At 36.6% G+C, this 56,946-nt stretch overlaps 2 protein-coding genes across 3 annotated transcripts; both read left to right on the forward strand.

The window, feature by feature from the left end:
* Positions 1-27,811: 27,811 nt before the first annotated feature.
* Positions 27,812-30,114, forward strand: LOC127741597 (polycomb group protein EMBRYONIC FLOWER 2-like). The gene is made up of 6 exons (XM_052254357.1): positions 27,812-28,139; positions 28,266-28,413; positions 28,754-28,809; positions 29,483-29,585; positions 29,707-29,869; positions 29,948-30,114. The coding sequence occupies exons 1-6, from the start codon at positions 28,105-28,107 to the stop codon at positions 30,112-30,114; spliced, it is 672 nt and encodes a 223-aa protein (XP_052110317.1). The 5' UTR covers positions 27,812-28,104.
* A 2,122-nt stretch (positions 30,115-32,236) lies between these two features.
* LOC107466490 (polycomb group protein EMF2B-like) lies at positions 32,237-44,938 on the forward strand. Of its 2 annotated transcripts, none has more exons than XM_021130919.2 (15): positions 32,237-32,479; positions 32,587-32,765; positions 33,065-33,097; positions 33,313-33,344; positions 33,815-33,867; positions 33,971-34,024; positions 34,115-34,174; positions 34,727-34,773; positions 34,879-35,003; positions 40,713-40,875; positions 41,455-41,503; positions 42,006-42,089; positions 42,894-42,973; positions 43,089-43,178; positions 44,681-44,938. In XM_021130919.2, exons 2-15 carry the CDS (start codon positions 32,686-32,688, stop codon positions 44,793-44,795), a joined length of 1,065 nt encoding a protein of 354 aa, XP_020986578.2. In that variant the 5' UTR covers positions 32,237-32,479; positions 32,587-32,685; the 3' UTR covers positions 44,796-44,938. The 2 variants fall into 2 exon arrangements, with proteins under 2 accessions (XP_020986578.2, XP_020986579.2); XM_021130920.2 differs by having other exon boundaries at positions 40,722-40,875.
* The last annotated feature ends 12,008 nt before the right edge of the window (positions 44,939-56,946 follow it).

The following is a 56,946-nucleotide window of genomic DNA, read 5'->3' on the forward strand; positions in this document are numbered from 1 at the left end:
CCCTCTCCCCCCCCCCTCTCTCTCTCTGTCTCTCTCTCATCGGAAGTTGAGCTCATCCCGCAGTTGTAATCATGTCTTGCTATCTTCGCCATCACAACGATGTCACCATCATTAGGTGGTATTGTCTTCACCGCTCACTATTTTTTCTCCTCCCATTAAATGCATTGACTCTAGAAAATTCAACGTGTTCTTGTTCAGTGTAATAATACTAATAAAAAGTTAATAACAATAATAACGATACTTAGTTAGCCTTTAAGCGTTGTTTTGAGCATGACACTCTCATAGACAAATGGGAATCATTACATTACTATCTTCCAAAAAGTCCATAAGTCTTTTTAGGTGTTCTTAACTAAATAACTCCATCTCCATGCGAATTGAGGAAAGAAGATGAAAATGGGTGAACACCCAATTAGGGTCACTCGCCGTCGGGTTTTCGATGAGCTGAGCTACTTTGTTTCTATTCTGTTTTGTTGATTAGGCCTAGGATATACTAGAACTTGATATAGGCTTCATGTTAGATGGCATATATATTTATTTCTTTTTGTTTAACAATATATATAACAATGTAAGCAATTATAGTTTCATACATTTTTTAAATTTACAGACTTTAGTTATCATGATTTAAATAATCACATGAGAGTTTACGATTTGGATTTATGTTGAACTCCTAATAAACTTTCCTGAACTCAAGTTTAATAACTTTGGATTTCGGATTTATGCTGACCTCCTCATGATATTGTGTTCATGATATTGTGTACATTTAAGAATGTTGGGGTTGGCTTAACGATGAGGCTCTTTTGGTTGTGGTGAATTTGCAGCAAGCATTGTGACTAAATGAAATTATATTGCAACTTTTTTGTACTGATTGTAAACATTTCATTTATGGTTATCGTTGAGGTTGTCAATTTGTTTACTCATTATTACATATCTAAATGTTTGGTAAATCAATGTTGCATAAAACTTGTGTTTGCAAAATCAATGTTATGCAAAAGTTGTTGATAGTTGTTATTCGTTAATGGTTGCTCCTTCTTAAATATGCTCTAGTTGCTAGTCCCTGTTTAGTAATTGGTTTCTATTCCCCATGTCTTGTTTCAATTGCAGGTCTTCTTATATCTCAAGCAAGTTTACCACGTAACGGTATTGGTTTCGTAAAATTTCCCTAGAATTATTTGAATGAATGATCATCATTTGCTTGTTGTGGGCAATTTGAACAATATGATAAATTGTTGGTTTGCGATAACTCAATATAGACAATTTTCTTAATTGTATATAATGTTCTAGTTGATTTAATTGCCATATAGATACTAACTAATGGTCCTATATTAGGTCACTTTGAAATCCATAGCATACCTTTTCATGACAAACTATTTTATTTTATTTTATTTTTTTGATAGACAAAGGGGTGAAAGGCCCAGAAACACAAAAAAAACTAGCACTTCAACACTCTGAAAAAATTTGTTCCAAAAATATCAGCAAGGATGTGAGGACTAAGAAAGGAAGGAGAGCTTACAAAGAAGCCAATCCTAGTTTCATGAAATTCCCATTGTCTAGCTAGAGCACCAGCGTAAGAGTTTGCCTTCATGAAGATGTGATCGACGGCTGTATCACTGATTTCTGCCAAAAGCTTCTTAATGGAGTTGATGAGAGAGTAACCGACATGATCAACGACGTCCTACTTCTACATTAAGTCATTGGTGCATTTGGAGTCTCCTTCTACCATTAGCTTAGTGATTCACAGCTCCTTGCCAAAATTCAATCCAACATAAAATTCCCATAACTCAGCCATAGTGATCGTACAACACCTAATTTTCATGCTAAATCCTGCGGCAGGTTTTCCAACAGTGTCCCTTAGCAAGCCTCCACAGGCTCCTCTGACCGAGTTGGATGACAAATCCATCATCGTTGAGTTTCATCTAACCTTCCTCCAGCAGAAACCATCGAATCCCTCTTCCCTGGTAATACATGATACCTGCCTTTCTTATCTTGTAGATTTGCTCATGATGAGGGCACCTTATTATCAATAACTCATTCCAATGCATGTAGTCTTGTGCATAATAATTGGTTGGCATTTTTCTTCCTGACTGAACATTGTACATGCATCACATGTAAGTATTTATTTTGGTCGTATAGTTGTGTGAATTCTTATGTCTTTTTTATGTGTAAGTCGGACAATGCATGTTATCTTTTTCTTGAACTTGGAAAATTTAAACGTCACTTTGTATGAATTTTGAGTTGGCTTTGGTATATTTTAATAGAATAATGAACTAACAATAATCTTGTTTTGAGTTTAATTTAGGTGAGAACAATGTTTTTCACATATCTAAAAAACTTGTGATTCAATTAGTGACTCGTTTTTCTTCTCAAAACCAGCTATGTTAACATTTTATCCATTTTGGGTTTCTTTGAAACCTTTTTTGGTCTTAAAATCAATCTAAGAGTGGTTTAGCAAATATTAATATGGATAATTAATTTCTTTTGCTCTTTGTCTGGTTGGAGTCCTATGGTGGCTTCTCTCTTACATTGGCATTCACTTAGGAGCCAATCCTCAAGCTTTATGCTTCTGGAATTAGGTGGCTTATAATGATATTGATGAAAAAATTAATTAAATAAAAGTAAAGGAATGGTAAACATCATTCTTAATGAATTTAATATATATGCAGTTTGAAATAACCTACACAATGAATGACTTATTTGCATTTAAAAGAGAATTTTATCATATTTATCGTGTCATGTTAATCTACTTGAATGAAATTGGTTTAATTGGAAACAATATAATATTTCTCTTACACATGCGTTAGATCATAATCTTATTTTATTACATTTTTAATAATTTAATAAGTCCTTATCTCAACCATATCAAATATAAGGCTATATATACCGAGAGTTCTCGATTTCAATTCTCCTTTTATCGCTACAACTCACAAACCTTAGTCCTCAAGAGTCACACAAAATCCACATGAAATCCTTCGAATACTACAGAGATTTTTAGTGATCGAATCATATTAGGTAATTCTACTTTCTACATCCTAGTGATGATTAAAATTGTATCCTTTGTAGTTCATTCCTTAGAAGATCGGGATTTCGTATGGTTTATGTGAAAAAATGATAATTATCGTGTCCCAAATTTTTGTTCAGTAGCAATAAACCATAGAAAACATTCAATTTCAAATAGGATAGATGAATTTATGGATAATAAATTTGCAGGTTAAATATTTGTTCTATTTTCCTTAATTATAGAAGAGGAGTATATGACCTATTACACGGTTTTGATGATATCTTGCAGCAGTTTCAATTGCAGGTTTCTCGTTTGAGAAAGTTTCACAAATTCAAAGGTTCAGATAAGTGTTATATATATCTGATACTTCTCTAACGATGTCAGGCTTTCCTGCTACAACTTGTGAAACATCGTATGTTCTCTTCTGACCATTTTTTATGTTCTCTTGGTTGTTTCTTGTTCTTGAGAAACAAATGTAGTTGTCTTTTCAGAAAAGTGGTGCAGCTTAGTCAATTTTTATGTCTGTCAATCTGTGCAGATATTTCAGAAACACAAATCAAATATGCTATCTAGATGCTCATGGGCATTTATCTGCTGAAGAGGAGCTTTCTGCAAAATAGAGTTTTGCAGTTTATTGCAAGCTTGTAGAATTCTACAACATTCTTTGGTGACGTGCTTTACGAAATGTACTGCATATGATTGGTTAAAATTATCTGTTGTTGATAGTTATTTTATGATATTCATATTTTTTCATGGGATATATTACATGAGCATAGGGTATATTTTATTCTAAGTAACATGATTGTTTCTCTTCCTATTGTTTTAGAAGGATTTCTTGTACTTTCTGTATACTTGCCTTGTCACATGCTTACCTCTACTTGGTTATTTCATTCTCTTCTTATAAAATTATTTCTTGTTTTATGAAAAAAATTGAAAAAATATCATGTTAGGTTCCTCATGTTATGTTGATGTGTGGTCCGTAAAGACAATGACATTGTGTGTTTTATTCTAACAATATACTTTTCTATTTTGTAGCCTACATTTCTTCAGAGATGTTTGGACTATAAAATAGAGGCCAAGCAACAGAAGAGGTAAGATTTACCAAAGATAATCTTCCTTCTCCTATTTACACAATTTCTTTCACAATTTATGTCATTTCATGCCATATGCCTACAAGGTGGATATGCTACATTCACTTTAAGGTTTAAATAAAAATGTTTGCGAAGCTTAGGAACCATTTATTAGTTTTGGGTGGCTATAAATTTGATCATTTGAACTTGTTTTGATTTAATAAAAACTAGAGAATATTCATGTTTGTTAGTATATGATCACCATTTAGCTACAAGTCAACATCAGAACATAACCTTGTCCACTCTATCTATACAAAGATCTAAAATTCAGTGTTGGTTAAGCTCCAATCGTCATAATTCATGACCAAGCCTTATGTAAACTGGGATGAAGATTGTCCAACCGAGTCTAAGTAGTGCTTGCTTCCTAAGAGTAACTAGTAATCTTTTCTAGCATAAGATTCTGTTTAAAGATCAATGAGATATACATTATGTACACATTATGATACCATTTTTAACCTTTATATTCAGTTGTGGATATGTACCCTTTGATACATTTGATTGAATATGATGTAGTTAGTAAAGGTTTCATTTAAGGCATATTTTTGCTCTTTTTTCTCCCCTAATTTTTCTTTCACTTTTCCTAAAAGTATTTTATCTATGATACTAATGAATTATATTTCAATGATTAGGATACAATTGATAGCTTTGCTGGGTGATATAGATGAAACTCAAGCTTTGTTTCCCTTGTATATTTGTCTAACAAGGGTGGCTTCTAAAGATGAGGATGCCAAGGTAGGAATTGCGCATGTTATTATGAGCTAATTAATATTACTTATGCCAATTGGGTTCTTACTACATATATTTTATCTAATAAATATGGGTTTTAGCGACGCCTTAAAACCTTCTCTTAGATAGTTTTAGACAACAGTTTTTTATAGTGTTACTATTGAATTCGGTTTTTCATTATTTATAGCAACAAACTAAAATCGTTCTCTTTGACTATTATAAAGAATGGTTTTATAACCGTTACCTTGCTTTGTTTTTAAGCAACGATTTTTTATTATTGTTTAAATAATTATACAAAAGAAACGTATAAAAACCGTTGCCAAAATGCTACATTTTAAAACAGTTCTATTAGATGATCTTAGGCAACAGTTTTTACAGTGTTATAGTTGAAGTTCAATTTTTCATTACGCTATAGTAACAAAATCAAACCGTTCTCTTTGACTATTTTAAGGAATGGTTTTATAACTATTACAACAATTTTTTATCAAACAATAATTTTCTAATATTATTTAAATAATTATACATAATTAAAAGATATATATACAAATAATTATAAATAATCATACAAATTTAAACAATTTTTTCTATAAATATTAAATTTATAGAACATTAAAAAATTATTGTTATAAACATATAACAAATATTATTTATAAAAAATAAATTTATAACAAATATTATATATTTTTTATTTTCTTTTCATTCTAAAATTTAACATAATATTTTTTAACACCTCATAAACATTTCAACAACCTCCTTTCAGAACAAAATATAGAACTGATCTTTTAATATTTATTAAATTATTTTTAATTATTTTTAATTTTAAATAAGAGTAATTAGTTAAGCCTAATTTATAAATTGAGCAATAAATATTTTTATATATTCCTAAAATAATTTTATTATAATAAATTTAATTATAAATTACTATTCTACTTTATAATTTTATTAAAATCTTCATATTATCTTCACTCTTTTTTTTGTTTCTTAACCCTAAATCTAACCTAATTTTCAAATTAAACATACATACACTTTAAAGAAAAGAACCGAGAGAAAGGGGAGCTCGAAGGAGGAAACCAGAAGGGCAGAGAAACGGGGAAGAAGAGAGGGAAGAGATGGAAGGGACGATGTCGACAAGGGTTCCACCGTCATCGCCGTTGCCGTCACCGTAGAGTGGAGGTGGAGGAGTGACCAAGAGAGAGAGAAAGTCTGATGTGAAGGAGAAGAGAACGCGAGAACTAGGGAAGGAGGGAGGCTCTGTTCCGCCATGCCTTCACGCCGCCGAACCGCCACCACCACTGCTATGGTTTGTCGTTACCTCTTCAGCCATCATCGTCGCACCCTGTTCTTGTTGCCATTAGGGTTTGCTGTTGCTGCTATTGATAGAGTCGCCGCTGGGAGGAGCCAAATAGGGAGTTCAGGTCGCTGTCGATGCTATTGCAGAAAGGGAGAAACGGATGCGCGAGAGAAAGTAACGTGACCGAAGAGGAGCCGTTCCTCTGCCACCACCGTTGCCGGAAACCTTGGTTGCCGCCATCCTTACTGGTGAGTCAGTTGTGCCCTAGTTACCAGAGTCACCATCTATGAACCCTTTGTTGCTTTGGAATGACCCTGTCTCTACCTCTTATGTTTCTGATTACACTGTATTCATTGGAATCGTTACAATTGGAGCTTGTCACTGGGGGAGGGAAGCGGCTGCACCATCCTCTTCGTTTTGACACTGAACCTCCATTCATAACCCTGTAACGCTCCCACTCTTGTGATGTTTGGCATTTTGTTTCTCTGTTATGTTCTTATTTAAATTATAATAGCCAATATCTCTGTTTTAGTACTGTTGTGTTCTACTAGAACTGTCAAAATTGTTGTTGCTATGAGTGTAATTGGAGTTGGTGCTGCTGCCGCCATCCCGGTTGCATTGGAATCATAGCTGCTGTGATGAATTCAAAATAAACGGGTTTATCACGCTTAATTCCTACGGATTCGACTAAATTGAGGTAGGGGTTTCCATTTTAAAATTAAAGGTTTTGATTTAAGAATTCCTATAAAGCTTATTGAATAATTACAAAAAATGTTATAATAATTTATTTTGACTGGTTGTTGAGTTTGATTTGGATTGTGACTAAAATTATTATTGATTTGAGTTTAGTTATGTATGGTAATTGATTGGATGATTATTGTAATAATTTGGTTGGAAATTCTTATTTTGATTAATTATGTGGAATTGGTTGAGAAATGATTGGTGAATTGTTGTAAATGAGGGAACCTTGAAGGTGGTTAAGTCCTATTTTTAGGGGAAGTTATGTCCAAAATTTTATAAAAATATAGGATTTAGTTAATTTGAATTATGTAAATTGTACCTAGGATGTATGATTAATAAATTGGATATTTGATAGCTAGAAATAAATGGTTACGGTGTTTTAAAGTGGTTTGAATTAAATTCGTTTAAGTAATAAAAATAAAGTTAATTTAAAGATTAAGGTTTGAAGTAAAGAAGGCTTAAGATGGATAAGGAAAAGTTTAAAGAATTATATGACTGTAAGGTTAAATCGGGTTTGAGTGATAAAAAGGTAATTGTGTGAAAGTTTAAGGGTAATGAAAATATTACAAAAATATTACTCAAATTAAAAAGGACTTTAGTTTGAATTGGTGTTTTCCTATGTACATGAAAACAGACTCTATAGTGAGATCAAACAATTTTAATTCAGTAAGATGCTAAACTGAAATAAACTTGTTGCATTGTATTTTACAAGTTAAATATCCTTTTTTAGACTATTAAATCACAACCATGTCAATGCTGTCAAAAATCTCTAGTTGGCATACATTCTAGTATGATGTGCTATTGCAATGTTTTAAGTATAAATTTTAAGCATCAATTTAATAAATATCTAACCTTTTAGGCTTTTACAAGTTGTTGGTCGTAAGATTAATTCAAGAGAATATGGTAAGAATTTTTTCAAATACTAATTATAAAATTAAATTTAATTTTACTCTTCAAGAATCATTGCATAATCAACTCATTAATATTCTAATTAGTACTTACCATCTTTTAATTTTGTGTAATTGTTTCTTTAGGATCTTCATGGTTATATAAGATTATGTAGAGATCTTTAGCAATCAGTTCCATATGACTATGGTTGCTTGATCCTTTTGATGCCTATTAAGAATTGAATTTGTTAAGTACCTATGTGATTGTATCCATTGATGCTAGTGATACTTGTTTTATGGATGAGTCGGCAGGTAGTTAAGGTAGATATATTTCATTAGTATGACTAGAAAAATTATTTTGTTGAAGTACTAGACTAGTAACAAAAGGAATGCTTCATTATAGGTTAGAAAGATATGTATAGACTGTGCGATCAAAGGCCAACCTTACCTATTGGGTTGTTCCACTGGCAAGCTAAGGTCGATGCTAGATCAGTTGGTTGATCTTGGAGTTAAGAAAATAAGTTAGACAGAGTTATTGCTAGAAGCCTGCAGCTACTATTGCAGAAGTCCAGATATTTTCTACAGGTATTTTTCTTTTTTCTATAATCACGGGTTATATTCATGCCATTGTTCTTTAGTTTTGTATCTTACTGATTCAAAATGCTTCATTTTTTTCCCAGTTAAGAAGTTTGTGTTCGTTGTTGTCTGCAAGTTGTTCTATTTTTTGAAAATATGGGCTTGGACAGAAAAACTATTAGGAGAATTCTTTCTCGCTGTCCAAAAATTTTCGCTGCCAGCATTGATAAAACTCTTTAGAGGAAGATTAAATTCCTTTCTAGGGTTGGCGTTTCTGAAGCTTATCTTTCTGGGATAATCAGAAAATATCCGAAATTACTTGTAACCAACACTGATAAAATTATACCGTATCTGGAATTTTTTGGTTCACTAAGTATATAACTGTTTAATTTTTTATAGTAAATGTTCAATTAGTTTTCTTTAGAAATTTGATTCAAATAGTTAAGGTTATTTATTGACACTAACATAAAAAAATAGTTGGAACTAATTTCAATGCAACATGAGAAAACTATTGCAAATAAATAATTATATAATTACAAAAAACAGTTGTCAAAAGTCACAAAAGGCAACTGTATTTAAACTGTTGTCAAAGGCAGCTACAAAATGACAATGGTATTAAAACTGTTGCAAAAAACAACACCAAAGGGAATGCTTTTAAACCATTGTCTTTGTGAATAACAAAATTACAATAGCTTAAAACCGTTGCTTATCCAGTTATGGTTTTAAACCGTTACATCATGAAAGAGAACGGTTCTAAACCGTTCTTTAAATATTGTTGTCAAAATCATTGTCTATTCCAGTAACTATGGTAACAGTTTTTTGTTGACGTTGCCTTAGGTAAAAAACTGTTGCTTATGAGCATTGGTAATGGCTGCATATACCATAGGTCAAAAACTGTTGCCAAAGCGTTGCCGAAAGTTTTAGGAATGGTTTTTTGATCTATGGCAATGGTTTTCAACCGTTGCAAAAACCTTTATTTGTTGTAGTATATGAGTTATATTTCAATGATTAGGATTCACAGCTTTGATTGGTGATATAGATGAAACTCAAGCTTTGTTTCCCTTGTATATTTGTCTAGCAAGGGTGGCTTCTAAAGATGAGGATGCTAAGGTAGGAATTGCGCATGTTATTATGAACTAATTAATATTACTCATGCTAATTGGGTTCTTACTACATATAAATGTTTCTGCTTCTTGATGTTTTAACTACAAAAACAAAAGAAGTATTATGCTTTATATCGCATTGGTCGGGTTTTCATCTTTCAAGATCCTTCTGAAGTTGATGGTGATATTCAATAAAAAGCAAACTTTTTGCTCCCTAACATTCATAGGCTAGCTTTGACAACTAAATCTGGGTCACTTGTTCTCTTGTTTTTCACAACCGGTATGCATGTATTTGTGTAATCCTATACACACACACATGACACATGCAATATAATATAATATAATAAAATTCTTGCTAAAATCTTTTTTAATTGCAGTAAAGAACCCAAATTTCTCATCTGGGGTTAATGTAAGTCTGGTGCCTTTAGATTCGAATTCATCTGAATGTGAGATATGCTTTTATTGCTTATATATAAAATGTAAAATTTGGTTGCAAATGACTATATTGTGGTTACCTTGTTGTTAGTTGAACCGGACTGGGATCATTTTGTCTAGATTCATGGGATTCATCAAAGATAACAAGTACTTGAGAGACATAGTCATTAGTTTCTTGAGTATGAATTGGTTGAGAACAAGTTGATAATTTTTCTTCTTGTGAAAATTGAAGTTGCAGATTGTACATTGTGTAACTTGAAGTTACAGTGTTAAACTGTTTGTGTTATGCGAGATATGATGGAAATTCGGGGAGAATAGTGTCATTTTCGAATATAGAAGGTCAGGGATCATTTTGTCTCCTGTTAGAGTTGTTAGGGGCCATTTTATCTTCCGTTAGAGTTAACGAAACCAAGGACCTAAGGTAGCGTTTGTTTGCGAGACAGAGACCAAAAGACAGAGACAGAGACAGAGAGACAGAGACCAAGAGACAGAGACAGAATTAAGTATTAGTATTGTGTTTGGTGTGAAAGTGTACAAGACTGAGTGATGTCTCAGTATTGTGTTTGGTTTGAAATAAAAAATAAAGGCTAAATATTAAAAATTATTAAAATGCCCTTAATTTCACCCAACAACCCTAACCCCCAAAAATAATTTCATTTTCATCAGCTTCAAACCCTAACCCCCTTTCTCCTCTCCTCTACCCTTTCTCCTCTCCTCTTCCATCAACGAACCCTGGAGCCTGACCCACCGCCGGTAGTACGTCGAAGGGTCGGAACCACGAAGGTGCCTCTCTAGTTCTTGGTTCATCTTCGTGGCCCCATTTGTCACCCTCGGTTTGTGACGCTGTTGCTGTATCCACGTCGGTGTATGTGCGTCGCCATCGTGTCGGAGCTGTGCATCTGGTATCCACTGTTTCTCTGTCAAGGGAGTTGGTATATTTCTTAAACTTTCAAACTTTCAAAGGTGCTCCTTCCCTCTTTCCTGTACGCTGTAAACCCTAACCCTCGGAATTATTTATAATTGTGAATTCGTTTTCAGCTTTGTAATTAGACGAAGATTCTGTAGGGATCTACTCAATTGAGGCTTTAATTAGTTGTATAGTCATTAATTTGTTGGAATTAGACTGTGGATTAGATCTGAAGGAAACATTGGAGCTGAATTATATGGAACTACTATTTTTTATTCCTGCTAAACAACTAAGTTGTTACTAGGTTGATACTTGAGAATGCTGTAATTAAATGTGGGCACAACTAGGATGGTTCATTCATGTAGATGATTTTGTAGTAGAATTTTTTCATTTCCTATTCAAATGAGAATCCTTTTGGTTTTTGCACAAGTTCATTTTGCAGACATTATTAATTGTTTTGTGAAATGTAGGTAGAAGTTGAGGAGTTACGGGAAGAAATTACTGATATCCAAAATCTGGTAAGAAGATGTAAAGCGCCTAACTTTTTGTACATTTGTTTTAGTCTTTAGTTCACTAAAAAGATTCATTGTATGTTGCAATCACAAGAAACAAACACAACTAATAAAATGACCATATATGTTTGGTGTTGTCCGCATGAGTCCTGCATCAAACTGATTGAAATCCATACATTGTTTATTTCTTAAAACTTTTTTTGTTTAAAAAAAAAGAGAAGAACAGGTACATTGTTTTGATTCCTACCAAAACAGAGTAGTTTGTAATTTTGCTATGTAAATATTTGTTGATTTTTGTTGTTGTACAATACAATCCACTTTTTGAAGAGCAAGGAATTGCATATTCGCATTCATGGCTTCTTCTTCTTCTTCATCCTCCTCTTCTTCTTTACCTGAGGTTGGTTTTGTATTTGTTTATTTTCTTTTTGTTATATTTTTCCTCCATTTTTCAGTTTTTAGGTAGCATCCATTTTTTGATTTCATATTTTATATGTTGTTAATTCTGTTGTTGCCATTTCTGAATTGGTTTCTGTTGAATCATCTTTGGTTGTTTCATATATGAATCCTCGGATATTTTTGGCACCTTGGATGATTAGAACTTTGTAACTGAAAACAAAAAAAATGTGAAATTTGATTAGAATCAAAAGCATTTTGTTAGTGTAAGTCTGTAACACCCTTAAATTTTTTGATAAAAGTAACACTAAGGAAGGAGAAGGATCACTTGGAACTTTTGAAGAATGACAATTTGACAAGAGGGGAGATACTAAGATAATTGGCCTGTTTTGTCGATAATGGGGTTTTATTGGGAGGAAGATTCTCTCTCTCATTCTGGTAGAGGGTATAAATTCCTGTTAGTATCTCTTTTATGTGTAGTATGTACTAAATTAATAATTTTGAATTACTGTTGAAGGTATAGCCTGGTTAACAATGGCTTCCACAAGTAGATGATCTACAAGTGGTACGTACGGCAGCGGCAACATAACGAGAGACCGTTTTTGTGAGTGTGGTTTAAGAGCACCGTTACAAGTTTCGAATAGCGTGGCCAACCCGGGTAGAAAGTATTACGCGTGTCCTACAAGGCGATGTGGATGGTTTAGATGGGCAGGTCCAAGTATCCAACATTCTGACGTTGGAGATGATCGATCTTCTCAGCTGAACTCTAATTTTAAGATGAGCGAACGAGTGGAAAAACTTCATACTGATGTTATGTATCTAAAATTTTTAGCATTCCTTCAACTTCTTGTTTCTATAGTTTGTGTTGTCTTGATCATTGTATTGTTATGTAAGTTGTAGTATGACCTTTGAACTCAAATAGGCAAATGAGAAATTGTAATAACTAGTTTGAGAATATGTTTCTGTAATTTTTATTGATATTAAAATGAGGACATGTTCAACATCTATTCTTCTATTTGTGAATGTGTCCTTTTTACTTGACTAATGCTCTCACATTATATTTCCTTTTTGTTATTCGATACCGTATAAGAAGAATCATATTATACACATTATGTTACATTAAAAGAAATAGATATGAAGCTAAGTTAGAACACAAGAAGAATGAAGACAAAATGGGTCCAATAGTGCAATGAGAAAAAAGAGAAGAAAATGAAATCAAAGCTAACTGGAAGAAGTTTAAAGTAAGTAGCACTGTGACATACATAACCCAAAAATAGTTGGTAACTTTTGTTTAATTATGGATAATCTGGATATGTTGAATCTTTGCATAAGTCATTCAAATAAGATCATGTGCACAACATATGTCCATTTTGAGAAAAAGGTTTATAATGGAAACACAGAATTGTTAAATAATTCAATACCAAAGTATCTATCCAAAACAGAACAAAAGAAAGGCATTACCAAAGTTATACCATCTTAAACATAACCATGTCCTAAAATCCTAAAACCCTATGGTGAAAAAGTTAACACCCTAAACCAAACTTAATACCCTAAGCCAAACTTAATAAATTTAACCAGTAGTCAACTTCATATAATGGAACGCATAAGGCCAATCATCTGTGAATCTGACAAGCCCCAGAAGTGTGCATACACATTAGGACTCTCAGCAAACTTCAAAATCACCCTCACCACCTCGTCATCACCGAATCCAAGCTGTGTGAGCTTCTCGCCAACCTTCCACCTCTCGTTCACACCAACAACGGCATCAGCTATCAGTTGGACATTCTTTCTTTGGTCAGCCGATGATTGCTGAATCTGATTGGCCATCCTCTCGAGTACGTCAACTTGTTTTCTCTTCCTCCCATATCGCCTTATGCTTTCCGCACTCGCACCGGCCTCAGAATGTGATGCTTGTCCTTGCATTGCTTGCCCTCCGTCGTTACAGCCTTCAGAACTTTATTAAAATACTTAGTAACTGTCTCGCTGGACCTACAAAATCTAACCTGTAGACTACAGTTTTTCTTGTGATGTGCTAAGATAATTAAGAAGGTCGCAACCTGCTCCGGCAAGCTTACATGACCATCCTCTGTAAGTCCTCCTTGAACTTGGAGCAACTCACACAAATTAGCAAAGGCATTTGTGTTCATTCTCAACTCCCAGATACAATTCCTATCACCCTCACCAACAACACGCTCTAAAGTCTCACGTCTAATTCTACTATTCATTCTTCCGCCTAATGATAGTTGGCCACTAGTTCTATCCCTAAAGTAAACAAACAGCGTAAGCACAAAGAACAACATCAACTCTTCATGGTTGGATCTCATCTATTCATAAAAAGACACGCATCGTTTAATAATATCCAACCGCTCCATTTCTTCCTAGCAAAATCATTACATAAAAAAAATAAACATTCAAAGAAATGTAACACTACTAAAAATTTTTCATTAAAAAATATTTTTTAATAATGTTATAACATCCAAAGAAATGCTTTTACGTACCATATATTTTTATTAAATTAAAAAATAAGAAACAAATATATCTTTACAGGGAATATGGACTTTGGACTTTGGAAATTTTATGAAAACTAAGGTTAACAAGAATTTTGTGTCAATGCCTAATTTAAGCTTCCATCATTACTTTCATTTTGTGCCAAAGTAATTAGTTAACATAAGAACTGTCTTATATTTGGAAATACAAACCCTGTCATCAAACTTAGAATAACGTAAAAATGAAAAAAAAGAGGAAAAAAGGGCCAAAACTTTAAGTTAGATATAGAATGACTAATACAAATCCAGAAGAAGTGCACATTAAATTAATAGAATGAATTATGTCAACATACAGTGCAAATTACATTTGTAAAGTGCTGCAGCAGAAGAAAAAGAAACCCCAAATCAATTTTAGTGTGACAAACACAAGAAGCACTTCCATTTTCACTGCAACCACTCCAATTTTTACCTTCACCCATATAACACTTTACAATACACATACACACAAACACAACATTTAAAATGTGAACAGAATAGATCACTCTCACAAAATCCATCATGCTAAGCTATAAACATTCATGACCCTTGACAAAAATGTGAACAGAATTTTTTGGAAGTCACAGTTGTATATAAAATCCCTGCTTATAATTACATAGCCATTGGTATATTGTACGCATACCAACATGGATTCACATGATTGCAATCACAACGGTTCTTCTATACAATAATACTCTCACAAATAATCGTACGACATGTTTATCTTTTCAATCATAAACACTTCCTTGTACAGGGTCAATAGAGGAATGTGCTAATAAAAAAATAAAATACAATACTGATGTGATTTGAGAATAAACTCAAAAGCTTTTAAATCTATCTGGTGGGTTATGGGTATTCATCATATTCAATTGTGATTCTTTTCAAATATAAAACAAATCCACTTAGTATACAAATAAATAAATAAATGTCAGGGACCAATTGGATTTTAAGCATGTGTTCTGAAATCTTATCAAGGCAATGTGTATAAAAAAACTAGAGTTATCATACAAAAAGTACTTTATGTTAGAATATTTTTATGCACAAACTGGATCCTGCATCTGGCATTTTTGTTGAAACAGCCAAAGTTAAAATTATATTTTAATTAGGGTTTAGAAGCTTAAGCACATGTTCAAAGAATACTCACATAGGCTGCTCAAATCAATGCAAATTTTACAATTTCCATATAGTTTGCACCTGAAAGTACTCCTAGCCTAGAGGCAAATAGAAGTTTACTGAAGTAACATGTTTCTACTGAAGTTTACTTCTCAATTTTAAGTTAGTATTTTGCAAATCAAAGCCTATCAAAAGCTGGAGTGCCACTACTCTTTAAACTACAACTAACCTAACAAATTCCACCAAAAAAATTTCACATTCTCGCATCAAATAGACATAAATTAGGCAAACAAAGCAGCCCAGATTTCAGATTCAGAAGATGCATAAGAAAGAAAAACAAAATAAACAAGCATGACCAAAACCAATTCATAGGAAGCACATCACACACGAAAACAACCAAACCGAAATGAACAGAGAAGAACCCAGATTACACAAACCAATGAAATCTACAGAGCATAACTAACCTAGGTTACACAAAGCATAACCAACGAACGAACGAAGGAACGAAATCCACAGAGCATAACTCGCTAAATATTAAAAACGACCCAAACCAGTAATAAAATTTGCCCAGAACTAACCTAGGTTACACAAACTGTGATGACAACAACGCTTTCTGATGAACGCTTTCTGATGAACTCAACAACGCTCTCTTAACTGGGTTCATCGAACTTAATCCTGTGAAGGAGCAAACGAAGACTTGAGAAATCGTGGCCTAGGAAGAGGAACTTGAAAAGTGCGGCTCACTTACCTTGCAGTGGTTACCATGGCGACTACGACGGAGCTAGGCTGACTAGCGACGTAGACATGGAAGGACTTCAAGCATGAATGAGAAGATGGAATGAGGGGCTGCTTCAAACTGAAGCCCTAATTTGATTTTTAAAAAAGGCTAGATGTTGGAATTAGTTAATTATAAGGGGTATTTTAGGTATAAAATAATTATTCAAGTTTCTGTCTCTGTCTTTAAAAATCTCAGTCTCTAGTGTCCCTACTTTTTGAAAGTACTGAAATACTGAAATTTCTGAGACAGAGACACAAAGTTAAGTACCAGTCTCTACCTCAACAAACATAATACTGAGTTCTTGTCCCCCAGTCTCAGTTCCAGTCTCTGCAAACAAACGCTACCTAAGTGACTGACGGAATTAATTGTTAGGGACCAATTGAATAATTAATTTTAGTTGGGGACTAAAGTGTGTGGTTCGAAATTCTTTGAGGACCAAAATGGGTAAATACTCATAACTAAATCTCTTATATGTTTTTAGTTCAATACTATACAATCAATTCAGTGATAACAAAAACACATCATTTAATTAGAAATGACATAGGATTAATGACATAAGAAATTTTTAAAGGATTATAAGTCTAAAAACTTAACTCACTCAACTAGAAAAATACATTTAAATATATTTTAGAACCCAAAAATACATCAATTTATACTATCTTTATTTAATATTGAGCCTTCGCGAATACGAACCAAAGTTTTAACCAGGAAAAATGGAGAGTCTTTACTTTAAAACATTTAATCACAAAATATATATATATCCACATAGCATTATATACATAGACTTATTTCAAGATTCTCAGAAAGAAATCCTACTCTTCTAAAAACTAAAAGCAATAAACAATGAGGGAAAAATAAATTCTAACAACTCAACTCATGAATATAATTTTCTATGCTCCTATAGCTCCGCACTAAACTTTTGCACCTGTAGCTGAAACGGGTGGAAATAGGGGGTAAGAACTGAGGAGTTCTTAATAGGATCGGAGTTAGAAGTTTAGTTCATTTTAGATATATTTGGTCAGCAACAACAGTCAACAAGGGACAACCCAATTCAACAATTATGGAATACAGAATTCAGATAGCCATTTAGCACACCCACAATCACAGGAAACACACACAAAAAAATGTGCGTAACAAGTATGATGCATGTCTATCCCTAGTACAGTTAATGAGCTCATCTGTCGGTTTCGACCTGCTTCCGACGTAACTCAGCAACCTTTGTCTGAGTTTGGTTTTCAATGCCATAACCTCTGTAAGCAACTTCGGTGTTACAGGTGTGACTTTCTTGAGCCGATGTATACAAACGTAACCTCTGTAAGCAACCTCGGTCTTACAGGTAAGGATCTCTCTAGTCAATGTATATATCGATAACCTCTGTAAGCAATATCTGTCTTACAAGTGCGACCATCCCCTAGATTGGCCGATGTATCTATGGAAATCAAATCTTGGTGGACTCACCATCATATCTCTACTCGTTTTCAGCAGGTAAACAATCATCTTTGCTTATCTCCTTTTCTTTTCGTTCTTTCTTTCTTTTCTTTTCTGTTCTTTGCTCTTCTATGGCAGAGGTTCTTTAGATTCTTTTAATATTTGCTCTCTGCTCTCCTGTGGCAGAGGTTCTTTAATATTTTTCTTTACTTTTCTTTTCTTTCTTCTTCTTTTCTTCCCTATCATTCCATAATATGAATTATCTTTGCATTATTCCATCGTATTTCCCTAAGTGTCTTATGGAAAAGAATTATAAAGTACTTTAATTAAGTTTGCATTTTCTAAAGCTTTTAAGATCACTTTGTTTACTCTTCTCTGACTTATAATAATATTAACGATATCTCTACTAATTAATATTTGTAATAAAATATTAACAATAATATAAATAAAATAATTTAAACGGTAAATAAATAATATTTATATCTTTTCTTAAAAGTTAGCTTCCTAAAGCTTTTATTTATAAACTTTTATTATTTATGTTTTAAACTCCAAACTTTTAAATACTTCATTTTTAACCCAAAATTTTTATAAAATTATATTTAAAATCTCACTTATCCCAATATTTATAAAAGTAACCCTACACTTTTATAAAATATTCATTTTATCCCTATACTTTATTTATTACCCAAAATACCCCAAAACGTATATAATTACAAAACTAACTTCAATTTTCATTAAATTACTATTTCAATTTCAAATATAAACTTTATTTCCCTGGTTTTAACTTTACCAAAGGACTGAATCTCATTTCCAAAATTCTTTAAGTTCTCAGCTTGAGTTTTAAGTCCATTTTTTAAACTTCACTATTACCGATCTTTCACCGCTTTTCATTTAATCTCTCAGTCATCAAATCTCATCGATTTTAATCAATAATTCTCATTCACAACTGTAACACCTTACCACACAGAACTTTACGCTTAAGTCGTAAAACAGATGTGGTGTGGTATTACGACCTCTAAAATAAAATATAATACATATAATAATTGAAAGAACGCAGTATACTAGGAGCCTTGAAGAATAGGTAAAACAAAAAAATGCAAAATTTAAAAGCACAACTCTCATAAATAATGTAAATTGCGTATGAAGAAAGCTAGAGTTCATAAACATATATATATATATATGTCGGAGAATATTTACATACAAAATATACAATCCCATAACCCAAAATACATGTTTAAAACCCGAGTTCTCCATAAACCTCTAAGAGGTGCAACAGTAAAGCATATACATACATGAGGAGAGTTTGTACATATATATAACAAAAGATCAAAAGTAAAATCCCAAAATAAATCCACTTCGCTGCAGAAACTCCAGACGCCTAGCGAGGTGCCTCTCGACATGCATCTAAAGCAACAATATCGTATGGGATGAGAACCGACGGTTCTCAGTATGGTAAATGTGCCACGTACATAAGATACAAGGTCCTGGGAATGCCAGAGGCAATCCTAGAACGCCGACACTCAGATTATAAAACTTAAAGGACTAAAATAGAAACCATAAGTCAATGTGGTTTTCTAAGAATTCCTAAATTAACCAAGTCTTAAGCCTAACTAAATTCCTAACTTCTCTGCCCTTCCTCCGTTCCTCCAACTTCGGTGAAATTACAAAGATAAACAAACAGACAATGGCAAACACAGGTAGAATACAAATAATACAAATAGCAAGTATAACAATTAGTATATTAAAATCATTTAGGCAATCCCAATTAATGCACAAGCAAAAAATTCAAACAATATGCATATGATGTATGCCTTCCCTATGGCTATTGATATCAACTGTCGGTTACATAGCCAGCCCGACATGTCCTGGTAGCTAACTGTGGACAGTCCCTCTATACACGCATCCCCAAGCTCAAAAATAAACCATGGGATGGAACCCAAGCTGACATAAGAGAGACAACACCCCAAGCTCAATAATATTTCATGGGAAGAATCCCAAGCTCAATAATATTCCATATATGCATGCCCATGGGGGAACCCGGAGAGTTAAAGTGCCAGTCACATCTTAGGTACAAGGGGTCAATGAATGTCTCAATAATAATTCAATCATGTCTCAGAAATATCATTTTCATTCTCAACAATAATTTGTAGCTCATCTCATCATTCTCAATTAATTAACGCCATCAATTGTCTCACACATCATTCTCAATGTTACTTTACTCTCTTAATTACCTCATATACCACTTTCATCATCTTTATCAATCAAATACCTTATTCTCTAACCACATATTACCTTTTAAAAGTCTTTCTTCATTTCCAAGTTACCACCATTTCTAACTTCATCTTATTACTAGGCTTATTAACAAGATCTAGGACCAAAGGAATGAAAATAGAGGTTTAAAAGTTCGAAATTTAGCTTTAAAGCACAAAACCTTGATTTGCTGAAATAAGGGCCACGCGTACGCATGGGCGTGTAGCTTGGCCCATTTCGCGTACGCATAGAACTGTCCGCGTACGCATGTACGCTAGACAGAAATGACCCTTCGCGAATGAAGGGTATGCGTACGCATGCAACAAGGTTTTGTCCAACGCTAAGTCTGAGAGTCTGCAGATTTTAATTTTGAACTCCAAACTTTCGACACGCATAATTTGTCCATTTTAAAACATTTTTCATCCGTTCTTCGAACGACTAAGCTTCACGAACCCAATTTTTATATGAAATAAGTTTGAAACAACTTAAGGGTTCGGAAGCCAAGTTATGGCTCGCCAAAGTTCGGCCAAAAATAGGATTTTTTCACAAAATCCTCAAACCTCTATTTTCATAAAAGCATAACTCAATTCGAACATTTCTATACTCATAATAGCACCAAAACATACCATTTACAGCACTACAACCCCTCAAACAATCATATCTCAAGTTTGCATATATTTCCTTCCAACATTTTCAATTATAACATAAAAATCATTATCCTTTACATAACCATAACCAACATTCCTATTTACCCCCATCAAAGTCCTCATTCATTAATCCTCTTAACACATCAGCTATACTCATATCATAAAATCGATAACTCTATCTTGTATTATCAATAAATCATTGAATTTATCATGCATTATCAACTCTACATACCATGTCAACTAAATTACCAATCCATCTCCAAAACTCGTAATTTTCACTACATCATCAACTACCAACCATAAGCAACAATCATCAACTCCTTATTATACTAATTCAGCATCCTTCATAAAATTTACTAAGCATTTAACACAAACATACAATTCCAATCTATCCTATGGTCATCTAGCCTAAGTTTTTACAAGACATTATATATTAAATACGAGAAACATAAACCATACATTGGCCAATTTTCTGATAAATTCGGAGCACCTCAAGCATTCCCCACAACACAAGCCATCAACCACCGCCCCTCACCAATGAATCCTAGCTTCCATAATTGATCCAAAGCTTCAATTTCACAAGTTTAACCTTCAATTTGATTTTTTCATTAACAACATTCAATCTAAACCACATATATCACTATAATTAATCCCTAAACTCAAAATCTCACAATTTCACAAGAGGGTTAGGGTTCTTACCTTATCCATAGCTCAAGTGAGTCAAACCCAACAAAACCCACAAGCTAATTCAAACATAAACACTGAAATTAAGTAAGATTCAACATGGATACACATTGAATTTCGAAATTGGGAAGGAGAGAATCTGAAACTGGGAAGTGAACTCCATACCTAATTAATGACTAGGCTTTGTAGAGCTCAACACTGTGGTCACGTGGCCGCAAATGGTGCGACGATCGGAGCTCCAGATCAAAAGTTATCAAGAATTGAAGTTTGGAAGGTGAGGGTTTGTGTTTTGGAAGCTCTCCCCGTTCTCCTCAAGTTTCTAGCGTGAAATGCTAATCGAGGAAGAGAGAGTGTGCTGAATCATTAAGTGTGAGTGGAGTGGGTTGGGCCTTCGGCCCAATACGGATCCGGTTCAATCAGTTTAGCCCGTTTGGCCCAATCTTGGGCCAAATTTTTTAAAATTAGTTAAAATTCTTATTTTAATAAACTCTATCTTATTAAAATATAAAATTCATATCCTTAATTTTTTTCTAATAATTATTAATTTATTGACTAATTACTTATTAATTTTATGGGTTTTACAACAATAACCCTAAAATTATCAAAATAACCCCTGCTAGGCTGTTTTTCATGGTTGAACCACAATTCACAAGCAACAACACTAATTCAACAAAATTTCAACATAAAACTCAATCAAACTCAACAATAATCAATCAAAATAATATTTACTTATAAAATTAATATTTAACTATTATAAAATTACCAAACCCTATCTCCGTACGATATCAAAACAACGGAAGCTCTAGAGAAGCTTTTTGACCGAGCGGCTGAAGAAGAAACATCAGAAATCGTTTGTGCCTCCTAGAACTCCAATTGGCCAAACTCAAGGGGAGGAGAGCTATGTCACCATCAACTTCTACCAAACAAAAGAAACGTCAACGTGAAGAAGAAGAAGATACAAACACTTTTATCAGATTAGATTTTTTATTGGAGTTACGGATCTCAAGAAATCAAACTTGGAAGGGTTGAGGTTCCATGGTTTTCTTTCTTTCTCTCTCACGACCATTCTTTCTTTTTTATTTCTTCTTGGTTCGTTTCCAAGAGAGAATGAAGGGTAATGATGATGATTAATTAAGGTAGTGATGAGTTGTCAAAGAATGGGGTTGGGTGTCACGTTATAAGGCTGCTGAGTCAGCGATTTAAGTTATAAATATCTTAAACGGATAATTATGAGAGCTAGATATATTAAAACACAAGTAATAATATATATGAGTTACTAATATAAATGACATTAGCAACATAACAATAAAAGATATACGGTGAAGCATTAGCAATACTATGTTCATCGAGAAGTACCAATATTTACTTATATCGGCGGATATCGAACTCGATAATAATATTATTAACTAAAGTTTGTTTTTAAATTAAAAATATCAATTACTTAAATTAATATATATTATATATATATAATTTTCATTTTTTGTAACTTAATAAAATTATGGTTTTAATTATGTAAAATATTTTTATCATAATAAAACTATGAGACTTGCTACACATACAAGTCTTTTTGGCATACAAGTTTATACAAGTCAGCCAAAGTCCAACAACAACAACTCTCAATTTAAAGAACGTGTAAACACATGCTTCCTCAACTTTGAATAGTGCAAAATGAGAAACGGTTCTTCTTCAAAATTTGTATTCCACGTTCTTCCTCTTGTTCATTCTCCTTCTTCTTTTTCTCCTTCTTCTTTGCATTTCCCCTCATATTTCATCCTCACCGTGGTTCTTTTTATTGTTTTTATTGTTGTTACATTTTTTCTCCTCCTCTTTCTATTATTTTGCAATATTATGTATTTATTTCTTCTTTGTTTGATTTTTTCTCCCAAAAAAATTATAAAAAAAGCAAAAATAAGAAGATGAAGAAGAAGAAGCAGTAGAAGATGAGAAGGAGGAAGAGAAAGAGTTTTGAATTATGCAGAACTTATCATAATAAAAATACACCTAAATATATTCGTGTTATACCCATATTTGCTGCAAATACAGAAAAATGTTTCCTCTAATGCTGCATTTTTTTTCTTATTCTTTTTTTCCTTATTTCTTTCTTTTTTTTAGTTAAATGAATGTAAGTTCATCATTTTCCAAGTAATTTCGTAACATTATGTGTTTTTTTCTTTGTTTGACTTTTTTGTTTTTATTCTTATTAAGAGAGTAAAACAAGAAAAAAACTTGAGAAGGTAAAATAAAAAGAAAAAGATGAATAAGAAAAAAAGAAAAAGAAGATGGTAATGATAATGATGATAAAAAAAAGAAGAAGAAGCAGTAGAAGATGATGAGGAGGAAGAGGAAGAGTTTTGAATAATGCAGAAATTATCAGAATAAAAATACAACCAAATATCTTCGTGTTATACCCAAATATTTTCGTGTTACACCCAAATTTGCTGCAAATATAGAAAAATGTTTTCTCTAATGCTGCATTTTTTTCTTCTTTTTTTTCTTATTTCTTTCTTTTTTTAGTTAAATGAATGTAAGTTCATCCTCTTCCAAGTAATTTTGCAGTATTATGTGTTTTTTCTTTGTTTGATTTTTTTGTTTTTATTCTGTTAAGAGAGTAAAATAAGAAGAAATTTGAGAAGATAAAAGAAAAAGAAAAATATGAATGGAGGAGCAACAGGAAGGGTTTTGAATTATGCAGAACTTATCAGAATAAAAATACACCCAAAATTCTTATAATACACCGAAATATCTTCGTGTTACACCCAAATATCTTCGTGTTACACCCAAATTTGCTGCAAATACAGAAAAATTGTTTCCTATAATGCTACATTTTTTTTCTTCTGAATTGAACAATACCTCAGCCACTTGATTGGATTCAAACAATAAAAGGAGGAGAAGAAATTCTAATGAAAAAAAGAGGAGGAAGAGGTGGTGTTAATGACGACGATAACGAAGAAGAAAAATAACAAAGAAGAAGAAGAACGTGCAATAATGGTAGAAGCGCATGAATATAAATGACTTGTAAAGACTTGTGTGGGAAAAACGCTTGTATGTGGAGAATAATTCTAAAAATATATATAAGAATTTGAATTTAATTGAACTCAAATAGTTATAAAATTTAGTTACTTATAATAAAATAAATCTAAAATAAGAAACTCCAATTTATGAAATGAATTATAACTTATTTATATTTATATTTTTAAAATTGTGAGTCGTTACATGATATATATTAATATTGTAATTTTTTGTATTTTTTAAAATTATAGAAAGAACTAAAATTTGGGGGTTTGATTTTTATATCTAAGATTTTTTAATTTAATTTCGCTAGAGAACCAACTAAGGATGATGCCAACTCCAATCAACTAGTTAAAAAACAGGTTTGTTACAAAAAAAAATCTTTATTAGCCTAATTTTTTGAATTTTAAAATAAAAAATAAAAGAAGTTGCCTTCATTGGCTTATATTATAGTTGACTCTCTAGACTTTTTTTAATTTTTATAAAATAGAAATGACAAGATATGATTTTTGTACTCTAAATAAAATGAAGTTAACACTCCAGTCAGCTATAATTTTGACAAATGCTATTGTCAATCCAATATGAAAAATAAAAAGTGACTATCCAAAGGAAGAGAAGAAAAAAATTAAAAAAATTCAACGATAATGAAGAGAAAATATGCGAAAAAAGAAGTACGTGATTCGCGACAGATATTGTGTGATTGTTTTTTTTTTTTTAATTTGGGCAAATTTGGTTAAAAAACCCATTGGATGTGTGGCGTACTTGTTTCTAAAAAATAAAATAAAGGAAAGAAAAACCACCGCACCTGACACCTGTAAAAGGTAAAAAAGCGTAGTTTCATGTTCCCCTTGTGTTCGTCGACGTTCCTCACTTCTTCCTCCGTTTGGTAACCGGGTCTCTGTCTCTCTCTCTCTGTCTCTCTCTCATCAGAAGTTGAGCTCATCCCGCCGTCATAAGCCTGTCTTGCTATCTTCGCCATCACGACGATGTCACCATCATTAGGTATTGTCTTCGTTGCTCACTATTTTTTCTCCTCCCATTAAATGCGTTGACTCTAGAAAATTCAACGTGTTCTTGTGTAGTGTAATAATACTAATAATAAGTTAATAACAATAATAACGATACTTAGTTAGCTTTTAAGTGTGTTTTGAGCATAACACTCTCATGGACAAATGGGAATCATTATGTTACTATCTTCAAAATAGTCCACAAGTCTTTTGACTAAATAACTCCATCTCCATGCGAACTGAGGAAGGAAGATGAAAATGGGTGAATGTCCGATTAAGGTCACTCGCCGTCGGGTTTTCAATGAGCTGAGCTACTTTTTTTTATTCTGTTTTGTTGACTAGGCCTAGGATAAACTAGAACTTGATATAGGCTTCATGTTAGATGGCATATATATTTATTTCTTTTTGTTTAACAATATATACATATATAACAATGTAAGCAATTATAGTTTCATACATTATTTAATTTTACAGACTTTAGTTATCATGATGTAAAGTAAACAAATGAGAGTTTACGATTTGGATTTATGTTGAACTCCTGATGAACTTTCCTGAACTCAAGTTTAATAACTTTGGATTTTGGATTTTGGATTTATGCTTACCTCCTCATGATATCGTGTACGTTTAAGAATGTTGTGATTGGCTTAACGGTGAAACTCTTTTGGTTATGGTGAATTTGCAGCAAGCATTGTGACTAAATGAAATTATATATCAACTTTTTTGTACTGATTGTAAACATTTCATTTATGGTTATTGTTGAGGTTGTCAATTTGTTTACTCATTATTATATATCTAAATGTTTGGCAAATCAATGTTACATAAAAGTTGTGTTTGCCAAATCAATGTTATGCAAAAGTTGTTGACAGTTGTTATTTGTTAATGGTTGCTCCTTCTTAAATATGCTCTAGTTGCTGGTCCCTGATTTCCCTCATTTTAGTAATTGGTTTCTGTTCCCTATGCCTTGTTTCAATTGCAGGTCTCCTTATATCTCAAGCAACTTTACCACGTAACGGTATTGGTTTCGTAAAAATGGGTGAAAGGAACTTTAACACTCTGGAAAAATTAGTTCCAGAAACATCAGCAAGGATGTGAGGGATAAGAAAGGAACAAGGGCTTTCAAAGAAGCCAATCCCAGTTTCATGAAATTCCCCTTGTCTAGATAGAGCATCAACGCAAGAGTTTGCCTCCCTGAAGATGTGATCGACAGCTGTATCGTCGATTTCTGCCAGAACCTTCTTGATGGAGTTGATGAGAGAGTAACCGACATGATGAACGACGTCCTGCTTTTGGATTAAGTCATTGGTACATTTGGAGTCTCCTTTAACCATTAGCTTAGTGATTGGCAGCTCCTTGCCAAATTCAATCCAACATAAAATTCTCATAACTCAATCATAGTAATGGTACAACACCCAATCTTCATGTTAAATCCTATGGTAGGTCTTCCAAGAGCGTCCCTTAGCAAGCCTCCACAGGCTCCTTTGGTCGGGTTGGATGACAAATCCATCATCGTGAGTTTCATCCAACCCTCCTCCAGCGAAAACCATCGAATCCCCTCGTCCTTGGTAATGCATGATACACCTGCCTTTCTTATCTTGTAGATTTGCTCGTGATGAGGGTACCTTATTATCAATAGCTCTTTCCAATGCATGTATTCTTGTGCATAATAATTGATTGGTGTTTTTCTTCCTGACTGAACATTATACATGCATCACATGTAAGTATTTGTTTTGGTCATATAGTTATGTGAATTCTTATGCATTTTTTTGTGTAAGTCGGACAATGCATGTTATCTTTTGCTTGAACTTGGAAAATTTGAACTTCATTTTATATGATTTTTGAATTGGCTTTGCTATATTTTAATAGAATAATAAACTTCCAATAATTTTGTTTTGAGTTTAATTTAGGTGAGAACAATGTTCTCCACATATATAGAGAATTCTTGATTCAACTAATGACTTGTTTTTCTTCTCAAAACCAGCTATGTTAACATTTTATCCATTTTGGGTTTCTTTGAAACCTTTTTGGTCTTAAAATCAATCTAAGAGTGGTTTAGCAAATATTAATGTGGATAATCAATTTCTTTTGCTCCTTGTCTGGTTGGAGTCCTATGGTGGCCTCTCTCTTACATTGGCATACATTTAGGAGGTAATCCTCAAGCTTTATGCTTCTGGGATCTAGTGGCTTATAATGATATTGATAAAAAAAATTAATCAAATAAAAGTAAAGGTGTGGTAAACATCATTCTTAATGAATTTCATATATATGAAGTTTGAAATAACACACACAATAAATGACTTATTTGCATTTAAAAGAGAATTTTATCATATTTATCGTGTCATGTTATTCTACTTGAATGAAATTGGTTTAATTGGAAACAATATAATATTTCTCTTACACGTGCGTTAGATCATAATCTTATTTTATTACATTTTTTAATAATTTAATAAGTCCTTATCTCAACCATATCGAATATGAGGTTATATATACCGAGAGTTCTCGATTTCATCGCCGCAACTCACAAACCCTAGTCCTCAAGAGTCACACGAAATCCACTTGAAATCCTTTTGAATACTACAGAGATTTTTAGTGATCGAATCATATCAGGTAATTCTACTTTCTAATCCTAGTGTTGATTAAAATTGTATCCTTTGCACTTCATTCCTTAGAAGATCGGGATTTCGTATGGTTTATGTGAAAAAAATGATAATTATCGGATCCTAAATTTTTGTTCAGTAGCAATAAACCATAGAAAACATTCAATTTCAAATAGGATAGATGACTTTATGGATAATAAATTTGCAAGTTAAATATTTGTTCTAGTTTCCTTAATTATAGAAAAGGAGTATGTAACCTATTACACGGTTTTGATGATATCTTGCAGCAGTTTCAGTTGCAGGTTTGTCATTTGAGAAAGTTTCACAAATTCAAAGGTTCAGATAAGTGTTATATATATCTGATACTTCTCTAACGATGTCAGGCTTTCCTGCTACAACTTGTGAAACATCGTATGTTCTCTTCTGACCATTTTTTATGTTCTCTTGGTTGTTTCTTGTTCTTGAGAAACAAATGTAGTTTTCTTTTCAGAAAAGTAATGCAACTTAGTTAATGTTTATATCTGTCAATCTGTGCAGATATTTCAGAAACATAAATCAAATATACTATCTAGATGCTCAAGGGCAATTAGCTGCTGAAGAGGAGCTTTCTGCAGAAGAGAGTTTTGCTGTTTATTGCAAGCCTGTGGAATTCTACAACATTCTTCGGCGACGTGCTTTACGAAATGTACTGCATATGATTGGTTAAAATTATCTGTTATTGATAGTTATATTGTGACTATTCATATTTTTTCATGGGATATATTACATGAGCATATGGTGTATTTTATTCTAAGTAGCATTATTGTTTATGTTCCTATTGTTTTAGAAGGATTTCTTGTACTTTTTGTTTACTTGCCTTGTCACTTGCTTACCTCTACTTGGTTATTTCATTCTCTTCTTATTAAATTATTTCTTATTTTGTGAAAAAAATTGAAAAAATATCCTATTGGGTTCCTCATGTTATGTTGATGTGTGACAATGACATTGCGTGTTTTATTCTAACAATATACTTTTCTATTTTGTAGCCTACATTTCTTCAGAGATGTTTGGACTATAAGATAGAGGCCAAGAAAAAAAAGAGGTAAGAGTTACCAAAGATAATCTTCCTTCTCTTACTTGCACCATTTCTTTCACGATTTATGTCATTTCATGCCACATGCCTACAGGGTGGATGTGCTACATTCTCTAAATAAAAATTTTTGCGAAGCTTAGGAGCCATTTATTGGTTTTGGGTGGCAATAAATTTGATCATTTGAACTTGTTTTGATTTAATAAGAACCGACGAATATTCATGTTTGTCAGTCTATGATCACCATTTAGCTACAAGTCAACATCAAAACATAACCTTGTCCAATCTATACAAAGATCTAAAATCCAGTGTTGGTTAAACTCCAAACCTCACAATTCCTGACTAAGCCTTATGTAAAATGGGATGAAGATTGTCCAACCGTATCTAACTAGTGCTTGCAAACATATGACATGCTTCCTAAGAGTAACTAGTAATTTTTTCTAGTATAAGAATCTGTTTAAAGATCAATGAAATATACATTATGTACACCTTGTGATACCATTTTTAACCTTTATATTCAGCTATGGATATGTACACGTTAATACATTTGATTGAATATGACGTAGTTTGTAAAGGTTTCATTTAAGGCATAATTTTGCTCTTTTTTCTCTCCTAATTTTTCTTTCATTTTACCTATGTAAAGTATCTTATCTCTGATACTAATGAATTATATTTCAATGATTAGGATACAATTGACAGCTTTGCTGGGTGATATAGATGAAACTCAAGCTTTGTTTCCCTTGTATATTTGTCTAGCAAGGGTGGCTTTTAAAGATGAGGATGCCAAGGTAGGAATTGCGCGTGTTATTATGAGCTAATTAATATTACTCATGCTGATTGGGTTCTTACTACATATATTTTATCTAATAAACATTTCTGCTGCTTGATGTTTTAACTACAAAAACAAAGAAGTATTCTGCTTTATATCGCATTGGTCGGGTTTTCATCTTTCAAGCTCCTTCTGAAGTTGATGGTGATACTCAACAAAAAGCAAACTTTTTGCTCCCTGACATTCAGAGACTAGCTCTGACAGCTAAATCCGGGTCACTTGTTCTCTTATTTTTCACAGCCGGTATGCATGTATGTACACACACATGACACATGTAATATAATATAATATAATTCCTGCTAAATTCTTTTTTACTTGCAGTGGAGAACCCAAATTTTCCATCTGGGGTCAATGTAAGCCTGGTGCCTTTAGATCCGAATTCATCTGAATGTGAGATATGCTTTTATTGCTTATATATGAAATGTAAAAATTTCGTTGCAAATGACCATATTGTTGTTACCTTGCTGTTAGTTGAACCAAGGTTGTGAGAACCGAACCGGTCAACTAATCGGTAAAGTCATTAATTTAATGATTTATTGATTTGACCGAAATTCAACCGATTTAATTAAATATTAAATAAAATTATTAAAAACTTATATAAAATTTTAAATATATAAATTCAATAAATGATTTTGGTGCTTCCAAATTTGGTTTTGGTGGTGCCATCAAAAACTTGTGGAAGCAACGTGTGGGGGCTGCGGATTCTTTGTTCTTTCAATTTCAAGCTTTCACTTCAGTTTCAAAGAGGAAAGGAGGGAGAGGAGTGGGAGTGGGAGCGGGGATTGGGTTACGTTGGAGATTTAGGGTTTTTCCTTTTTTTTTAGAAGGTGAAAACAACGCTATTTTGAAGTGGTTTACCGAACCGAAAATTTTTCAATAAATCAGCTGGTTCCATCGGTTTATTGGTTAACTGTCGATTTGACTAATTCTGTAACTGGTTTTTTTGTCAGGAGATTTATGAGGCTAATCAAATCGGTTTGGTGACTAGTTTTTGATTAGCCCAATTGAACCGGTCAGTCTGGTTCGATTTTCAAAACTATAATTGTTGAACCACATGTACACATGAACACATGTTCACACACATGATAACACTCTTCAATCCCGATTGAATACTAACCTGCTCAATTAAGTGTTCAAAAATTTACTTTGAGGCTTGATGTGTGTAAGAGATCATAAGCAATTCATATATGTTGCAACTAAAAGCATAAGCTTTTATTTTGGTTCTTAACAAGAATAGTATCCTTACAAAGTTTCTCTTCTAGATATGTCGAGAGACTGTTCACCTTTGCTATATTGATTATATATTTTTCTTCTTTTTACCCTCCTAACTCTTATGTAATTAGATTTTCTGTGATTTTATTTTAGAAAAGAAGTTGATGTTTCAAGGTCTAGTAAGTAGTAACAGGTTTACACCTGCCCCCAACCCCCTTTTTCCCTTGTGTTGATTTTAATGAAATGGGTAATTTCTATGGTTCTGAGAACTGAACTGAACTGGCAGTTTGATAAGGTTAAACTAGAAATCGGTATCCAGTGTGGTTGATACATAATCTGTTTGCCACAAACCGATAAAATACCTTTTGAATCGGTAAAAAACCGGCAAACCAATTGAACCATTTCCAATTTGGCCAGTCTAGTAGGTTTTTTGGAAAAAGAAATTGTAGAGCCATAGAGTTAGAGACTTTACCTCCAAACTAGGGTCTCCATTTCTGCTCTTCCTTTTCTCTTCTATTCGTTGATTAGTGCTTTGTGAGTGTCGTGCGGTTTCTTCAATCATCTTCCTTCTGTCGGTTAGCCAGTTCGAGCTCCTTTCCAAAGGTGTCGATGCGAGGAGAAGGAGGATGGAGAGAATAAAAAGGAGAAGTATTGAGAAGACCTTTACAAGTGAGAATAATGAAAAAAAGACCCTTGGGTAGCGTTTGGTGGAGAGACAGAGACAGAAAGATTGAGACTGAGAGACAGAGACTGAGAGACAGGGATTAAAACAAATCTCAGTATTCTGTTTGGTGTAAAATAGGAGACAGGAATTGAAACAAGAATGAAACTCTAATTTAATTTGCACAAAGGGTAAAATTAGAATTAATTAATTGAAATAAAAGTATTTAAGGTATAAAATGTTATTAAAGTTTCAGTCTCTAACTCTAAAAATTTCAGTCCCCTGTATCCCTACTTTTTGGAGGTACTGAAATACTGAAATTTTAGAGACAGAGACAAAAATTTTAGTACCAGTCTCTGAACTAACAAACACAATATTGAGTCTCAATCTCTCAGTCTCTGTCTTAGTACCTGAAAACAAACGCTACGTTGAGGAATGAATAATGGAATTTGGGAGAAAGAGACGGATGCCATTTATTAGGGTAAATTTTTGTTACAATGTAAAATTGGATTGTGATCTAAAAGCCTAAAAAATTTGTCAAATTAGTTTGTTGCTAAAGGCCAAAAAAATATGATAATCAATAATCATTGTTATTTTTTTTATTTGGGAAAATGTTAGCATCTTTTGATTATAAATAGTAATGATAATTAATTATTGCTTAAAGGAAAAAATAATAATATTATAACACAATGATAAATAAACAAAAATGTATATTTTATAATAACGGAATAAGGTTCATTTCGAGTTTTAGAACCTTGGTAGTTTCACTAATTTGTGAACTTAATCACTCTTCAGTGCTAGAATTCATCTTTTCATTTCATTTCATTCTGTGCTTGATAGCAAGAGATGCAAACTACTGCTTATGTGGGAAGGTATCTCTCGAAAAAAATTTTCAGTTCTGGGATGAATCTTCAAATTTAAGATTGGGACTTCAAGCTGAGGCTGTGTCAACTGTTGATCTTCATCCTTGTATACTAAAGGTAATTAATATTGTCTTCGTTGTTCTTTCTTTAGCGATAATTTCAAACATTTTTCTCCATTCCAAAGAAGATAGATGTGCCACCTTATAAATTTCTTTATGCTGCAGTATGGTGCTCGAGATGAGGAGCAAAACATCTCAGTTCAAGCACCAAATAATTTTGAGAATGGGTTTCCAAAGAGTAAAACAACGCAATTGCAAATCAAAATGTATGCCCAACAGATTGGTGCAAAGGAAAAATCTTCCCATGATACAAACATAACTGCACTTGCATCGCGTATGACCCGGTAGTTACCATTTTCTCATAATATTTCTTTTGCAATGAATAATTTGTGGTAGGAGGGGTTCATTTTGTTTTTGTTGATTTAGGATTTAGGACTTAGGGTTTACCTTGCTAAATGCAAAGTAGATATTTTAATTGGTAACTGTGAAGTAGTGTAGTTTCCAAACCAATCTTTTAAATATGAAAACTTTTCTTCTCTAAATTTAGATGTATTTTCGTCTTATTTGGCTTGAATTATCATGTACTTTATATTAAATAAATTGTGGTCTTCATTCTAACTTCTTCTCAACTTGTATGATTCAGGTTGAAGGAGGGAAACCTGAAATTTAATTTCAGGTATTACATTTTATTTTCTTTATGATAGTATCTCTGGTTCTTTTATGGGATTATATTGACTGTCTATTAATGGGTGCAAATACGCAGTGGTACTGAAAACCTCATTTGTTCTTATGTTTTCTGCATCTCTTGCATATTTCATGTTACTTGCTTTTAGAAGAAATGTCGAAATTTTGCTACTTATTATTCTTCTGTTTTATCAAATTATATTACAGGTATTACTATGATAAGTTGCAGAGAACTGAAGGTAATATAATGCTCCTTTCGTGTTCTTTTGTTTTTTTTTTTTAGTTTGATCCATGTAGCTGACTAAACATTTATGGTTGTGTAGTATAGTTGTTTGTGGGTTCTATTTCATAATTAATATAGTGACTTTTGGATTTGATCTCCACAAGGTTTTTGGTTTAGTTTCAATCCACATATTTTCAAAATGTTGTGTTTTAATCTCTATTCTGTTAGTGTAGTTTTCGAGTGGTAATATTTATAAGAAGCAAAAGTAAATCGTTAATATTTATATTCACCAAACAAAAAATATGAAGGACCAGAATTTAGTACAATAGTGTTTGAAACGAAACATGTTAAAATCATTGAGATCAAATCAAACTAAAAGTTTGGAAGAGATTGAAACCGAAATTGACCATATTTTTAGCAACCAGAAACATATCTAAGCTTAGATTTCTTATTTTACATTGTTATCTCTTTCCTTGTTAATTACAGTCACCGAGGATTTCTCCTGTCCATTATGTTTGGTTAGATGTGCAAGCTACAAGGTTAGCACTGCTTTTGAGTTCTGACTGATAATTTAAACATTTAATTTTTAATGTGATAATTATAAACTTATTTTTTAATTTTTCTGACATGTTCTGTTTGTAGGGTATAAAATATCACATGCTTGCATCACATGATCTTTTCAACTATGAATTTTTGGTCAGTCTTCTTCAGATCTCTGGCAAACTTTAATTTTTTGAGGCTTGAGCTGTATTAAACTGTTAGTTTCAATTATAAATCATTTTGCAGGCATGGGAGGACTGTCCGACAATAAACATATCTGCGAAAACTGATAACTGGAAATCTGAGGTCTGAACAGTTTGATGTCAAGTTTTTTTTTTTTAAATTTAAGTTTGTCTAGTTTTATTATATTTCTTCTTACAACAAAATTGAATGTAATGTGTGATGCCTCTTTAGTGTTCAGATCCGGCTTATTTTTGCAGATTCACATTTGCAATTTTCACCCCGTATAATTTCGGGTTGGGTTTAGGATGACCCACCGCTGACGTTATATACTTCTTTAAAGTATACCTTTTATTAAAATTAGTGATAAGTTGTTAGACTTTTATACTTCAACTATTACTTTTTTTATTACATTATGCTATTTTTGTATTGAATTTTTTATTTTGGTATAAGTATTGTCTAATATCTTTTGGATTTCATCTCTATCTTTTAAGATTTCATTACTTTGCTATATATAATGTCTAAAATTATACATGTTGGTTGTTTTACCCTTTAGAGAAGATGTGGTTCCCAGAAACATGCAAGTTAAGCATGACAAAACTGTCTGAGCTTTTATAGCATGAGTTCATTTGAAATTATTTGTTCACTTTAATAACTTGTTAATTAATTTCCCTCCAGATTTTCGCAAAAATTGTTGATCCCAAGTTGCGCGGTATTAACTTTTGGTAAGCTATTCTCGTTTTTGCACTGGTCTGAGATTTACTTGGCTACAGATACGTTCATATAGATGCATTTTATTTAGTAAACTGGTCATCTAAAACCTATTTCAGTGCCAAACCATTTAAGCGCATACGGCCAGAGGATGAACCTTCTGAAAGAGCAAAGGATGCAGCTCCACTTGCCTTACGATACGAAATTCCAACTGGAGAGGGTGATCTTTTGGAGAAAGCTGATGGTATGTATTACAATTATTTCAAGTATTTTAGTAAGTGATGTTGATAGAGAGATGCCTACCACTAACGGGTTTGGGCTGTGTTACAAAAGGAGAGGTAAGTAGCGGTTAAGTGTCAGTTTTAGGAGTTGTTGGCATGTTCCAGCTGGCTGATAGGTTGTTAGACTCTATTACTTACTGCCTATAAATAGCTAGGTTATAGTTAGTTTAGTTTTATGCGTATTTTCTGTTATGAATTCTGTTAGAAACTGGAGAGAATCCCTCTCCCTGAGTTGGTAGTTCCAACTCTGTAGAACCTTTTAGGGAGTGCTAATTGGCCATCCGGGTGCGACAATAAAGCTTACCCGTTCTGCTATTGCTGGTTCCATCAACTGGTATCTGAGCTTGAGGATCCCGACGCTGAATGGTGCAATCGGGATCGAGGAAAATGGAGACATGATTTGACACAATCGAGTCGGCCATGGAGGAGATGTTCCGATCAATGCAGGAGATGCTGCAGTACTTCAATTCCAGAATGGATTTGTTCAAAAATCGCGCGCCTAATCGGAACGAGCGTGGTTCACCGGAATCGCACCTGGCCGCAGGCTCGTCGGCCGGAAACCGCAGCGCACCGGAGCAATGTCGGAAGTTGGAACTTCCGATCTTCTGCGGTGATGATGCGGTGGTCTGGATTGAACGCATGGAGGAATGGCTCACGGTCTCCACCTTTGCAATGGAAGGAAGGGCGTTCACGTGGTTCAGGTGGTGGGAGGCGACGGCGCCGGTGCTTCAGTGGCGGTTCCTCAGTGCGGCGCTGCTACGGTATTTTCAACCGGAACGGCTGCAGAGGCTGTATCAAACGCTACTGAAGCTGAAATAGACGAACTCGGTCCGGGACTACGTTGGTCAGTTCGTGCTTCACACGCTGCCTCTCCGCGGAATTGCGCTGGAACTGCTAATGGACCTCTTCTTGAACGGGCTGAAACTGGAAGTGGGTGAAGAATGTAAATTGTTTCCATACCAGTCAGTGGATGAGTTGATGGAACTTGTACAGAGGGTAGAAAACTGCAACGCTGCCTTGCGAGGAGTATCCGGACGTAGTAAACCACCGTCTTCCAAGTTTGTCGTTGCCAATTCAACTGCCACCAAAGCTGTGCATCCTGCTATAGCGTCCAATTTTGCAGCAAGCAAGGGCGCGGAGTCGACGACGGATCCCTTGCGACGGTGCGGATTGAGACATCTCAGCAACGAGGAGTATAGGGTGAAGCGCGCCAAGGGGGAATGCTTCCTTTGTGATGAACTGTACACCGAGGATCATGTTTGCACGAATAGGGAGTTCGAGCTTTTGATCATGGGGCCAGACTTTGAAGCGGATATGTTACAGCATGAGGCGGTTCCGGAAAGAGGGTAGCAGGGACAATTGGAACTCAAATTCATGAGCTTGAGTGGACATCACAAGTCAATCAAAGCCTGGGCAGAGATAAATGGCTGCCGTGTATGCGTTCTCATAGATTGTAGAGCTTCAGACAACTTCGCGACACCAGAGATCGTCACCGAGTTGGGCCTAAGGATTGACAACGCCCGTAAGTTCCAGGTCAGGGTAGCGGACAACAGCAATAAAGGGGGACAAGGAAGGTGTTTGGGTGTAACTCTCCAATTCAAGGAATTGACGATCAAGGAAGGCTTCTTCATTTTCCCAACTGACGAAGTTGAGTTTGTCTTGGGGCTGGCGTGGCTAGATAAGTTGGGAGACGTCATCACAAACTTAAAAAAATCACGCCTTCGATTTCGGAATGGGGACAACATGGTTACTTTGTAGGGGGGACCCGGAGCTGTGCTATGGAGGCATGCACCTTCAGTCTGCAGTTTTGTTCATTCAAGAAGGAGGAGAGGGAGTTATGGTCCAGCTGTGGCCCATGACTTTGCATGCTGCCGCTGCATCGCAGGTGCCACAGGTGATACAATCGGTGTTAGCTTCTAATGCTAAGGTGTTTCAGACATTACCAGGGCTGCCACCGCACTGTCGCCATGATCATGCCATTCCATTGAGAGAACGAGCTTCAGCCCCGAATATAAGAACTTATCGTTACCCGCACCATCAGAAATCAGTGATTGAACAAATGGTGAGAGAAATGCTGGCCTCATGGATAATTCGGCCAAGCTCCAGCCCTTATGCTATCCCGATATTGTTGGTGAAGAAAAAGGATGGCAGCTGTAGATTTTGTGTCGATTATAGGGCGTTAAATGGTACTACGGTGCCAGATAAATTTCCTATCCCCATCATTAATGAGCTACTCGATGAATTGGCCGAAGCTATAGTTTTCTCTAAGCTGGATTTAAAATCTGGGTACCATCAAATTCAGATGAGGGATCAAGACATCCACAAGACTGCCTTCCGCACTCATGAGGGCCATTATGAGTTTCTAGTCATGCCCTTCGGGTTGACAACGTCCCTAGCCCCTTCCAAGCCTTGATGAATGACATTCTTAAGTCTCTATTACGGAAATTTGTTTTGTTTTTCAATGATATTCTCATCTATAGTCATGATATGGCGAGCCATGCCCTTCACCTCCAACAAGTTTTCCAGATTTTATTGAAGAACTAGTTGGTGTTGAATGAGAAGAAATGCACATTCGCAGTGAGCTCGGTGGAATACTTGGGTCACATTGTCTCGGCACAAGGGGTCTCGACTGATCCTAACAAAACCACAATGATGCTAGAGTGGCCAGTGCCTATTCGTGGGCCTTACCGGATATTATAGGCATTTTGTGCAAGGATATGGGGTTATCGCCAGGTCGTTGACGGAGTTGACAAAGCGAAATGCATTTGAACGGAATGACAAGGCCTAAGAAGCTTTTGAGAGATTGAAGCTGATGGCAGACCTACCGACTTTAGGGTTGCGTTTGTTTACAGAGACAGGACACTGAGACGGGGATACCAGACACAAAATCGTGTTTGACAGAAAAGACATGAACAAAGACATTGGATTAGTGTATTTTGTGTCCATTCTGACAGGAAAGACACAGAAACACTAACAAAGGACATGACTTATTTTTCATTTTTTCTTTTATTATTTTGTTAATTTTTCATTATTATATTTTTCGTTTCAAATTTTTTGAAAGAAAAAAATGAGAATAAATTGGATTTTCATAATTTGTTCTGGTTTATTACCAAATAAAATACAAAAACACAATTTTGTGTCTCTGTCTTTTATGTCTTGTTTTAAGTGTCTTATCTTGTCCTATTCTCAGAAATAAACGTAGCCTAGCAGTTCCGGATTTCAATCAAGACTTTGTTTTGGAAACTGACGCATCGAGTGAGGGGTTGCGTGTATCCCAGCAGGGCAGACCAATAGCATTCCTAAGCCAAGCACTATCTCCAAGGGCCCGGCAAAAATCTGCATTGAGAGGGAGTTGATGGCCATTGTCTTCGCTGTCCAAAAGTGGCAGCATCACTTGTTGGGTTGCCAATTTATTGTTCTCACAGATCAGCGAAGTCTGAAATTCCTCACAGACCAGCAACTCAGGACCTAGCTTACTTGAAGTGGACTACTAAATTGTTAGGCTTGGATTTTGAGATCCGATACCGGCCAGGCCTTGAGAATAAGGCGGCAAATGTGTTGTCATGACAAATGATGGCAAGGGCAATCTCGGTAGTACATATGAACCTTTGGGAAACGGTGGAAGAGGAGGTGGCTCTCGACCAAGAGCTACAAAAGATCGTGGTCGCCCTGTAGCAGGGGTTGGATGACTATCCGGGGTGTTTCTTACACAAGGTAGGCTGTTTTATCAAGGGAGAGCAGTTTTGACTGCAAATTCTTCTCAGATCCCACTTTTGCTAGCTGAGTCCCATGATAGTGGGGTAGGAGGACATTCAGGCTTCTTTCGAACCTATAAGCGGTTGGCAGCAGCTGTTCATTGGCGCAGCATGAGGCAAAGGATCAGGGATTATGTTGCGGGTTGGCACACTTGCCAGCAAAACAAGTGTGCCGCGATGAAACCGGCGGGGATGTTGCAACCCCTACCAGTTCCGAAAAGAGTTTGGGAGCATGTTACAATGGATTTTGTGGCGGCATTGCCAAAATCCAAAGGCATGGACACTATCCTGGTAGTGGTTGATCGGTTAACTAAATACACTCACTTCATCCCCCTAGCTCATCCGTTTTCAGCCAAGGAGGTGGCACTAGCCTTTATTAAGGAGGTGGTTAAACTACACGGGTTTCCCAAGTCAATCATATCGGATAGGGATACCGTTCATGAGTAAGTTTTGGTCCGAACTATTCCAAGCTACAGGGACAAAATTAAAGTACAGCACGGCATTTCATCCGCAAACCAATGGCCAAACCGAAGTGGTGAATCGCTGTTTGGAGACTTATTGCGGTGCTTTGTGGGTGGCTACTCGAGGAAATGGTTGGAGTGGCTACCATGGGCTGAGTTTTGGTTTAATACCCCCTACAATGCCTCAGCCCAGACAACACCATTTCAAGAACTTAATGGTGTGCCAGCACCTGTTCTTTTCCGTGGAGAGACTTTTCCATCGCATGTTGAGGAGGTGGCAGCATTGACCGCAGCCAGGGATGCTGTTTTGGCAGAGCTGATTGGTGCAGGCTCAGCAGCAGATGAAACAAGCAGCAGATGGGCATCGAAGGGATGTGGAGTTAAAGCCTGATGAGTGGGTTTATTTGAAAGTGCAACCTTATCAGATGCGGACACTAGCGCGGAAGGTCAATGAAAGATGAGCCCTCGTTACTATGGACCGTTTAGTGATTGAGAAGATAGGGGTGGTGGCATACAGGTCAGCCATGCCTCAAGGGTACAGACTTTACCCAGTCTTCCAGGTTAGCAAGTTGAAAAAGGCCGTCCCGCCGCAGCAGCAGGTGTAGACGCTTCCACCGGGGGTGGCTGAGGATGGTGAGCTGGGGATGCACCCGTCTCAGATCGTGGCATCGTGAACCACAGAGGACGGGGTTTTGGAGTATTTGGTGCACTGGGTGGGCCTCTCTCCTTGTGAGGACAGCTGGGAGCGACCGGCAACGTTGTGGGCTACCTTTCCGGAGTTCCACCTTGAGAACAAGGTGGTTGTCCAAGGGGGAGTATTGATAGAGAGACGCCTACTACTATCAGGTTTGGGCTGTGTTACAAAAGGAGAGGTAAGTAGCTGTTAAGTGACAGTTTTAGGAGTTGTTGGCATGTTCCAGTTGGCTGATAGGTTGTTAGACTCTATTACTCACTGCCTATAAATAGCTAGGTTATAGTTAGTTTAGTTTATGTGTATTTTCTGTTATGAATTCTGTTAGAAACTGAAGAGAATCCCTCTCCCTGAGTTGGTAGTTCCAACTGTGTAGAACCTTCTAAGGAGTGCTAATTGGCCATCCCTGTGCAGCAATAAAGCTTACCCGTTCTACTATTGCTGGTTCTATCAGATGCACACAATGTTAATTAGCCAAGAAAATCTGACAGTTAATTCAAAATTTTTTATAATTCATAGATGGTTGTTACATAAGTCAAAGTGATCAGAACAACTAATCATAATTTATTTGATTACAAGTTAAAGTTGAAAACTCCCGTCTTTGTTTTTCCCCTTTAGAAATGCTTGTTAACTTATTTCATATGGTCTTTGATAACTTTTTTCCAAATAATCTTGCTGATAAAAAGGGAAAAGGGTAACTTATCTTATGGGATATTTATGGTAGCATCAGTGTTGTAGTGTGATGAATGTGTCATGAAATTCTAGACATTGCAGGGATTTCAACCGCAATTGTACCATTTCAACCTGATCAAGACTGTGTCCCACCTGAACCAGCAACAGATGAGAATGCTCTTTCGAATCCTGCTGTGTTACCGGATGCCATAACATGGAAGTCTACAATTCAGCGTTATAACATTGACCCACAAATGTATGTTCTTTGGCATATGAAAATACATATATGAGCTCTTACATTTTGGGATATTGTTAGATGCATAATTATATTGCTAAACCGTTTGGTTTTATAAATCAAATAATAAATTAAGCTAGTGCTCAAGTTGAGCTAGATATCTTCATTTGCAATTAAAGGCATTGCTAATTGGTAGGAGCTAATTGTATGTGGATTTTGATTATTTATTTGGGTTTTGTTTACTTTTGATTTGTTCATGTTATTTGCAATGCTTTTATGCCTGAACTTCATTTTCCACTTTATTTCCAAGTTCAAAATTACTGTCTTAATATTTTCTGTTACAATCAGGAACCAAAATGTGTGTTTTTTATTTGAAGGACAAATATAATACTATCAGAAGTTTTCAGGTATTGAGATGTAGTTTTTCTCAATATTTACTAAGAGGGAATAAAACTGATCTGCCTAAATGATATTTGGACTGGTATATAGGAAGCGTTGAAATAAGGTGTCATGTCATTCTCTACATGTGATCATAAATATTTTTTCCTGTAAATTACTTGATGTACACAGCTCTGACATAGTTCTTCGAAAACATTTCAGCCTTTCCCAGTTGAGCAAGCAAAAATTCTATCACTCTCGCATATACCAGGTAATAAGTGATTGCCATTTATTTGTTTACTGTTTTGCACTTCAGTTTCATTGACAAACCACATATAAATTGTCCTGAAAAAACAAGAGCCGAGTACAATGAGAGGCCTATACAGAGTGCTTCCTGTATCTTCCTGTGGAAATTGTTCTATTTCTTGCAATTGGTTGGATAATAAATGTGATTTTATATCATCAGTTCGATAATGTTGGGGATGCGAATAGAAATTTTTTCTCCAAAAATATGTTTTTGTCCATCAAATGGAAAGTTCTTAATAGAGTATGCTAGCAATTCTATATTTTAGAAAAATATCTCCTCTCTCTCTCAAAAGAAATCAAAATATGTAATTAAATGCTCTTTAATGGTTTTTTATGTCGGACAAATATTTTCCTCATTTCCGTTTTCATTTATTTATTTATTTGTCCTTCAAGCCAATGGAACTTGAAGAAGTTCTATCAGAAGGAGATAGTGAGGATGAAGTTGATTTATTTGTTTGTCCTTCAAGCCAATGGAACTTGAAGAAGTTCTATCAGAAGGAGATAGTGAGGATGAAGTTGATGATGAAGTTGCTGATTTTGAAGAGCTAAGGGTATGCATGATTATATATATGATCCTTGTTTTAAAATTTATAATCTCTTTTACCTTTTTAAATGTAACTCTTGTGATACAAGAATGGTCTGGTAAAGCTTTTGGGTAATGTTGGATGGCCCTGTGGCTATGAGGCTCAGTAGTTCTTTGTTACCTTTATTATCAACTTCTTGAAACACAAGTGTCTCAAAGGGAGAAAGAAAGAACATAGAAAAGCTGTAAGGAAATATTTTGCCGTTTACCCAAAAACCTACTTAATAGTGTTTACATGTTAGCGGTGTCACTAATTACTTAACCCATAAGAGTCTCCTAATTACTTTATATGCCGTTTCTTAACAAATTGTTGTTTGGTTTTACATCAACTGCACTTAAAGGATAAAATATACTCTTTTGTCCCTGAAGTTTTCGAGAAATTTTAAAATTACCCTTAACGTTTCAATTTTGTTCCTCTAATTTCAAATATGTTTCAATTATACCCTTCGGGATTAAGAGACATATTTGAAACAATAGGGACACAATTGAAACAAATTAAACGTCGATATTTTTGAAACTTTTCGAAAACTTCAGGAACAAAAAAAATACACTTTACCAACACTTAAATTGGATGGTTTAATCGAATTTTAGACCTTGTTAGGAGAGCTTAATTACCATTTGTGATTCTAATATGACAATTAAATTTCTGCTTGATCATTGTATAGGTTTAGTTTGAGGCTTTGGGATGGGAATATGAAATCTATTGCACCTTTTAGTATTTCTTCATACTTTACGTTTTGAAGATTCATTGAAACATTTTGATACCTTGCAGAGGCTTGGTAATTTTGACAATGTGACCAATGCTGAGAAGAAATTCATGCATATGTGGAACTCGTTTATTCGAAAGCAACGGTAAGTTCTTTTCATTTTGACTCCATTCGCTCTCTGTTTGTTGCATCTTCCTTGTTTTGATAGACTTGTTCATTCGATTTTAAACTTTCTAGCATCAATTATTTTCATGTGGCAGGGTGCGGACTAATGGTCATGTTCCATGGGCATGTGAAGCTTTTGTAAAAGTCCATGGCTATGAGCTTCTAGAGTGCTCCAAATTGACTTGGTAACTAGCCTTTCCTTTTTTTCTTGTATCAGAGTGCTCTCATTTTATATTATGCTAGTGTTGCGTGTCGGGCCATTTTTTAGCTTAGAAAAATCCGCAAGGAGCTATGAAGCACGGACACTTCATTGAGTTGTCGTGTTGGACACATTTCAAACACGACATGCGTTTGAATCTTTTATGTCTGATTGTATCTTAATAAAAAATAAAAATACTTCTGCAGAAACGCTTGGACATATCCAAAAATCATCATGTGTCGGTGTGTCTCATATTATTCTTTGTCTATTCTTAAATTAGCTTAGAAAAAATATATAATATTATGAGAAAGTATAAGGATTCAACTTTTAGTTATCAACTTTAATGTTGAGGTTTATAATTTAGTATTTAGAGTTAAATGTTTATGATTTAGTGTCTAAGATTTAAGATAAATAAAATAGTTTTAAATATATTGGCTAATGTTGGTTGAAAAAAAGGTTGGTTACCTAATATTACTCTTATTATTCATTAATACAAACAATTCTTACATGATTTATATAATTAAAAAAGACATTAAAAACATTAGTTTGTGCTTTAATTTTAATAAAATATCAAGATATTGTTACAATTTATTTAAAACATAGTTTATATTTTAATATATATGGCATGTTTTTGTGTCTCTAAAAAAAGTTGAAATTAGTGTGCCTGCGTGTTCTGTGTCCCATGTTCTTGTCGCTGTTTGTGCTTCATATGTATGGAGTATTACCTGAAGAGCTGGGTTTGACTCTAGTATGCACAATAACCATTTTAAATTTCGGGTAAAGTATATAGTTTGTCTTTAAAGTTTGAAAAAAATTTCAAAAATACTCCTAAATTTTATTTTGTTTCAATTTTTTCTTTGAGGTTTTCATTTTACATCAAATATACCCTTGTCAAATTTTGAGAAGGTTTAGGACCAATCCAGTAATAATGCATGATACCTATCTTTGAGTTGCTTGTGTTGAAAGTTGTTCTTGTGAAATTGTTGCTAAATTCATTCTAATTTTTTTGAAAAAAATTAGCCATCAGAAGTATATTTGATGCAAATTGAAAATTTTTTGGACAAAGTTGAAACAAAATAAAACTTAGGAATATTTTCTAAACTTTTAACAATTTCAAGGACAAAAAATATACTTTACCTTTAAATTTATTTTTTACAAATCGTGAGACAAATGTGAGAGAAACCAAAATTCGAGTAAAATTACGTTGTCTTAATATATAGATGCATATTGAGAGGAGCTGTTTTATATTAGAGTGAGAGACACAAATCTGGATTTCAAGGAAGAATAAGTTGACACTTTGCAATGCATTTATTGGTTTCTCTTTTTTTTTTTTTTTGACATTGACACGCAGCACGCTCTGTATTATATGTTCTTTTATCCTCTTTATGACTTAGTCTTCAATCAAAATGTCATGCTTCATTATCATCATATATATATTTTGGATGTTTCAGGATTTGCAAATAATAACAAGTTTGGTCCTGTTGGCAGGTGTTGGAGATTGCTTTCCATCAAATTATGGAATCATGGTCTTCTAGATGCACGGACCATTAATTCATGCAGCCTTATTCTTCAACAATACGAGGCAGAAATCAGCGCCAAATAGTTAAAAGATAATTCATTCTCGTTCTATGACGTATCCATAAAATTTTCATAGTGGGGACGAAAATATATTAGAATAAATTTTGTTGATTAATGTTTATACTTTATGTAATAGAGAATTAGAGATATAGAAATTAAAAAGAATTAGTGTGCAACTTTTTTTTTAAAAATACTTTTTATTATATACATTTTTTTTATTTCTAAAATCTGAGCTGAAAATCTTAGTTAAATTATAAGCAATTTGTTATCACATATTCTCAATTAATTGTATTTTTATTATTTTTACATATTTAATAAATAAAAGAACTAATCAATAGGTACATCTGTCTATTAATATACTAGTATTTATAATTTGAAGTTAGAATTATATTTAAAAACTTAATTGTTGATACCTGCCACTCAATTAGAGAATTCATTTGTTATAATATTTATGGCAAAAAATAACTTTTTCAACAAAAACAACAGTTAGAAATATGACTATTTAAAAGTTAAAATAAATAATTTTAATTAATAGATAAATAAATAATGTTCTTTTTTATATCATGATTTTTTATGACAAAAAAAGACTGATAATTTTATGTGTTTAGAAAATTAAGTTTTTAGTTTGATAATTAACTAATTGGTTAGTTTTAAAAAATATATTATCACTACTTATTAATTTTTTTCATTGAGTTGGTCTATTTATTTTGAGTTTTAATATTAAATCAGATTAACAAGGTAAATATTGCTGCATGTTTCGTTCAATTAAATAAATTACTCTTTAAAGATAAATTTTTTAAAAATCGTTTATTAATTTATTAAGGGAACAAAAACATTATAATAAGAATAAATATATATAATATATAACTTATTTTTTTTTTTAAATTTCAGTGGGGGCAAGTATTCTCTCTCCCCGTAAGTTAGGTCTATGTCCCTGACTGAAAAATCCCTTTTAATAAATACAAAAGACAAGATGACATATATATGGAAAAAGGACCATTGTTTTCTTCACAAAATATAAAGGTAAAGATTTATATTTAGTGTTTTTTACGTGAAGTTGATAATTGAGAACTATAAAATAATTTAATATATTTGATTAAATTATTATATAATATTTTTTAGTTATCAATTTTTCATGAATAAATTTTAACCTTGTATATAAATTGTTGTCATCGACTGTGGGGTATTTTTTTTCATTTCAAATTTATACCCTTTTGTATGGTATTCTCAATTCACTACCTGGATTTGTACCATAAATTTGTAGAGGGATAAAAAGTTCCATACTTTAGTACATTTTTCTGCGGGATGTAGGCGAAGAAATTATTTGGCAAGATGAAGTATTATATTCCTGATTTGCTTTGGAGTTTGTTTCATGTGAAAGTTCCATACAATCTTTACATGTCTTGTTTTTCATTATTAATTTGATGTCTTTGCAGTTTCATACTTGGTCATTTTCATGAGTCTGTCGTGTGTGTTTGTGTTTTTCCCCCCTTTTTTTTCCAAACCGTGATAACCATGTTCTTGGGAGCCAATGCTACCTAAGTTTTGGACTTAGATAATCTAATGTCCTATGGTGTTATACATTTTTTAGTTTTTTTAAAAAATATATAAATGGTTAAATATATTTTAGAAGTAACGGGATTTTCGTACAAACTATCCGAAAAAAATTGAGAATTTCGTACATATCATTTATTCGGATATTATGAATAACTTATCATTATATTTTCTAGTGTTGCAGAAACAAAATTTGATCACCTAATCGCCTTTGAACATGTAAAAATTTCATATAAATAAATAAAATCTAATCTCTATTGAATGGTTAAATTTTATAAGTGATTCTAGCTAAAAGTACTAGTATACATATTATATTTTCTTATCACGTCTACTTATGTGTTAACGTGTGTGTGCGTGTGTTTTTTTTAAATAAAATTTGACCAAAATGAAAAGGGTAATGCATCATAGAGTATAAGGTGCATATATAAGTATATCCTACTTTATTTATCATTAGATTATTGTTATTATTTGGACTATCGTAAACCCTGCCCGTAATAACAATGGCCTTGGAACAAGAAGAATCTAAATTGAAATGTGTGGATGATTAGCAATGAAACCAACTTTACTTTTTTATTAAGAAAAAAAAATATAGAATCTAAATTGAATAGGTCAATTTATATTTGATTTGAATATTTTAAAAGCATGTTTATGAGGTTATTCTGCAAATTGATACGTATACTCGTTAATGTATCGTATTCCAAAGGCAGAAGTCAAGTATTTTCTGTCCTTTTTAGTGATGAATTCGAGATACAAATACTATAATGTTGGTCACTTTGTTTTACGGATTTAAGAATGTTTCTGAAAATTGATGTTCTAGCATGTAGGCAAGACATTGTCAACTTAGTTATCCAACAATGGACAAAACAATATATTATATTATATTATTCTCGTTAAGGACATCTTTTAGAATATATGTAAAATAGAAAAATTTTCAAAATTTCGTTTTATTTCAATTAAAAACAATATATATATATATATGTGTGTGTGTGAATTCTACCCAACTCCCTCTAAAATAACATGTAAGTTACTGTTACGGCCTGGCCCAAGAAAGAACTTGGGCCTACCCGACCCGATCACCACCCGACCTCAACGGTCAGGTGACCCGAACCTATCCGATCCGCGCATCCTTCCGGGACAGCTGGCCACCACAGCTGTACAAGGAAGCTTCGAAGAAGGTGGGTTCTGCCCTCCTGGGACCCACACCTGACATGGTATATAAGGAAAGGGTCCTACCCTCCCCCAAGGTACGTCACACATTCCACCTAACCCATTCCCCACCTGCATACTAGCTGACTAGAGCGTCGGAGTGTCTTTGCAGGTGGCACCCCCTCTTTCCTTCCACAACGAGAGCTCGACTACCCGGCAGATCCGAACCCAGCACAATCACGATTGCAGCGTTCTCACCCCCTCAAATATCCACCCGAACTGTCCGGTAACAGCCCTACCGAACATTGGCGCCGTCTGTGGAGACCGTTATAGAAGTTGTGTCGGGCCTAGGAGACCAAGGCCGAGCAGCCGGCGCAGAGGCGGCAGCCTCTGTCGCTTCACCGGGAGGACGACGAAGGTCCCCCGGCAACGCATCGAACCACGCACAAGGACGCAAGAGACGTGACCTTTCGGAGGAACTGGCGGTGATAGCGCCCGAATAATGCAGGAGCTATGCCACAGAGTCCAGAATCTGAAACGACAACTAGCCGATCAGGAGCACGATCGACGGACCACCGATCCTACTTACTCCCCGTCCCCAGAGAGACGGGAGAGAGATTCCCACCGGAGTCACCCCCGGCACGCCTCCGCTTCCAGAACGGAAGCGGAAAGCACCCGAGAAGACTCTCCCATTCCGAGAAGACGAAACGACACAATCATCTACTCCCGAGGTAAGGAAATGTACCACACAGGATGAGATCGCGAAGGCAGGGAAGGAAGGCCTGTGAGGACGCGGCAACCCGTGATAATGGGCGCCACCCCGTTCCATCGGTCCATCCTTGAGGTCCGGTTGCCGAAGCACTTCGACAAACCAACGGACATGAGGTACGATGGAACCCAAGACCCTCTGGAACACCTCACGGCTTTCGAGGCTAGAATGAATCTGGAGGGAGTAGGGGACGAGGTGAGGTGCCGGGCCTTCCCGGTCACCCTAGCCGGACCTGCGATCCGATGGTTTAACGGCCTCCCGCAGGGATCCATCTATGGATTTTCGGACATCAGCCATGCCTTCTTGGCTCAGTTCACAACGCGAATAGCAAAGGCAAAACACCCGATCAACCTGCTCGGGATAACCCAAAGACCCGGGGAGCCGACCAGAAAGTACCTGGATCGCTTAAACGACGAATGCTTGGAAATTGACGGCCTAACTGACTCGGTGGCCAGCCTTTGCCTGACGAACGGCCTCCTGAACGAGGACTTCCGAAAACACCTTACCACGAAACCGGTTTGGACGATGCACGAGATCCAAACGGTGGCTAATGAATACATAAATGACGAAGAAGTCAGCCAGGTCGTGGCCGCCAATAAACGGCACTCCGGCTACAATCAACCTAGGCAACAGGGTAATGGAGAGAGACACAAAGAACAAGCCAAAGAGGGAGGGCCGACCAAGGCACACAGACCGTTTTCCCGGATCGGGAAGTTCACCAACTACACTCCACTCACTCTTCCCATCGTGGAAGTTTACCAACAAATAGCCGAGAAAGGCATCTTGTCGAAGCCCCGACCACTCAAGGACCGTACGGGGGGGAACAAGAGCCTCTACTGTGACTACCACAAGGGCTATGGACACCAAACACAGGACTGTTTTGACCTGAGGGATGCATTAGAGCAAGCAATAAGAGATGGGAAACTCTCTGAATTCTCCCATCTCATACGGGAGCCGAGGAGACGGCAGCGCGACCAAGACAGCGAAGAGGCCAAGACCCGAGCGGCAAAGCGGCGACAAGAGCCAGAGGACAAAGACCACGATCTCACTGTGATAAACGTAGTAACTGCCAAAAACACTGCGCCGAGGTCTAGGTCAGCTCACAAGAAAGACGCCAAAATCCTGGCGGTCTCCTCCGCCCCAATGCAAAGTTCCAAGAAGCCCCCATGCGTCTCCTTTGGCCCCGAAGACCAATGGTTCGACGAGGCACCCGAAAACTCACCTATGGTCATCACGGCCAGGGTGGGAACGGGCCTCGTCAAACGAATCCTTGTCGACACGGGGGCAGACTCGAACATCATGTTTCGCAATGTGTTCGACGCTCTAGGATTAAGGGACACCGACCTATCATCGCACCAACACAGGGTCATCGGATTAGGCGACCACTTCATCAAGCCAGACGGAGTAATATCCCTGCCGATCTCTGTGGGACAGGCACAGGGCCGAAGATCGGCAATGGCCGAATTCGTGGTCCTCCGAGATTCCACAGCCTACAACATCATCTTAGGGAGGAGGACGATCAATGATGTTGAAGCGATAATCAACACGATGCTTCTAGTCATGAAGTTTGTTACCGACGATGGGTCCGTAGGGTCTATAAGGGGAGATCTGAAAATGGCACTCGCTTGCGACAATGCCAGCCTGTCCTTAAGGAAGAAATCTAAGGAAGCGTCGGGGGTGTTCCTAGCTGACCTAGACACCAGGGTAGACGACAAGCCCAGACCGGAACCAGAAGGGGACCTGGAAAAGTTCAGGGTCGGCGACACAGAGGAAAAGTTCACGTTCGTCAACAGGAACCTCCCACATGAATTGAAGGAGCCCTTGGTAGAAATGATCAGGGCCAATGGGGATTTGATTGCCTGGACACCGACCGACATGCCGGGCATAGATTCCGAGATTATGTCACACCACCTGGCCGTTAAGTCGGATGCGCGCCCGGTAGCTCAACGGAGACGAAAGATGTCGCGGGAGAGGGCAGAGGAGGTGGCCAGGCAGACGGCCAGCCTCCTAGAAGCAGGTTTCATACGAGAACTAGACTACTCGACATGGCTCTCGAATGTAGTTCCAGTGAAAAAGCACAGCGGCAAATGGAGAATGTGCGTAGACTACTCCGACCTTAACAAGGCATGCCCAAAAGATTGTTTCCCCCTTCCCAACATAGATGCACTCGTCGACGCTGCGGCAGGCTACCGCTATCTGAGCTTCATGGACGCCTACTCCGGCTACAACCAGATACCGATGCACCGTCCTGACGAGGACAAGACAGCGTTTATAATGCCGGGAGGAACCTTCTGTTATAAGGTGATGCCATTCGGGCTAAAAAATGCAGGAGCAACATACCAGAGGCTGATGAACAAGATATTCCACGACCTCATAGGCAAGACTGTGGAAGTCTATGTGGACGACATCCTCGCAAAGACAACGCGACCTGATGTCCTCTTGAATGACCTGGCAAATGTATTCGCCTCTCTCCGACAACACGGCATGAGGCTCAATCCCCTCAAATGTGCCTTCGCTATGGAAGCTGGAAAGTTCCTAGGATTCATGATAACCCAAAGAGGGGTAGAAGCTAACCCGGAGAAATGCCAAGCGATCCTACAGATGAAGAGCCCGGGTTGTATCAAGGACGTCCAGAGATTGGCAGGATGACTGACCTCGTTATCCCGTTTTCTCGGAGCCTCGGCAGCAAAGGCCCTGCCTTTCTTTAATCTCATGAAAAAAGGGATAGCGTTCGAGTGGACGCCCGCGTGCGAGGAAGCTTCTAGACATTTCAAGGAAATCCTGGCGACACCCCCAGTTCTCGGAAAGCCAAAGGTCGGGAAGCCGTTGTACCTATACCTCGCCATAACAGGAGAGGCCCTGGCCGGGGTTCTGGTAAGAGAAGAAGGGAGGACTCAACAACCGGTCTATTTCATGAGCAGAGCCCTACAAGGGGCAGAACTAAGGTACAGCAAACTGGAAAAGCTAGCTCTAGCACTATTGACCTCTTCACGGAGATTAAAACAGTACTTCCAAAGTCACCGGATCGTCATAAGAACGGACCAAGGGATCCGACAAGTGCTCCGAAAACCCGACCTGGCGAGAAGGATGATGACTTGGTCCATCGAACTTTCCCAATATGACATACGGTACGAGCCCCAGCAAGCAATCAAGGCACAAGCAATGGCAGATTTTCTAGTAGAAGTAACGGGAGATCCAACCGAAGAAACGAGCGCACGGTGGAAGCTCCACGTGGACGGAGCCTCCCACCAGACCTCTGAGGGCGCCGGGATCATCTTGGAAAGCCCGGCTGGAGTCGTATACGAGCAGTCAATCAGGTTTGAGTTCCCCGTCTCAAACAAACAGGCAGAATACGAAGCCCTCATAGGGGGCTTAACCCTAGCAATGGAAGTCGGAGCAACAAGGCTGGAAATATGCAGCGATTCGCAGGTCGTCACCTCCTAGGTAAACGGGAGCTATCAAGCCAGAGACTCATTATTACAAAAGTACTTGGAAAAAGTCAAGGATCTGAGCCAAAAGTTTGAGGAGGTCACGGTCCACCACGTGCCCAGAGAAAGGAACACACGGGCTGATCTCCTATCAAAATTGGCCAGCACTAAACCGGGAGAAGGCAACCGGTCTCTCATCCAAGGTATGACGAGGGAGCCGGCGGTCACCCTGCATCTATCAAGGCTAGGTTCTTCATGGCTAGACCCCATCACCAGCTTCTTAGAAAATGGCAAACTTCCCGACAACGAAAAGGATGCCGTGAAACTGAGAAGGGAAGCGGCCAAGTACGCGGTCATTCAAGGACAGCTATTCAAGAAAGGGCTCAACTAGCCCCTACTGAAATGCTTACACTCCGACCAGACAGACTACGTCCTCAGGGAAGTCCATGAAGGCTGTTGCGGACATCACATAGGGGGCAAAGCCTTAGCAAGAAAGTTAATCCTGGCTGGGTACTATTGGCCATCAATGATGGCAGACTCTAAAGAATTCGTCAGAAAATGCACCAAGTGTCAAGAGAACGTCAATTTCCACAGGGCACCTGCCTCCAAGCTAAGCCTGTTAACGGCCTCCCGACCATTCGCACAATGGGGAGTTGATCTCCTGGGACCTTTCTCAGTTGGCCCCGGACAAGTCAAGTACCTCATAGTCGCCATTGACTACTACACCAAATGGATAGAGGCCGAGCCGTTGGCCAGCATATCCTCATCCAATTGCAGGAAATTCATGTGGAGGCAGGTGATAACACGATTCGGGATCCCGGAGATTGTTATCTCAGACAACGGCACACAATTTACCAACAAGAAGTTCACGGAGTTCCTCACCGGCTTGGGTATAAGACAGAAGTTCTCCTCGGTAGAACACCCCCAAACGAACGGACAGGTGGAGTCCGCGAACAAGATTATCCTGTTAGGGCTTAAAAAGTGACTAGATAATAAAAAAGGTGCTTGGGCAGACGAGCTCGCCTCGGTCTTCTGGTCTTATCGAACAACCGAACAGTCCTCCACCAAGGAGACCCCCTTCCGACTAACATACGGGCTAGACGCAGTAATACCCGTAGAGGTCGGGGAACTGAGCCCGCGACTACTTCTGAAAAGAGTAGGGGAAGCCATGGAGAAGGACCTAATAGATGAAGCCAGAGAAATGGTCCATCTGACGGAAACAGCGCTGAAACAAAGAGTGGCCCTACGCTACAACGCCAAAGTGCTCAAAAGAGAGTTTGAACCAAACGATCTCGTTCTAAGGCGCAACAACATCGGCTTGCCGACCCCAGGAGAAGGCAAACTGGCAGCAAACTGGGAAGGCCCATATAGAGTCAAAGAAGTGATGGGTAAAGGCGCTTTCAAGCTGGAAAGGCTCGATGGCAAAGAAGTCCCAAGAACGTGGAACGCGAGCAACTTGAGAAGGTTTTACTCCTAGCACATGAGGCGACATACCGACCAACCGACCTAAGAATTTAACGCGTCTGAATTGTACTTTTCGTTAGGGCCTTTTACGCAATTTCCGAATAAGATATACTTGTGCAAATTTTTCTCTCTTTTGTTTTGTTCCGCTATGCAAGCGAACCCCCCGCAACTCGACAACGACGTACAGCTCCGGGACTGATCACCCCGGAAGCCCATCAATTACCACAATACGAAACGGCTATACTAAAAAGCCACGACCCGACTCAACCAACTTAGTCGGAATATAACCAATAAGGTAAAACGAAAGGCAACAACTTTGACCTGAGCTTTGAAGGCTTCCTCGGTTGCCAAGATCGCGCCCTTTCCCTGCTTGACGACGTCTTTGTACTTTGTTTTCAACGCTGCCAGCTCGGCTTCGACAGCTTGCTTCTCCTTCTCCATCGCAGCCACCCGCCCTTGTGCCACGCCAACCTGACTCTCTAAAGTCATCTCCCGCTTAACAAGACGAGAAACCGTAGCGTCTGACTCTTCCAACTTCTTCTCAGCAGTAGCGACCTTCTCCTCGGCAGCAGTAGCTTTCTTCTCGGCAGCGTCAAGCTTCTCATTAGATTGGGTCAGCTGCTCCCGGAGAGTCTCAACTTCGCGTTTAAGCTCATTATTAGCCGTTCCAGCAGACTCCAATCTCCTGCGAAGAAATTCCATCCCAGACAGCTCAAACTCGACTTTTCGAGCTATCACTGCGCCGCGCAAGAGGGTGCGATACATCCACCTTGCTTGGCCGACAAGGGATGACTCATGAAAGTGCTCTTCAGTGCCAGGAATCAGCTGAGAATCTATGAAGTTCCCGGCGTCAAAATTCTTCTCCATCACAGTAAGAACACCCTCAGGGCTGCTAGACATCTTCCTCTTCCTTTTGAGACTAGGTACCTCCTCCACCTCATCATCGGCAGCAGGGTTGGACGTCGAACCCCCAGTGCCAACCACCTCGCGGAAGGGGGAAACGCGCACCTCCTTGTCACCTTGAACCAAGGAACCCTGAGCCGAGGTACCGGTCTCATCTGCCGCAGCCCTTTGCTCGGAAGCGGCCTTGCTCTTGTCCTCCGGGGGAGCAGCAGACTTCTCATTGCCCGCCTCATCATCACTCGCACATAAGAAGGTTTGGAACAAGTTAGGGAGACCCGTTATCTCGGCAGACATTCCCACTGTAACAAGAAAAGAAAATTCTTTAGTCGCAATGAGATATCGGAAAAGGCAAGAAACTAAAGTCAAAGCAAGCAAAAGCTTCTCACAAATATAGTTCCGACCGGCCTCCCGGTCACCCATGAGGAGGTGAGGATTCACGTGATTCCTCCCGAAGATTGCCAGTAACACGTCGGCAATCTTCCTATCCACCGCAGACATGCCCCTGTAGGATACTTTAACAAAGGCATTGGACCCCGCCCCGAAACTCCAATAAGTCGGGATAAGACGTGCCCCCTCCAACGACAACCAAAAGGGATGACGACCTTTGACGGGGCGGACCTTGAAATATTTATCTTTAAATCCGTGATAGGAGTCCTCGAACAAACCAAAAATCCTCCGACCCTGGGCAGACCGGAAGGACATGAACCCCTTCTTATGTTTCCCTTCCTTCGAAGGGTTTGTAAGGTTGAAAAAGAAAAGAAAAACGTCTACAGACACCGGCAGCTCGAGATATTCACAGATCATCTCAAAACAGCGGATTGAAGCCCAACTGTTCGGATGCAGCTGTGACGGTGCCACAGAAACTCGGCCCAGAAGCGCCATTTGGAAAGCAGAAAATGGAATACGGACCCCCACTTGAGTAAACATGGATTTGTAGAACCAAATCCAATCGGCAACTTGGGGAGCGTGGAAATTGAGCTCGTACAAGCGTTCATGAGGAGCCGGGACGAAAACATCATAGTTGGACTCCTCGTCGGTTCCTCCGCACAGGTACTCGTTTTGTCAGAGCTCGGTGAGCTCCTCCTCGCCCATTTGATTGGAGGAGTCCCTTACATCAGAAATAACCCAGGCGTAGGGGTCATACGCCGCGGGAGAAGGGGAAGCCCGGGAGGCGGTGCGAGCCATACCTACACGGGGGGACCATCTAGTCAGTCTAAGAAGTTGGGTGCTCGGAGTGAATACAGAAGCTACCCCCACACTATTCCCCAACTAAGGCTAAACACGGTTAAAAATGATAAAGGCCCAAACAAAGTTACACTAAGAATGGCAACCCCCCTAACACACCCACTTAGGACCTAAGATCAACCATCATGCAAGATAAACATACGGCATGCACAAAAAGAAGTGATGGCAGAAGCAAAAGAATGATAAAAAGATAAAAGAAGTTACCTGTGTTGATAGCAAAAATCTTGAAAGAAGGCAATAACAAACACCCTGGAACTAATAAGGTAGAAGAGGATGGAGGTTGGCAGAATTGGAATTGGAGAGATAATCGCCAAATGAATCCCAAAAGCACTACTGAACAGTTTTAAAACCACCACCAAAAGGAGCGCGAAAGTCGAGGGGCATATCAGTCTTTGCATAAAGGGTTTTAAACCCATTATGAGCATTTAATGCTCTATGCGGGAAACGAGGCGGTAAGTAATCGCCCCAGCAACAAACAGGCACGCGCGAAAGAGGCACGTCCTCTCCACGGACGGCCGAACTGGCGACAACACAAGAGGTCAGGAACGTCGCGTCACCAACAGCCCACACGGTTGTTGCTCACACGTCGGGGGCACTGTTACGGCCTGGCCCAAGAAAGAACTTGGGCCTACCCGACCCGATCACCACCCGACCTCAACGGTCAGGTGACCTGAACCTATCCGACCCGCGCATCCTTTCGGGACAGCTGGCCACCACAGTTGTACAAGGAAGCTTTGAAGAAGGTGGGTTCTGCCCTCCTGGGACCCACACCTGACATGGTATATAAGGGAAGGGTCCTAACCTCCCCCAAGGTACGTTACACATTCCACCTAACCCATTCCCCACCTGCATACTAGCTGACTAGAGCGTCGGAGTGTCTTTGCAGGTGGCACTCCCTCTTTCCTTCCACAACGAGAGCTCGGCTACCCGGCAGATCCGAACCCAGCACAACCACGATTACAGCGTTCTCACCCCCTCAAATATCCACCCGAACTGTCCGGTAACCGCCCAACTGAACAGTTCCCCTTCATGATGTGTCACACTTTAATTGGTCATTATCTTAACTATAATTGGATTATTTTGTAATTTATTATTTGAGATGTGTAATTATATAATTTCTTAAATATTAAAATTCTACACCGTTAATTGAAGCACGTTCTCACGCAATTTCTTTCTACAGTGCATCATTCCTTAACAGGTCGTTGAATTTCCATGGCTCGTAACTTCCCCGTTCTTCCCAGTATAGCCAGCACCGACTTAATTTCTATCTCTTGTCCTCTCACTCAATCCGTCTTTTTAGCCATGAATCACTCCTTACCAACATCAACATCATTAATGGTTAGTTTGGTTATTAAATTTTTTTCAATAAAAATATATCTTTATTTAATTACATGATGGAATATATATTCATATGTAAAATAAATCTATTCAAAATACTTAAAAGTATAATTAAAATTATGAACATATAAATATAATAATAAAATTTGTATTCGAACCAAATAAACATATTTTTTATTAAACATAAATTATTTAAAAATAAATATATTATTAAAATTAATAATACAAATTTAAAATAATAAAATCCAACTTTCTTACTGTATTTTTTATAATATTTTTATTCTTTTAGTTTACAATTTATTAATACTTTATTATTTAAGTAATGATTA

Source organism: Arachis duranensis, chromosome 9 (genome assembly GCF_000817695.3).
Source record: "Arachis duranensis cultivar V14167 chromosome 9, aradu.V14167.gnm2.J7QH, whole genome shotgun sequence".
In the NCBI taxonomy this organism is placed as follows: domain Eukaryota; kingdom Viridiplantae; phylum Streptophyta; class Magnoliopsida; order Fabales; family Fabaceae; genus Arachis; species Arachis duranensis.

What these genes read in the sequence shown, in the direction of transcription:
- LOC107466490 (XM_021130919.2), top strand. Translation starts at nt 32,686, where the DNA reads ATGTATGCCCAACAGATTGGTGCAAAGGAAAAATCTTCCCATGATACA. An exon ending in CTTGCATCGCGTATGACCCG is followed by an intron (nt 32,766 to 33,064) that starts GTAGTTACCATT and finishes TGTATGATTCAG; the next exon opens with GTTGAAGGAGGGAAACCTGA. An exon ending in AACCTGAAATTTAATTTCAG is followed by an intron (nt 33,098 to 33,312) that starts GTATTACATTTT and finishes ATTATATTACAG; the next exon opens with GTATTACTATGATAAGTTGC.
- LOC127741597 (XM_052254357.1), top strand. Translation starts at nt 28,105, where the DNA reads ATGTCAGGCTTTCCTGCTACAACTTGTGAAACATC. An exon ending in TTAAAGATGAGGATGCCAAG is followed by an intron (nt 29,586 to 29,706) that starts GTAGGAATTGCG and finishes ACAAAAACAAAG; the next exon opens with AAGTATTCTGCTTTATATCG. An exon ending in TCTCTTATTTTTCACAGCCG is followed by an intron (nt 29,870 to 29,947) that starts GTATGCATGTAT and finishes TTTTACTTGCAG; the next exon opens with TGGAGAACCCAAATTTTCCA.